Source organism: Lissotriton vulgaris, chromosome 1_1, assembly GCF_964263255.1.
Source record: "Lissotriton vulgaris chromosome 1_1, aLisVul1.2, whole genome shotgun sequence".
Classification (NCBI taxonomy): domain Eukaryota; kingdom Metazoa; phylum Chordata; class Amphibia; order Caudata; family Salamandridae; genus Lissotriton; species Lissotriton vulgaris.
The window spans coordinates 1983366958-1983439046 of record NC_141685.1 but is presented as its reverse complement, the minus strand read 5'-3'; the positions used below and the strand labels follow the sequence as shown (position 1 = coordinate 1983439046).

Here is a 72089-nt window from a genome sequence, read left to right as displayed (position 1 = left end):
GTGCACGGCAGCCATTTTAGATATCATGGTCTCCCTGTCCACGATCGATCGCCAGCGCGCCCCTCTGACCCAGCAAGCATCCTCCGCGCACCCTGGCTCCCCCTCCCTCCTCCTTATGAGCATGACCCTTCTGCATGACCCTGTCCTTGGGAGTCACGCCAGCGCCTGACCAACACCTCCTCTCCTCCCATGAATGCCCCTCTGTTGATAAACCTCCCTCCTGCGCTGGATTGTCCACGCAGCATGAATACCACTCCATTGATGGCCCCTCACCCCGTGTCCGACTGTCCACACAGGTCCGAGGCCATTGCCTAAGCCGGGAGATATCATTTACTGCCCTTTATTGTATGAGGTCGCTCTCCTTCAAAGGACCCTCTATTGATCCAGGCCTCCCCACCCCCTGTGATATGATCAGGCGCACACATCCTAAGACTCGACGGAACACTCAGCTGCGTGATGGCCCCCTCCTCTTATCAGCAGGTTGAGGACCTCTATTGTGAAGGTATATGGGGGTGGGATTGACACAAGGATTACGGGGATGTCTTTTCCTTGCTTTACAAAGTTCTGATTGTAATAAAGGAAGGTCACATGCCATAAACCAGTGTATAAGAGGCCAGGCCTCCGAGAGGCTGTTAGAGCACCTCGAGACGATACCTTGTTGTCTGATCTGATGTGTTCTGCTCCGTCGGAATAAACTTCTGTTTCCTGCCTTCTGGTCTCCGGCGCCTGCCTCATTGCTTGGTAAACTTGAATGGTACAAGGGCGGTTAGCGCCGGGCAAATCCTGAGAAAGGTCCTAGCCCTACCTTTTTCTACAGATACTTACTGGGAATCTGAAGGTGTGAAAGACAAGTGTGTAGGTGATTAGAGGACTGCATGCATAGTGGATAGGGGTTTGAAGCAGTCTATGTGCTAAGACCTTAGTCACTGCAGGAGTACTTGAGTACTGACTGAATGATTAGAGTACTGCAAGGAGAGTGCCTGGGTGAATTTATAAGTGGTTGGGTTTTTGCGCAGTGAATGGATTAGTACATGGTGCTGAATGGGTGCTGAGGAGTGCAAGGGGAGTAGGTTTTTAAGCACTTATCTGTCAGCAAAGACATGCTTCTTTCCCAATGGTTGCACAAATGCACCCAGACTCACAGTGTGATTCTAGACAAGCAAGACTATTCCATGGACTTTAGCAGAAGAGACACAGTAGTCTGGAAGGAGTTAGGTGACAGCATTCATTCTACACATTTCACTACAGCACTGCTAGTGTGAATGCCTGAATCATTCTGTGAATACATAAGCACTGACTGGGTTCTAATACTACTGAAACTTAACAACAGGATAGGTTTTGATAGGTTTAGAAACTTAACAACAGGATAGGTTCTTAAGCACTTATGTGTCAGCAAAGACATGAAGTAACCACATGCTTCTGTCACAATGGTTGCACAAATGCATACAGACTCGGAGTGTGATTCTAGACAACCAAGACTATTGCCTTGACTTAAGGAGAAGAGACTCACTAGTCTGCAAACGGTTAGGTGACTGCATACATTCTACACATTTCACTACAGCAGTGCTAGTGTCAATGTTGAATCATTCTGGGAATCCATAAGCAGTGACTGAGTTCTAATGCTCCTGAAACTCGACAACAGGATAGATTTTTAAGCAGTTATGTGTCAGCAAAGACATTAATTAATCACTTGCTTCTGTCACAATGGTTGCAAAAGTGAACACAGACTCACAGTGTGATTCCAGACAAGCAAGACTATTCCCCGGACTTTAGCAGAAGAGGCACACTAGTCTGGAAGGGGTTAGGTGACTGCATACATTCTACACATTTCACAACAGCACTGCTAGTGTCAATTGCTGAATCATTCTGCGAATCCATAAGAAATGACTGGGTTCTAATACTACTGAAACTTGACAACAGGATAGATTGTTAGGCACTTATGTGTCAGCAAAGACATGAAGTAACCACATGCTTCTGTCACAATGGTTGCAAAAGTGAACACAGACTCACGGTGTGATTATAAACAAGCAAGACTATTCCCTGCACTTCATCAGAAGAGACGCACTAGTCTGGAAGGGGTTAGGTGACTGCATACATTCTATACATTTCACAACAGCACTGCTAGTTTCAATGCCTGAATCATTCTGCGAACCCAGAAGCAGTGACTGGGTACTAATACTAGTGAAACGTGACAACAGGATAGGTTTGTAAGCACTAATGTGTCAGCAAAGACATGAAGTAACCACATGCTTCTGTCACAATGGTTGCACAAATGCACCCCGGCTCACAGTGTGATTCTAAAAGAGCAAGACTATTCCCTGGACTTTAGCAGAAGAGACTCACTAGTCTGGAAGCAGTTAGGTGACTGCATACATTCTACACATTTCACAACAGCACTGCTAGTTTCAATGCCTGAATCATTCTGCGAACCCATAAGCAGTGACTGGGTACTAATACTAGTGAAACTTGACAACAGGATAGGTTTGTAAGCACTAATGTGTCAGAAAAGACATGAAGTAACCACATGCTTCTGTCACAATGGTTGCACAAGTGGGAACAGACTCACAGTGTGATTCTAGAAAAGCAAGACTATTCCCTGCACTTTATCAGAAGAGACACACTAGTCTGGAAGGGGTTAGGTGACTGCATACATTCTACACATTTCACTACAGCACTGCTAGTGTCAATGCCTGAATCATTCTGCGAATCTATAAGCAGTGACTGGGTTCTATTAATACTGAAACTTAACAACAGGATAGGTTTTTAAGCACTTATATGTCAGCAAAGACATGAAGTAACCACCAGCTTCAGTCACAATGGTTTCACAAATGCACAGAGGCTCACAGTGTGTTTCTAGACAAGCAAGACTATTCCTTGGACTTTAGGAGAAGAGACTCACTAGTCTGCAAGTGGTTAGGTGACTGCATCCATTCTACACATTTCACTACAGCAGTGCTAATGTCAATGATTGAATCACTCTGCGAATCCATAAGCACTGACTGAGGTCTAATACTGGTAAAACTCGACAACAGGATAGATTTTTAACCACTTATGTGTCAGCAAAGACATGAATTAATCACCTGCTTCTGTCAGAATGGTTGAACACGTGCACACAGACTCACAGTGTGATTCTAGACAAGCGTGACTATCCTCTGGACATTAGCAGAAGAGACACACTAGTCTGGAAGGAGTTAGGTGACTGCATACATTCTACACATTTCACAACAGCACTGCTAGTGTCAATGCCTGAATCATTCTGCGAATCCATACGCAGTGACTGGGTTCTAATACTACTGAAACTTGACAAAAGGATATATTTTTAAGCAGTTAAGTGTCAGCAAACACATGAATTAACCACATGCTTCTGTCACAATGGTTGCACAAATGCACACAGACTCACAGTGTGATTCTAGACAGGGAAAAACTATTCCCTGCACTTTAGCAGAAGAGACTCACCAGTCTGGAAGCAGTTAGGTGACTGCATACATTCTACACATTTCACTACAGCACTGCTATTGTCAATGCTTGAATCATTCTGCGAATCCATAAGCAGTGACTGGGTTCTATTACTACTGAAACTTAATAACAGGATTGGTTTTAAAGCACTTACGTGTCAGCAAAGACATGAAGTAACCACATGCTTCTGTCACAATGATTGCACAAATGCACACAGGCTCACAGTGTGTTTCTAGACAAGCAAGCCTATTCCCTGGACTTTAGGAGAAGAGACTCACTAGTCTGCAAGTGGTTAGGTGACTGCATACATTATACACATTTCACTACAGCACTGCCAGTGTCAAAGACTGAATCATTCTGCAAATCCATAAGCACTGACTGAGTTCTAATACTACTGAAACTTGACAACAGGATAGGTTATTAGCACTTATGTGTCAGCAAAGACATGGAGTAACCACCTGTTTCTGTCACAATGGTTCTAAAAATGCACACAGACTCACAGTGTGATTCTAGACAAGCAAGAGTATTCCCTGGACTTTAGCAGGAGAAACACAGTAGTCTAAATAAAATTAAAGGCACCACATACAACACTACACAAATTAATAACTCACCTTTCAAACTGATTTGTAGATTAGGAAGTATCTGCATCACTCACCAGATTTTCTTATGCACACAATGTCTGTAGTACACTTCTCTTAGCAAAACCAAAAAATGGCAAGCTTTCCCTCTCATTCTGCACACACATACACGTAAATATCAAATCACATTGCTTCCTACATTAATGCAAAAAGCTAACGCACATTTCTATTGGTTACACATTTCAACCCTTTCCAATTGACATAACTTTCAACCCTACCCCCATTCTGCTTAATGCCTGTTACCATAGTAACAGTTCATTGAACACCCAACTAAACACAAAGGTCACAAGTTCAGCACACAATGTTGCAAATCCAAACATCAAGTGTGCTTGACTTTTCAAAATATCAGCTTATTATCTAATGTTTCTTTCAAACAGTTTTTACTAACCAATAAGAAACATGCATTTAAAACACAGAAACATGGACCCTATTTTTCATTCCACAATGTTTTCAAACAGCCAATCATTTCTCTTCATTATTTTTAAACTGCATCTTATCTATCATTTTAGAAAAATCCTAGTTTTCAGACTGTCCATTTCACATACAGACATCTTCTGAGTACATCCAGACCTCCCTTCAAGATTTTTAGTGTGTGGATTGTGGGACACAGCTATATTTTCTAGAGCAAAAGGTATGCTGAAAGCAGAGGTATTGACAAAGATTTAGCTTTGCCAAATGTAGACATCAAATGGATAGGAAAGAGAGGATTGAAGTGGCACCAACTGATGCCATTTGTTAAATCCTTTTTGCATCTCCAACACCCTGAACTCATAATTGTGCACTGTGGTGGCAATGACCAAGGCACTTTGACTCTGGTAGGTCTGGATATGCTTATGAAGAACACCTTTGGAGAACTAATGGCACACCAGGGGGCATTCTGGGCGCAGCGCTGGAGTCATGACTCCAAATTTTACCAGAATTGTTTTTACCTCCTACCACTAATTTATATTCTCCCAGGGGACCCCATCCCCTGGGTCCTATAAACAAAGTTGGGGACCATAGGGGGAGTCCCAATGCCGGCTCCCGAAGGACGCGGGGAGCAGGCGGGACCGTTGGGGCATTGGCGTTCCCCCAAGGGATTTTTTAGCCCTAGAAGTCCTTCTAGGACCCCCTTGGCAGACCTACGGGGTCAGGGTGTTTCAGCCCTGTCCCCTCTTCTTGCTCTTCACCTTAATTTTACTGCCATCACCTGCCTCACTTCTACTGAGGCACAAGATGGCTGCCAACAGTTCCTGGTTTAGAGTATTCACAACCAATTATAATATAGCTTAGGATCCAGCAGGTTGCGCGGATCCTAATCTGCAGTGTGCCCGGATCCTAATCTGTAGGTCTATCCTTTCTTCAATTTCTCTCTTACTCCTTTACATTTCCTCATCTTACTCTTCTTCCCTTATTGTACTTACTCCCCTTCATTCACCTTAACGTTCCTTCTTTCACCATCAGTACTCTTCCTTCACCCTCACTCATTTTGTTCAACCTTCTAATTCTCCTGTCTGTCCCTGACTTGTTTTTTATCTTCCTCCATCACTACCTTTGTCTTCCTGTATCGATCAGTCTGTTTTCACTGTCCCCTTACTCTATTTCTTTCACTTCATCCTTAACTGATCTTCACTCACTTCACTTGTTTCACTTCATCACTCCCTTTCGTTCACTACCCTTTTTTCCATCCATCTGTAAGTCTTTTTCTCTGTGTCAGCCACTAGAACTGATTTCGTTCCTCACAGTCCGTCACTCTTACTCTGTTTTTCTCTTTTACTGTCTCCTTCTGTCTCCACCAGTCTTCCTTTTCTTTTCTCTCTTTTTTTATAAATCCTTCTGTCTCTCACTTTCTCATTATGCTCCTTTTTCCATCACTCCCCTTCCCTCAATTTTATATTTCTTCCATCACTGTCACTCCCCTTCATTCAATCTGAGTCCTGTTCCTCCACTTAATGTTCTCTTCTCTCTGCATCACTCTGATTCTATTTCTGCTGCTCCCATTCAGTCACTCTCTCTCATACTCTTTTGCTCACTCTATCCGTCGATCGTCTTCTCTTATTCCCCGTACCTCATTATTTGTTGGTAACTCTCATTCCTTTATTCTCTTACTCCTTTCACTCCATTTTTTTCTTACTCTCTTCCTGTGCGGGAGCCCTGATGTAAATGTAAGTGCCTCCTAGCACACACAGATGGTGGCAAACTTTGGCACTCTCTCTCTCTCTCTCTCTCTCCAGGGATGTGGAATTCCTATAGCCCGACGCCCAGGACATATTGTTTGGAGTCAAGGGCAACACGTTTTAATGTGTATTTTGTCCTTGGGACAAGTAGGCCCAACCCCCTGCAGCACAAACCCTTTGGCTGCCAGTTTGCAGTGCCACATTAAGGGTCAAGGAAGGGCACTTTCTGCAGTTAAGTTAATATGCGTGTGCATATGTTAATGCGGTTCAAACTTGTATTTATGGTTCATTCATTTAAAGCCTTTATTATTAGGGTGAGCGCACTAAGTAAATGTAAATTATGACTGCACTACTGACAGTGGTTCCAGTATAAAAATGTGTACACACAGTTTCAAAGTTTACCAATATGAGGCTATGCAGAATGGTCCCAGAATGCTCTCTGATTAGATGCAAATATTTGCAGAAGCTTGAAAGCAAGATTAATGAATCTTTGCTTTTAATATAAAATGTTCCTAAAAAAATGAAAGCAGGGGAAAAAAACATTTTGCTAAACTACTGTAAAATTTCAGGTTCCATTTCATTGCAGCATCGTTTAGTAAAATGTGTAGATGCATGCTACTATTTCTCAAAAATATTCATATTTGAAAATCAGTGTAAACAGTTTCAATAGGATTAATGGAAACATAAAAATCAACAAGCTTTGGCAAATCCAGTTGGTCTGAAATTGGTGGTCAGCTTTTTAGTTTTGGCAATGCGTGGCTTGTTTTGGCATGGTTTTTGGAAAACCTTATTGATGCGAGAGCTGCCCGACCCTCACCATTAGAACAAACATTGGCAAAAGCAAAAATTGTTTTTTGTCTCAAAGCACACAAGACCACATTAGTTATTGGCACCGAACACAACTACTTTGTGTTCCGATATGCTCTTGTGAAAGAGCAGAATGCGATCACTCACAGTGAGAGAGAGTGCAGCTATATGGCTCTCGTGAATTTACAGAAGTAGGGCAAGAAATTGTACTCCTAGAAAATATTTGTGAACTGCATTTTAGAATGAGCAAATTTGCATGTGTAGATTTGCTCATGCAAAAACCTGAGTGTTTGCAAGTTCATTTTCCCTCCAACCACTTTTTCCCGACTCTGAAAGAAGGTGTACGTCTGCCATTATCAAGAGTACATTTCCAACATTTCTCTCTATGGGACAAGATTAGAGAAAAGTTGTTGAAAACCCTTAAGCAAGCAAGTTAGTAGATTTGCACAGACTCAAAAGGGCATTCCAACCCTGGAACTATTGCTTACCACTACCTTCAGTCCCAGTATGTAGATCTGCCGAAACGTGGCAACATAAAGGGATTGCTAGTATTCAAACACTACTATGGTATAAGCCCTGGAATAATCAGAGAGGCTATATAACAGCTCTTATATAATGAGATTGCTGCCATAATTTGTCACTGCACTACATGGCACCCAAGGGACAAGTGGATTTTGTTACAGGACAAGTAGATTTATGAAGCAACCTGTCCCATGGACAAGTAGATATTTTAATAAATTCCACACCCCTGCTCACTTTCTCTCTCTCTCTCTCTCTCTGTTTATCCCTCATTCTTCTTCTCTTTCCCTTTCTGTTTCCTTCACTCCTACTATATCTCTTAGTTTTCTTTTCTGATTCCTTCTCTCTTTTATTGTGAAATATATATTGTATATATTATAATTCATTTATTTTCTCTTTACAGATATTATATTTATTAAAAATATTTAATTAACATATTTTATTTCTTAGAAAGTAAGTATAACAAATAAAAAAACTTTCTCATCACTGTCTAACTTTTCATTATTTATAACGTAAGTATGAGAAACAAAAAATAGTTTCTTATCACTCTCTTATTGTGACAGAATAACTGCCTCACTCTTTGTAAGTCCCTTGCTCTCCCTCTCTCTCTCTCTCTCTCTCTCTCTCTCTCTCTCTCTCTCTCTCTCTTATGCCTAATCTTCTTTCCTTTCTCTTTCTACCACTCCTTCTCTTTCGCTCATTCACTTTCCCTCACTTTAAATTTTTTTGGGTTGTCTCTCACTCCTCTTCCCTCACCCTCTTATCCATTTCTTAACTGTCACTAACCCTTCACTCACCGTCACTCCCCTTCCCCCACTTTACTTCCTGTTTCTCACACCCCTTCCCTTTTGCGCTCACTTTGGCTTACTCCCATTTGCTTTCTGTTGCAAACAGGTGCAGGATTTATATGTAGTATAAGTGCAAAAGTGAGTGAATGAAATATTATAAATTTTACTTGTTCACTTTTAGGAGGCGTTCCAGTACGAGAACATTCCCCATGTATACAGAAAAGCATCATTTTGGTGCATAATTTTACAATATGATGCACCTTGCGAGTATATTAGATTTTAAAAACCATACTTTATGGCGCATCATTTGTACCACTGCTGCATCACAAATGTGATGCAACAGTTGTGTAAAAGACACACAAGGGGAATATAACCCTTGGCTGCTGGGGCTGCAAAAACGGTAAAAAAATGAACTTTTTTAAACAAAACAATTGTTCAACAGGAACAAACAATTGAAAAAAAAAAGAAAGAATTTACGGCAGCAGTTGTGGTTGGTACTCTTTTCCACAATTGCCTCAATGGACTGATGCCCATAAGAAATAGGTTGGTTGCAAGTCATGCAACGCATAATTAGATTGCGGAATTCCGGTTGAATATTCGGAACCATAGCAGATGGTAGTGCTGGTGGTGGTGGTGCCGATGATGTGCTTGGAGCAGAGCCCTGCTCCTTGTCTGCCCTTCGCACTACTGCTCTCACCCAATTGGTTGGATGTATGTTTTTTAATGGCGCTCCATATTAAAAGTGCCAAAGGTATATTTCCTATTGGGATTGCCCTGTGATAGAACTGTTTCACAGATTTTACAAGTGATCAGTGGGGCATTGACTTTTTTTAAACCTTCAGGGAAGGTAAAAAACTTCCAAACTATTGATTCCTTTTTTTTGAAAGGTCTTGGCTGTTCAGGAACAAATTCTTCCTCTGATGTTGTAGAATCATTTTCAGGTTGCTGTGGATGTCCAGCCATTTTCCAGAAATTACTCTAAAGCCCAGGAGCTGTAGAAAATAGGTGTGAAAGTCAAAGAAGAATGATTAACATGGGAGGGGTCTTTCAATAATTGGAGTAGGAAGTATTATAAACCAATAGAATCTCTTGTTTTAAGGTCATATGATTGGACGTAAGCTTACGGGTAGCTTACGGAGTGCTTACGTAGCGCTTACGAGCATTTACGGAGCGCTTACATAATAAACACCTTCGCGAGATTCGTAATTTAAAAAAAAGTAATATACTGTTCTTCAAAGTTTAAAAAACCCATTTTCTTTATCATACCAAATATTGTCTACCTTTAAAATTAATATTAAATACGTAGATATTACGTTTTTGAACTTTAAAAAGCTTTTGGGGTGAGCGCTCGTAGGTTTTACGGTGCGCGCACGGAGCACTCACGGTGTGACGTACCATCGCGAGATTCCTAATTGCTTTAAAAAGTAATATACTGCTCTTCAAAGTTTAAAAAACCCATTTTCTTAATCATACCATAAATTCTCTACCTTTAAAATGAATATTAAATACGTAGATATTACGTTTTTGAACTTTAAAAAACTTTCAAAGGTGAGCGCTCCTAGGTTTTACAGGGCACTCACGGTGTGCTCACGGTGCGCGTACCTTGTGATCATAACAAAAAATAAAGAGAAAAGCTTGCAAATAAAAAAAAATTGAAAAAAATATGTTTATACTTAGTTTTATAAATATTTTACTATAAATATGATGTCACTGACCATGTCATAAGTGATGTAATATGTGACGTCATCAGCAGTGCATTGCGGCGCGCAAGTTATAGATAGCTGAACTAACTATAACGGGGGAATTTCAATGGTTTTGTATAAGAGAAATGTCCAGCTAACTATTGTATGTGTGAAACCTATGGTTTTTTCAGTGAATATATATATATATATACATACATACATATATGTATTTATTTATGAGTCACATGAATATCCCCTTTCAGAAATTGTGTTAGGTTTTTAGGGGGAGGGAGGTTGTACCCCTATCAACTCAATAAACCTGCTCTGGTTAGGTCAAATGTAGCTCTGAGAGCATCTCTGCTCAACCCCTGGTACCTTAGGCACAAGACGTGGGACATTACCAGAGAAGTGTGTGCTAAGTTTAATCAGTACCAACAATTTTAAATTAAAGAATGCAATACACTAAACTTTTGGCGCCAGTTTAGAAAATATGAACAAAATGTAATGAGTTCAAAGATACCAAGGTTATCATAATAGGTTAGGGGAAAAAGAGACATGCTTTTTCAAATGTTTATGGCATTAGCACAAAGAAGCATTAAAACTTCACCACTCATGGTTGACTGAGACTTAGGTATTGTTTCTAGCCAACTGTGATCAAATACACCAAGCAGGTCACCCCATTCAAACAATCAATCAATCAGTCAATCAATTAATCAATCAATTCATCTTTATTTGACTATAAAATAGCCATAAAGGCACACAATACAATACAGACACTGTGCAAAAGAGGGCAAATACACCATATTCCATAAGCCATAAAATTATAAAATCTATAAAACCTAACAAAAAGTCAATACTCTAACATTTTAGATCTTACAACTGTAATGCTGCCCATATGTTTTAATTATGGCGGGGCTCCACCACTAAAGGAAAACCAGTCAGAGGTCTTAGGATGAACTACATAACAAGGTGACACATTGGCTCAGAGTGCACTAGAATTTCAACCCTCCAGAGAGCCAGGAAATGATCATGGCACACAGGGTCGCTTGGATTGCCCCTACAAGGAAAACTATTGAAGGGGACTGTGTCATAGTTAACTTCAGGCATCCTGAATGTGTGAGGAAACTGTTGAATGTGCAGATGTTGGAGAAAATTAATGGGTCAAAAATTGTCTCCTGGCCATTGGGTTTTTTCTATAAGCCAACCAGACAAATATTTTGTGTAGCAGCAGGGGTAAGGCAAATGCAGCCAGAGTGGGAACCGCCATGTGAGAACAGATTTGCAGCCCTTTCAAATTACTATGTGGTTGAATCACTGACAGCCCTAAATGAGCAAGCCACAACTTTGGGTTGTCAGATTCTCACCGGCACTCTGAGGATTCTGTTGTACTGCCATCATTTACGATCCAGATTGAAGATAAAGGGCAAATTATTAGCTTAGAAACTACTGCGGACAGGAATGTAATGCAGAATTATGGATGTTCTATTTTAATGCCTGCCCATACGCCCCTATCCATTAAGGACCCAGAGTTAAAAATATTGAGTTGGAACGTTGCAGGAATCCGTTCTAAGATATTTCTACCACATTGGCAACATTTTATTAGGTCTATTGCAGGAAACCTGGAATAGGAACTTTATAGATTTTGAGGGTTATATGTGTTTTTGCCTTCCAGCAGTACCATTTCATTCAGGTCCGACTTTGGGTGGGCAATCCATTTGGTTCAGTTTGCTAATTTTCCACAGTAGTGGTAGAAGTACCTGGAACTGACTTTCAAGTAGTTGTGTTCAGAGGGGCCTTGACCATATTGTTTAATAATTTTTACAATAATGATTTTCAACACATTCCTAATTCAAAATCCCCACGTTTATTTTCATTTTTTGCAACGCAGGTAGAGAAGAAATTACAATGGAACCAGCAATTGTCTCTTTGTTTAGGGGGCGATTATAATGCTAGATTACCATGTCAGTAGGTAGGGGGAGAGGTGAAGGCCCCTGGCTGAGTGGCTTTGCAGGGTAAGGAGGTACAGGCTTTTGTTGCATCTCTTGACGCACTGGAGAGGGACGTGACTGAAACGCAAGGTTTCCCTACTGTTAGAGGACGGGATAGCACTCCCGTCATAGACCAAGTTTTTATCTCTATCAATTTAAGGAACTTTCTGATCCATGGCACAATTGTTTTCGGGGGCCACAATCCCATTGATGTCACTATGGAAATGCCCTACAGAGAGACTTATCTTGAAGCCCTATGTCTAGCTAACCTCATATCAACTACAGATAATCTAATGCTGCAATGGAAGCTGCTAGATCCCTCAAAACCTCTTAATAGGATGATAGCAGAGAATTTTGGGATGGTGATGGGTTGCTTATCTGAAGATATAAAAGGAGAACCATTAATCTCCTTGTTTCGGGCCTTCTGAGGCAAGATTAGATCTTCTTTATTAGTACCTGTCACATCGGTCTCTCAGAGCCCGAGCATTTTTGATCACAAGTAGTTACTCGTGACTTGCCAGTTAAATGGGGCTATAAATACAGAATCCGTGGACTGCCCATTAGTGACTGCCTTACGGGAGGTCAATAAGGCAGTCACTAATAAAATAACGGCTGAAGTAATCACACAACACCGGGCTATGCAGTCCGTTACTGCTAATGCACAAGACAGAAAATCCTTTTGGAATGCTGTGTCTACCATGCGCTCCCTTGATCATACAGTAATAACAGTTGGATGTCATATAAATGTGGATGAGTATGTGTCTCATTTTAAAGTCATTTACACAAATGTCAATTTGATCTCCCTGCGGCTATGGGAAGGGGCTAACCCTCCATTTTTGGTTTATTTCCATGCAGGAAATAGAGATTGCAATCAGAGAAAGTACAAGTGGAAAAGCACCAGGGCCTGACGGTGTCCCTATCAATATCATCAAATGCAATGTAAAGCTGAAGGCCCCATTTTTGACTGATCAGTCGGAATTACTCTGCAATCCCCCCTTCTTGGACTTCCTAGACGATTGTCCCGATCTTTGAAAAAAGAAATAGTGTGGAACTGAAATGTTACTGCCCCATTTCCTTGATTAATATCCCAGCAAAAAGTTTGGGGAGAGTCCTGCACAACAGAATAGTAGAGTTGGTTAATGATAATAATGTATTAAAAGAGTGTCAACATGGTTTGAGAAGGGTCATTTGGACTGTAGAGCAATACCTTAATGTAAGTTTCATCATTCATAGTGGCCTACCAGTCAACTCTGTTTCTTGCCTACATGATGTCATTTGACTGTGTTAATGGGGGGAAATCATGACAGTTTCGTATTAACTTAAAAATGGATCCATCTATTGTGCACCTATTGATTTCCTTACATACAGGCTCTAAGGCTCAAGTGAGGTTTGGCAGTAAGGGGGAAGTTTCTGACAAGTTCAGCATTAATGGGGGGTCCATCGAGGATGACTATTAGGTGCATTACTTTTCATCCTATACATAAATGAGCTTAGTGTAGAACTCTCTAAGAGCACCCTGACTTACCACTAGTATGTTGTATACCCTTCCTGTCTTACTTTATGTGGATGAAGCAATTGTAATTGCCCGACCTCCCAAAGCCTTGTATCTTTTAACCTATTCCTCTGTTAATTTTATGGGTAATCTTAATCTGTCGACAAACTATACTTAGTCATTTCTAATATCATGTAGGTCAAAGCGCTCAAAATTCCATTCCATTACTGTAGGCTCGAGCACTTTATCCAGCACTAACACTTTTTCCTATTTGGGGATTAATTTTAGCTCCTCAGGCTTGTGGTCCCAGAATATTGCACAGTGTAAAGTTTTCAAGAGCAATTGGGCCATTGCTTTGAAACCCTTATTGCAAATATACTCTTCACAGTGTGTTCCTATTGCGACCTACGGTGCGGGAGGATGGGGAGTGGGTGACCCAACAATCCTCCAGAGGGAGGAGATTCGCTTCTGCAGAAGGTTATTATCAGCTCCTGTATCCTCCTCTTGCTTAATTTATCACAGCGAGTTGAGCATAGGTTACCTGAGTGACTATATTCAGAGCCGACCAGCCATCCTGTAGTTATCTATTTGCAGTTCAATAGGTACCACATTAACAAAGAGTATAATTAATGATGGTTTATCCTTTGATAGGGGTCTGTCCATTCTCTGACTGACCTATGTAAAAAAATCCTCGGAAGGCGTAGGCCTAATAGATATGTTTCTGGAAAGAGGGCCACAGACTGGTGCTTGCAGAAAGCAAGTGAAGTGTTTATTATTGGAGAAAGCTGCAATAGACAGACTGCGGGTGGAGAGTAAGAAAACAAGTGTTTTAGACTACTTGCATTTTAATTTAGGGGAGTCTCGCTCAGGCCATTGGTTAAATACAAATAGGAGTTTGGTATGGTTTTTACTGTTTACTTTCAGGGCTGGTAAATAAAAGATCTTTTATGCATCCCATTTAGGCACCACAAGGCTGCACTTTCTCTTTTTTTGAAGTTTTAATGTGCTGTATACAAGAGAATTTCATATGCCCCGTATGAGGTCCAGAGAAATACGGTCTTGCACCCAGGCATATTGTTTTTTGCGCACCCTGATGATGATGAAACCTGCTGCTCTATAGCTAAGTTTCTTCAAGCTTCTGTATCCACCAGGAACATGTTAGAGGATTGAATTTTTATTAGGGTTTATATATTTTAATATTGTATGGCTTATAAAATATGGTGAATTTGCCCTCTTTTGCACAGTGTCTGTATTGTATTGTGTGCTTTTGTGGCTATTTTATAGCCAAATAAAGATGAATTGATTGATAGACTGAATAGGATAAGCCCTTGTTGGCATCACCAAGACAAAAGAACCAGTCCTAAAGATAACCTTTGTTCTGCCAACTGCTTCTGTCCACTCCCATGCAGCTATTCCTTGCTAAGAGGTCAGTAGTTCACAGTCAGTGGTGGTTCCTGGCCTCAGAGGAAGGCTTGAGTCATTCTCCAAGCCAATAATGTATATCACTACATATACATATGTGGATCTCTGTGGGTGTGATGAGAGAAATTCATGTCAAGACATTTCTGACTCAGGCAGCCTAAGGTACATTTTTATAAAGTTGCTTCCCTGATTAGTTTTTCAAAAATCTTATTTCATAATTGAATCAATTTTGAAAACCAAGAAGGAAATATCTTTGAAGCATTTTACTAGCTTTTTTCGAAAGCACAGATAAAGCATTTAATAAAATCTAAGTTGTCCATGGCCTGCATGTGAAATAGCTTTGGGGTTTATTTCACTGTAAGGGCATACTAACCCCAATATGTATTGTGCCCTACTTTTATGTCTTAGCACCATGCCCTACAGCACAGTTTAGGGGATACATATGAATAAATAAGAATAGACTTGTTCTACATTGCAAAGACATTTCCCCTAGCTTGTGTAACTGCATTGCATTTACACTGCAAACCAGCCAGCCAAGGCACAGTGCTCCATCTGACAAATATATATTTCTGTTGTATAGAAGGTGTGAATGCACATTATAGTCCAAATATGAAATTGAACTTCCCATTCTAAAGGTACATATTAGGCACCAATCACAAGGAACTTAGATGGAAGTTAAAGAGTCTGATATAGGAAGTTTCAATGTACTGCTCCTGTTTTAGAGAGTAAGCTCATGTAATTTACTACTGCCTAACAGTGAAAAATGACACTGACCTCTAAATCCAGCAAATAAGATAAAGAGAAACTGGAGGATCCTTAAAAAATAGGATAGGTTCTACAGCCCATATAGATTTCTTGTTTGGATATGTAGGGTTCAGGGAATATTAACAATGAGGGGAACAGGTTTAACGTTATCGCTGGTTATGCCGCAGCTGTTACCAATTCCCCATTGAGAGCGCTATATAAGCGTTACACTCACTACGGCCGAATGTCAGTGGCAGTGACATCGGCCGGAGGCGCCCATGGATGCAAGTAGATTTCTCTGCATATAGGTAAGCACTCTTTACGGCATGTTCCCTTTATTGGTTTAAATCCCTCAATGTTGGGCCGATAGTAAAAGTTGCAGCCAGCGCACTTGCTCTTCATCTGATAAATGTAGTGGGCTGCCAGCTAGGGAATGACCTAATACTCTTTGTCCGTAGTAAGTACGTCCTCGCAGTCAGGGAAATCACTAATCCCAGGAATATTACATAACTCTCTTCCCTCACTGCATGTTTCCCTTAATAGTTTCAATTCCCAGACGCTCGGTTTTAATTGAAAGTTGCAGCCAGCGCACTTGCTATTTACCTTGCAAACGTAACAGATGGCCAACTAGTGTATTATTTAACACTCCTTATCCGCAGTTGGCACGTCCTTACAGACAGTAAGAGCCACTATCACAGTAATATCACAATATGCACACATTAGGATAAACACGCAGTATCAGCACACAATAGCGCCCGAGGATGCGAAAGATTTCTCAGTGTTTAGGAAAATGTTTTCCGTGCAGCACTTTCTCCTTATAGGCTCGAACTCCCCTTGCTCTGCTATGTCCAAGGGTTGGAATGAATGCATTGGAATTTGTTTATACAATCATAGCGAGCCAAAAATTAGAAAACTACCAGACTGCAGCCCTCCCGAGTAAGCACTTTCAATCAGACAGTGAGAGCCCCCATCTCATCTCGGCGCAGAAATTTTAATCATTAAGTTTACAGTGTAGCATTCCTATATAAAAGTGAACAGATATCATTTCTGTCACAAGCAAAAGCAATCACACTGCAACTAGTACTAATGGCAAATTCGAGGACAGGCAGTACACAGTTAAGAATATTAACACAACTAAATACTGCACACAGAGGGTCATCATTTAACATAACATCAGTCTGCTAGAAGTTAATATCTCACTGTTCATATCTTGCGCCTCGTAGTCAATATGAATAGCAGAACGCACCTTAGTACAGGACAGTAAAAAGAGACAGAGTTTAGCTACCACTCAGAGCCCGAAAGATCAGCAACACAAAAATTATGAACACAGAAAACACTGTGTTACCCCCACAAATAAGACATATATGCCCGATGGGTCATATGCCGAGGCGTTTCTTATTCTTGTCATCTCCCAAACTATGAACACACATTGGTATCCATTACAAATCTGTGACCCGCGTTGTTTTGCTTTGTTTTAGGTCCCAAAGAAATAATGACCGATAACATAGGCCCAGAGAACTCACATTATAGCCTTTAATCCTAACCGCAGATACATCTGGACGATCCAAAACTCTTCAGTAATATGCAGTCACAAACAAACTTATATAAAGAAACGTCTCTAAAAAATAGCATAGAAAATTAAGAGGCTTCATTTTTGTATCCCTATCTACAGGAAGCTACCCTCACAGAGACACGACTGTCCATAAAATCTATTTTCCTAAAAGGGTCCTAATAGTGTCAACGCAGACACAGGTGATATAAGTAACTCCTCAACCTAGTTGTAGATGACACATACTTGTTATGCATGTGTCCACACACCAGGTGTCACCTAATCTGCTTTCTTATTCTTTTGGGAGGTATAAGGCTTTACTAAACTACTTTATCACACAACTTTCCTTTTCAGCTTGGGTAACAAGGTACTAAACTATTCAGTATTCCTACCACATCCGACTAATTTTTAACTTTGATCTGGTCACAGGTTGGACCATAGCACAAAACAGTTTTATTAAACCTTTGAAACATTTATCTGAATTCAGGATGCTCATAATTTAATCATGGTATATATGTTCTCATTGCAGATAACGAAAACCCCCTGGTTTTAACTGTATGTATGCACCTGTCTGTTGTCCATTTACATGTTGGCCCTGAAGAAGGTGAAGCAAACTAAGCACATCACCGAAACGTACGTAGGCCGTACGCATCAGACATCCTCAGTTTAAATCAGAAATCCAAATCTGGAGAAGGAAAGGAAAGGAGCACTAAAAACTGCTAACCCTCAAAACAAAAAGGAAGAAATAAGATAACGGGGTCTAGCCATATTCTGAGGAGTCTATCGAAGGACACGATACATGTTGTTCACTTTTTTCCACTGTTTTGTGTTATTGTCAGTAGTGTTAGAATAATGGGTATGAAAGTTTGAATTTGTATGAATGAAGGTATGAGTGAAAGTTATTTTATGTGTATTGCTTAGGGGTTTGTGTTTAGACATGATCCAACCATGCAATTTTTAATTATATATACATATGTTACCATGTCACTGTTTTGTAACTTTGATAAAATGATCACTAGAAAATGAAGAAAAAAATAATTTGTTATGCAAAAGATATAAAATAAATGAAAGAAATCAAATATACATTCCATGTCTTAATGAATTATCTCTTGTTCTTATGCAGCATCATAATTGTAACCTTGTAGAGACTGTAATGCTCAGATGTAAAGAAATATAGGTCAGTATAGAGGTTCCCCTCATTGTTTGTTATAGACTGTCACTCCCTCCTCTAGACCTTAAAGCATCACAGGGAGTCCCCATTCACCTATGTTATTTGGGTTCAGGGAATATTAAAAGAATACAAGATGACTCCATGTCCTCAAGGAATCTTTGCTCTGTTTTTGATTTTTGTTAAACATCGTAATACACTCAGGGCATTATGGCCTTGTTTACCTTAGTTGATCAAAGAGAACAGATGCACCTGCTTTGTAAATGAAAATATGTGAAGTGAATTTTTTTATAGAACCCTAATCCCCCCAAAGGTAATCAGGAGCTCTATAGGTGTGTGAGGCCAGCCCTTGGGGGCTTACTTAAAAAGCCAGGTCTTCAGCTTCTTGTGAAAGTCAAGAAGAGAATAGTACACTTGATATAGTGTAGGAGGTCGTTTCAGGTTTTTGGGCCAGGTGTGGATGGCGGAGCCCCCTATTCTGCTTTTATGTGCACATGGGGTGTGTGCTAGTGAGAGACCTGCAGATCTACAAATGCACAGGATGTGAATTAGATTTTCTTCCTCTGGATTGCAAAAACAGCATTTTGTGGAAATTCCTTTTTTATATCCTTGTCCATACTTTATGCCATTAGTGGAATTAGACCAAACCGAAACCGCATTAGTTGGTGCTTGATGTGTAGTTTCATTGGTAATGAGAGGTAGAGCGGTAATGTTTTGGGAGCGTAGAGTTTAGAGGCCCAACTGCCGTGAAAGAGCTTTGATACTGATTGGGCATCATTTTCGTTAGACAGAATTTTGCTTGTTTAGTCAAGAGTTTTGATGTCATCTCTATGGGTAGCGAAGCTGACCATATGTCTTGGGCTTTTAGCGAGTCCAAGCAATATGACTAATATTTGTTCCAAGCTGTATCCGGATTGCTGAGTAATAACCATATAGTGCTCTTTAAAGTATGGGGGCAAGCTAGTTTTGTATTTAGACTATAAGCAATAAACCTTGCACTCATGACTCAGTGTTGGGAGGACAAAGAAAATTCCATTCGGATTTGAGCATGAGAGTTCGAGTTTGGTAGTAAAAACACTCTGCGAAAGCATACTGACTGAGCTCTATCTAGCCAGCAGGACATTTTGTCTTTGTAGGTTATAGCACCGAAAGCTATTGTCGGCAGAAGTTTTGCGCCTAACAGTCTTATTAGTGGGGCGAGACCGGGAGAGTGGATGGCGCTCTTTGTTCTAATGAAAGCTCCCTCCAAACTTCGGGCGACACGCTGCATTGCAGTAATGTGCGTGGTCGATCTCCCTTTATGGTCTATCCAAACACCCAAATATTTGTGTGTAGAGACTGATTCCAGTGCCTTGCCCTCGATAAACCAAGTGCTTTTTCTTGTTTTCAAGGATGAAACTGTCATAACTTTCGTTTTGGCGATGTTAATCTCCAGTATATTGATGTTACAATACTGCACAAGGGAGTTGAATAATCTTTGGAGGCCCACCTGGGTCTGATCGAGTAAGATGGTATCGTCAGCATACTGCAGGGTTTGAATCTTTATTAGTTCGATTTCCGGGGGGAAAGCTCGACAACCGGCTAGGCATTTAGGGAGGTCTGCTAAATACAGGTTGAAAAGTAGGAGTGCAAAGATAAATCCTTGTTTTAGGCCTCTGTTGGTGAAGATGTTGTTGGTTGTTGTCCATCTCGAGGTGACTCTTATTTTCAACCAGGTATCTGTATGTAGCGCAATGAGAGCTTTCAGTAATGGCTGAGGTGTGGTAAATAAAAAGCTAGTTATTTACGCTGTGTCGGAATTTCTGTAATTACCCAAGAAAATGGTAATGCATAAAATGAGGAGCAGAGTCCGTGGTCTTCGAGTTGAAAGGGTTTTATTCCAGAACTCGAGTTAAGGGAGAGCTCCTTTACCAAGCGGGTTCAGGAGTAGTCTACTTTACTTGAAACAGATCAGCATTTTTATACAATACGAGTACAATCGAAAAGAAGGAGTTTCCCTCAGACTTGATTCAATCAAAGACATAGCATACTTGTTCTCGTTTGAAGAATAACCTGAATAGCATATAAACAAACATATTGCATCGTGGTGATTGTGGTGGCAAGTTACAGGGTTGCTGGTATCTGAGGACAGAGAATCGAGGCATTGTTACAGGGTCATTCCTGTCGGAAAGGTAAAGGGGACGAGGCATTGTGCGTTCTTTACTTTGTACACAAGGGTGGTGATGTCTCACAATGGTATGTGTGTGCAGCGGGGAAGAAGGAGAATAGGCTGTAGTAAAATATTCTTCTTCGTGGCAGTCTCATGTGTTTGATCATGTCTCCCCTTGGTTGTTTAACCCAACCCGTGGCTGTCCTCGCAATCTAGGAAATCATAGACGAGCATGAGCTGCTCGTTCGGTGACAGAGTTTAGGGAAGGGGGGGTTTTCAAGTCACCCATCCGACTGACTCCGTTCTTGTCTAAGGGAAAATATCGAACGGGACGGAAACCCGTAGGTTACATGGTAGCTGGACATTATTCTTGGCATGTGTCAGCTTTATGAAAAAGAGAGCAGGCAAGAGGGGGTACAACAGGGTTTGTGCTTGACATAGGAGGATCGGCTTGCCTGGTCGATGTCAGGGTGGATAGGGTGCATGATGGGACACCAGAGAAAAAGGGAGCTTTTTCAGTCAAATTCCACAGAGGGATACCCCATTTTGCCAATTATTTCCTCAATCACACTGTTGAAAGCCTTTCGAAAGTCAATGAAGCCCAGGTATAATGATTTGCATTTTGTGGCTAGTGTGGATTCGATCATATGAGATAGACAGATTAAATTGTCTTCAATATGACAGCCCTTTTGGAAGCCAGTTTGTGTAGAGGGAATTAAATTACATTTTTCGACCCAGGTTGTCAGTTCTGATAAAAGGACACTCTCATACCATCTACGTCGAGAAGGGCTATCATCCGATAGTTGACTGGGCTGGAGCAAGAGCCTTTTTTATGGATGGTGACAAGCACCGATCCTTGCCAGGAAGCCAGGATGGATCCGCCCAGTATTGCATTTTCAAAAAGAGGAGCCAACAGGTTGGTCCATTTATGAGCAGAGGCTTTGTATACTTGGGTGGGAATGACGTTTGGTCCTGGCGCACCCCCTGAGCGCATTTTCTTTATTATGAGTGCAACTTGATTTGGGGTTACCTTGGTAGTTGGCATCTTATCGTCGTGGGAGGTGAAGTGGGGGAGGATGGAGAGACTGTTACAAGTTGTGTCGCTCGGTTCTGTGTAAAATGCTTTGAGATAGACCTCCCAATCGGCTGGAAAGATGTTTGTTACGCTTGGTGATTTAGTAACTTTAGCAGCCTTGTTTATCCAACTCCAGAACTTTCTTTGATATTTTGATTTTATAATCTCGTGGGCAGACACACAATGATGTTCTTCTTCCAGTCTCTTTAGAATGAACCTGGGCTTTCTATATTCTTTTAGGGCAACTGTTATTTCGCCCCGGAGAGATTTGTGTGCAATTTCATTGTTGACGTTGTTACGCTGTAGTTTGTGTTTGATGCTAATTATAAAGCGTTTTTGCTCGGAGATGGAGGATGAAACCGGAAGGTCTTTACCTTGAGTTTTTGTCAGCTTTAAGGCTAGTTGGTCTCTAAACTCCGTCACGAAGATTTCCCATGATGGAGCTGTCAGACGACAATTGGAGTCTGGTACCCATTTACTCAATAGATCATCCACTTTTGCTTCCATTGTTTCCCGGTCGTCCTCAGACCATCTTAGTTTTTTTGGGATCTCTAGGTTGGATTTTTTTCCAATCAAGGCAATTTTCGGGAGGTGAGAATGCTTAATGTCAATTTTACACGTGAGAGTCGCGTGATCGCTTTCGAATGAGGGGGTTACCAAAAACTGCTGGACTAACTGAAAGTGGGTAAAAGAGATCCAAATATAATCTAGGATGGCCATTCGAAAGGAAGATGAGTGGGTATATGCCGCCGGCTGATCTGAATCGATTCTTCCATTTAAAATGCAAAGGCCTAGTTGGTTTAGATGCATTGACAGTTTTATCCCTTTTTCTTCCTTCCTTTGGAACTGGGATTTTGTCTCCGGAATAGACCACATTTCATCGGTTAAGGATATTTCAGAAGAGAGAGTGGGTGCTACCTCCATTAGATTGGTGTTAAAGTCACCCATTATCAGCCATATGTTGTTTGGGTGATGAGCCTCAAAGTTGATTATGTCAGGAAGCATTTTGCTCCATGTCACCTCTCGTCTTACTTTGGACGGATGCAAGTAAACGCTGCTGAGGATAATTTTTCGCCGGCTCCGCTTTTCTTTTTCGTGGGACTGAATCTCAATGCTGTTAAAAATGTAGTCACCCTGGCCCACAGAGAGTAGTGCTACCTTTGCGACTAATGTGTTCTTCATGGCGATCAGCACACCTCTGGAGGCATGGCCACCTAGGGCTGAAGGGATGGCATGGGATTCAATAACAGTAAAATCTTCCCAAATGGTGTTTTCCAGGGCCCAGGTTTCTTGAAGAACAGTTATATCCTGAGTCTTCAAGAGGCTTTTGGTTAGCTGTCCGTTTTTTTTCTCTTCTGTTAGACCTTTGATATTCCAGGTGCAGATATTATGGTATTGCAGATTAGAGAGGTCTAGAAAGTTGGTTTAAATGATTGCAGCTGTCCATGTAGGCAGGGGCTGCATTGTGGAGAATGTTGTAGTTGTGGGTGAGGAGTTTAAGGAATATGGGCTTGCATATCAGGAGCCAGTGGGGTTATGCAAGCTCAACATGGGAGGCTGAGGGCTTGTCTGGCTGCTGCGTTTTCGATGGTCTGCAATCTTCTTGTGAGCTAGTTGGCAATTTCTACATACATGGTGTTTCCATAGTCTAGTATGCTGGAGATCAGGGAGAGTTTGGTTTATCATTTTCCTTGTGTTGTCCTGTAGCCACATGAAGATTCTCTTCAGCATCTTTAGTATGTTGAAGCAGGATGAGACCTCTCTGTTCATGTCCAGTGTGCTGTCTTTGATGATTTAGAGATCTTTCACTTTTGAGTAGGGGTGGGCGGAATTTGCGAAATTACCTTTCGCAACCTTCAGCGAACGCGCGGAGGCTTCTTTGCAAGTTCATAGTGCTTTTCCTACACAACAGCTGTATAAAGGGCCAGAAGAGTTGTCTCCAGTGACCATGTGTGTGTAACTTTGCCATCGCGCTGAAGGGCGCCAGGGTTCCTTGAGTGAGCTGTCCATCCTAGTGGGTAAAGGGCGGGAAGACGGTGCACACTGCTAGTGTTTGGGGCGGGGCCAAACGGGCAGGCTTCTATGTGAGTTCACATGCCTCTTGTGTTTATAGAAGGTCAGAGACTGATCAGAGCAGCAGTGTGTTGTGTTTATAGAAGGTCAGAGACTGATCAGAGCAGCAGACGAGGAGAAAGAAGCTCCTGGTCACAGGAACTGCACGGGGATTGCGCTCATGAAAGTCAAGGATGCAAGGCCTCCTTCGAGCATCACAGCTAATTTTCGACTGTAGATATGGGGAGAAAGGCAAAGCACACCTGCCCAGTCTCGACAAAGCTCACAATGTTTTTAGGCTGATTAATAAGATACTGAATTTGAGCTTCAACTCAGGCACCGGCTTTATTTATATCTGTAAATGCTTCCTGTTGAGGTTTAATTCTTGTGACAGGAGCACTGTGCCAGAAAGAATACTGCACTGCATTTTTATCCAAGAAGACGCCACCGTTTTGCAATACAATTCCATCGCAGAGGTTTTGACATTTTCGCGTTCCGCAAGAATGGGAAAATGCAGAAATTTTGCAAGTTCCACGGGCGGAACGGAATTTGCCACCCACTCCTACTTTTGACCAGGGCATGGGGTTGGGAACTAGGTGTGGTCTCATGGCAGGGCATTCTTACCAAACCCTAAAACCTCAGTCTTACCCGAGGTCAATTTGAGACAACAGGATTTTATTCAGATGGCTTCTTCTGTCATGCACGTGGTAAACTTGTTCCTGGTGATGGTTGTTTTGTCTGAGAGGGACAGTATCAGTTGTGTGTTAGGGTAATTGAGGATATTTATGTTGTGAAGTCAGACAGCGGTGTCATGTAGATGTTTAAATCGTTGGATTGAGCGAAGGGCCGTATGGAACTCTGCAAATAGGATGTCATGCTTCAGAGGTGTAGGGGAGAATGTTGATGGTGTGCGTTCTTCTGCTGAGGAAGAAGCAGAGTCATTCTTGGGCGAGTCTGTGGATGCCTGCTTCATGGAGTCATTAGGTTAGTATGGGGAGGGAGATGGTGTTGAAGGCTGCTGATTGGCCTAGAAGGATGAGGGCGGCAGTTTTCCTCCATCGAGGATTATTCAGATGTCATCCATTGCTGCTACAAGGGTGTATTCCATGCTGTGGTTGGGTCTGAATCCTTATTGTGTGGTGTTGAGCAGCTGGCGTTTGAAGAAGTGGTCAGCAAAGCGCTTGTTGATGGCTTTTTTCAGGACTTTGACTGGGTAGGAGAAGAATGATATCAATTGGTAATGTGCGAGTTTATTCGGGTCAGCTGAGGGATTCTTTAAGAAGGCGTGTTTCCATGGCTCCAAGAAGGTCATTGTACTGAGGTGTTTAGAATAGAGGTGAGGACCTCGCTGATGGGAAATGCTCCTTTGTCAAGATACAGAGATATTTGATTAATTTAGGCAATCTAAATTGTTAATATAAATCACTTTGTACTGTTCTGAAAATATCACAAGCATTCATAAGTGAAATAGACAGTGCATTACATAGATGAGTGAGGTGCAACTTTACCTATTAAAAAAGGCTGCTAAGCCATATTCTTTTTCAGAAGGGGTGATGGGCTGTAGGCAGAGTTTTCACTTTTGAAAGCAATAATGCATCCCACCAACTAAATAATATAGTCCTGTTTTCAGCTGCAGTCAACATATCATGTAATGAGCAATGACACCACCCTGGAGGATATCCAAATCAGGGAACTACAGGCTATGGGGTCTCAAGGGTGAGCTGGCATGTGTGGTGTGTATCCCCGATCTGCCTTACTTAAGAGATCTCAAAATCATATTGTAATTCTGTTACAGGTACTTATGGGCCAGGTACTTTAAAGGGAGACAAAGTCACCCTTTTGTTATTTGTGGCACACGAGGATGCGTTTGCCACACCGGGACCTCAGGTTTCCATCTTGAAGAATGCCACGGATTTGCATGAGCCATCAGACAGAAGCATTGACGGTACATATGGTGACGGGGTACAAATTCCCCATTTCCTCAAGCTGGTTTTTAACACCAAGTAATATTTCTAGTAAATATAAAGGTCTGTTTAGGAAGTCACATTGGTTTTTAATCTGTATAAATCATGTGTCTGTTCTTAGGTAGAAGTGCGTCCCTGATATCAGATGCACGCCCGCTCGTCATAAAACCAGGTTTTTAGAGCGCCTGGGGTATCCTATGATGAAGCATGACACCTGGAGTTGAGTGAGAACATCCTGTCACATGTTTGTGTAAGTCCAATAGTATATTGTTTCGGGTAGAATTCTTAGTGATATATAATAGTCAAAATTCAATCTCAGGTGGCTTTGATGTGAAAAAAGACAATGAATTACGTGAACATCATGAACAGTAGATACAATGATTACTAGTATAGCTCTACCTATGCCTTATAGTATTCTTTGGTGGTACCACACATATTTCATATCATTTACACTGTTATTTCAGACACATGTACGCATTCCAGTATCTTGTCCACTTGGAAAGCTTTGTCCAGTGGCTTAGTGGACTAATGCATCCACTGCAGGGGCCTGTGTTCGACCTCCTGGTCACAGGTTCAAATCCCGGCAGGTCCACTCAGCCTTTCATCCCGTTGATAAAATGAGTACCATTGAGTTAGGTAACAATAAACATCTGTTAATCAGCACCATGAGACCCATGGGTGTTAAGTGTGCTTTACAAATCCACGTGTTATGTTATGTTGGAAACTCTATTGCATTAGTATACGTTGTTACCTCACTCCACTCCTGCATTGATCACCACTATTCAATTGCACCACATGCTTGCATGCTCCATTATCTGTATTCATTCTGTATTGAAATGTCACAGACTATACTTTGACCTATTTTGCACTATAACATTGGTGCTCCCTCTGTGAAGCCAATACTGTGCATAATTTTGATTTATGAGCAACTTGACCTGCCTACAATACGGTGGTTCTGAATGGTCACAGTGCAATGATTGAGCAAACACTGGACTGACAAGTGATTCTTGGCCTCCACTGCCTCCCATTCACATATTATTTAGAATAAACTCGATGTTCAAGCACTATTAAGATCAATATCAAACTAATTACCTGGCTTTATTGCTACTTTAATGTACAAAGCTCATGTCGGAAATACTACACTGCCTTTATCTTTTTCTACAGTCGCCTGGAAAACCTTAACTGGCTTAGCTTTGAATTATGTTTTTCTTTTGGAACTTTTTATTTCGAGTGTTTAGCTGTAAATGTAGTAAATGTACTGTTGTTATTTTTAGATTTGTGTTAGTTCCGCCTGGATTGTCTGTCTGGATTGTCTTATCTTGTGACCTAATGAGACAGATGAATTATCTCAGCTAGTTCTTCAACAACATATGGCGTTTCCTTGCAAGCGGCTTCCTTCTGTGCTGTGGAGAGCAAGGCTGGGGGCTGGATACTAAATTAGATATAGGATAACATGTATCTGACCCTGCATGTACGGTAAACTCAGAATGCCACTATCGTGAAAGTGCTTTCAAAGGAAAACTCTTCTTAGAAAGACACAGTTATATGGAGGTCTGTGTCAGGAAATGTCTTTATTTTGAGCATCCTCTTATATATAACACGAAGGTCACCCTTTCAGCTCTGTTTACTGTACCCTGTGAATTCCATGAGGTAAGACTGAACCACATCAAGAAGTGATCGCAGAGAAATCTACACAAACAGACCAGAAATATTGGTACCATAAGAGCACTGGAAAATGAACCTGCAGGATTTGAACACATAAGATTCCAAGAGTCTTTTAATGCTGAAAGAAACTCGAAAATTATTCTGTGTTCATACCATATTACTAAAGCAAGATAACCGCCACTGTTTTATTCACATTTACTAGTAGTAAAGTTAGGAATCCTAACTTTGCCATTACTAAATGCCTTTTGTGAATACCGGAAGTTGTAAAGTTAGGATTTTGTCTCAGATTACTTTTGTGAATCGGGCCCGTAGTGACCTACTGGTTTTATGTTGTGTATTCTGTTATATTTTTTATCAACCAAATACAGATCAATTGACATGAATTGATATGTGTTGGTTTATGTATCAGTGGCATATTACTGATTTGCCCCTGAAGTTCAACAGGTGTTCAACCTGTTTTTCTGCTGCAGGAGAAAGTGTGTTTAAGGGCTATTCTGATGCATTCATTTTTATCTATGCCTATGCAAGTTTATTGCACAGGAAATGAAATGTGGCCTTTCCCTCATTTCATCAGTGCTGTAGACTCATTCAAATGAATACATGCATTTTGCCATATATTTCTACTATACTAATTTCTTGGACCTGGCCCTTATTTCAGGGTTATCCCAAAAATTTTGTCTTCTTCCTCCTATTTTTTCTGACTAAAGGCATGGCTACGGCACCAGTGGAAATGGGCGCAGTTCTGGGGAGCTCCGTCGGAACGTAGCCGCGACGGGAGCCTTCCAGGTGATATATACGGCTGCCCGGACAACAAAGCCGCACCATTCAGCAGAGGAGCGCCTGCTGCCTTTAAAGACAATTTCTCAGCTGAGCGGGGTGAGAGGAACATGCTTTATTTCGCTTTCTAAACATTGGCGGATCGCGCCTGAGACGCGACCGCTATTTTGACGCCTCCTGTCATCCCCATTTATCCCTGCACATTTCCTGCATCACGTTGCTTTATGAAATAGCGTGCTATACTTCAGAAATTACTTCAGGCTTGGAATGTTGCACTTATTAACAAATGTGGTAAGAGAATCTTCACTCATGTCAGACTTTTTTGCTTTTTTATTTTTTTTCTCCCGCTCAGCCTGTAATTGAAAAACAACCGCCATTTTGATGTGGGTTCTATACCACTGGCTTACAGTTTCTTTTTCCCCTCATGCTACAATTTAAACAGCATATTTTCTTCACAAAGCAAATTCTTGGAATGTGAATTCTGCAAATAATTAGAGGAAGAGGACTTTTCAAGAACTAAGGAGCGTCCTCCTTCTTGCTCGACATTGCTCTATTTTGTCTCTCCTAACACTCCTCAAATCTATTTATAATAAAGCTTAAGTCAGTGTTTTCCTTTTTGAAACTATCAAACTTTCTCCTCAAGCTATAATTTTGGACTCCTTTTAGTGGAATGTTGTTTTTTTGACTGCCATTTATAAGAATTTTAAAACCGCATTCTCTATACACATTTTAAGAACTATCAGCTTAGCTTTTGAACTTGTTTAATTTTCCTCTACCCTCTCAATGTCTCAATGGCAATGCCACGCTATAATCAAAACTCTTCTCAGCAAATTAATGCAGACAACGTGTCTTTGGAGGACATTAACCCATTCAGTGTTTTGCAAGAGAATATGGAGGACGCAGCAAATGACACCCTTACCACAAAGTGTTCCTCTCCTCATACTTCTCGTTCAAGATCAAAAAAATTCTTCTAAATTACCCTCATCTTCTGCTTCTACACCAGGGAAAAGAGTAAAAACGAATCCTCAATCTCCTACCAATACAACCACTTCTATCTCTATGGAGCTTCAACTAAAAGAAATTCGTTCACTCAAACCCTACATGGCTGAAATGAATTCCCGTCTTCAAAATCTCGAAGACAACTGGTCACACACTGAACAAAAAGTTGAGAATCTTGAGGAGACAGTCGCTTCAGTTCAAGTAGTCATTGACCAAGTTCCCTGAATGTACAGAGAAATTCAGAACCTTAAACAACAAGTTGAAAATTTTGAAAATCGTAATATGCGTAACAACCTATGCATTTACGGGCTTGTGGAAGGCCTTGAAGAATCAAATTCCATATCCTTTTTCCAATAGTTTTGGCTACGCTTCTTGGTCTCCCAAATTCTCCAGCCTTAAACATTCAATGAGCGCACCGCCTAGGTCCAATTTCTCGTTCCTCTACTTCTTCTTCTGCAGCAAAACCTAGGGGTGTTATCTTGTACTTTTTGGAATATACAGATCTACTCAAAGTTCTTCAAGCTGCCAAGCAGAAGGGGAAGATTACTTGGAATGGTTCTACTCTTTTCTTTGCACAAGATTACACCAAAATTACTGCAGATCGTTGGAAGACGTTTCTGGAGATGAGGCCTGCTCTTTGTTCCTTGAATGCTCGCTATGGCTTATTCCACCCGTGCCTCTTTAAAGTGACGTATAACAATAAGACGACTAATTATGAAGACCGGGCGACACTTCAGCGATTTCTAGACTCTTGCAGAAATTAATTGATGGACATCCCTCGAGCATAATTATCGAGCATGATTACTCTGCATAGTGGAATGATGTTACGTCATAATGTTTGTTAATTACGCCTCCCCGTTGTATTTTGTATTGTGTATTTTGTATCCTGTAGTTTGTATTTTATTTTGTTCTGTTGTGATTTCTGTTGTTAATATTATCTCTTTTTGGATTCTTTTAGACGCGGTTTTGTGACCCCTTGATTTAGGTGTTCTTCATGTTTACCTGGAGGACATTATCCCTCTGCTGCGTTCTTATGGAGTCTTCAGTCCGGTGTGCTGCCTTCCTCATGTGGTTCCACCGCCCCCAGATTCATTCTTTTCTTGTGGTATGTCTTTTTTACATCTTTTTTCATTGTCAACTGTTGGATTTGTGTTAAATTCTTGTTCTCTGTTTCCTTTTCTCTCAGTTGCTTCCTTCCCTTTTTCGCCCCTTTTTCTTTTTCTATTTCTCCCTGCCTTACAATTCTCCTTTTATACATATCTCTTTCCTGAGTCTCTTTTATATTCTTTTCTTCTCTAAATCCTTTCCCTTATGTAATAGGATTCTTAATTTCTATATTGTATGCATAATAGCTGTTCATGTTCTATTTGATGGTTTATTTTTAGAGTTGTAACTTGGAATGTTAAAGCAGTAAATAATCCCATGAAAAGACAACGGGTAAGATCACATTTAGCTAGACTAAGCACAGATGTTGCATTAATTCAAGGAACACATATATCTGACAAAGAAGCTTCTAAACTGAAACGAAGTTGGGTGGGCAATGTTTTTTCTTCCCCTGCTTTAGGTAAAATAAATTGAGTTTTTATCTTATGTCATAAGAAATACCAAATTCAAGTTGTCCACCAAGAAACAGATTTGCAAGGCCTTTGGGTTATTGTTAAAATTCTACTAAATCAAATACCAGTCAATGTGGATAATACATTTTGGATGCAGATATCAGATAAACGACTTTTGTTCGATGATGAATATATTTTGGTGGGGATTGCAACCATGTTTTTGACCCTATTCTAGATAGGAAATCTTCAGTTAATTTTTCTGACACAAAGATGCACTCACAATTTACTTACTCCATACGCCGTAAGTCTTTTGTTGATATATGGAGGCTCTGCAACCCTGCTCTTCGAGAGTACAGTACATCACTCACAATCCCGTATAGATTATCTCTTTTTCAGTAAGCCCTTATGTCAACAAGTCTCCCATTCTGAAATTGGCTCTATATTAATTTCAGATCACGCTCCAGTTTTCGTTGATTTTGAGTTACTCTCTTTTACCCCCCACGCAGGCAGATGGAATTTTAACAATGTGTTTGTTATCGGATCCGAACTTCACAAGCCAATTCACCTCTTTTGCCTCTGAATTCTTTTCTTTTAACTCTACACAGGACTCTTCCCATGTAACGATTTGGGATTCCTTTAAATCTGCAGCCAGAGCCTTTATTATGAAATTTGTGTCACAAAAGAAAAAAGCTTTTCAAGAGAAAATCTCCCAGTTATTTGCTAAAATTAAACACCTTGAATATACATACTATCATTCGAACTCTGAATCCGCTTTAAAGAATCTTATTGAAGAAAAATTTGCATTTAACAAAATATCTACTGAGGCTGCTTCCTTTTATCTTCTTAAAAGTAGCTCTCGATCCTATGGAGGTCAAAATTAGATGGGGAAATTGTTAGCAAACTACTTGAAAATCAGACGTGAACGAACCAAAATAGAATCTACACAAACCGACACTGGTTTATCTTTCTTTAAAGATAATGATATATTAAATGAATTTGTTTCTTTTTATAAAAATGTATATACCCCTGAACAACAACCAAACCCGACAGATCTCTCTGCTTATTTTCAGTCTATTGACGCTCCTTTGCCCTATGACACAGACTTTTCTTCCTTAGAAACAGATATCACTACATCTGAAACTTCACACACTATTTCATTATTAAAAAGAGGGAAGAACCCGGGTCCAGATGGTTTTACCATTGAATTTTATGCTCATTTTGCAAATATTTTAATCCCTCATCTCTTATCATTTTACAATACCTTTATCTCGAGTGGTTCTTTGTCTAGGACCTTTCAAGACTCCATGATTTGTTTAATATCTAAAGAAAATAAAGATCCATATCTATGTAAACTAATAGGCCAATTTCTCTAGTAAATCGAGATTATAAGATTTTTGCCAAACTTCTTGCACTTCGCGTTAATCCGATTTTACCTACTCTTACTGGCCCTGAACAATCATTCTTTGTAAAAGGTTGTCTATCTTCTGATAATTCCAGAGTCTTTTTTAATATTCTTAGCAAAGTGTCTTCTCTTGACTACCCCATTGCTGCTACAGCAATAGAACCGGAGAAGGCATTCGAACGAATTGGTTGGGATTTTATGTTTCAGGCATTAAAATGGATAGGATTTCCCCCTAAACTAATATCTCTTATTTCTATACTATATTCTGGTCCCAAAGCTTCTAATTTTGTAAATGGCAAAACCTCAGATTATTTTCCACTTTTTAGGGGAGTGCGTCCAGGATGCCCCCTTTCTCCTCTTTTGTTTCAAATAGCCTTATAACCCTTTAGACTGGATGAAACAATTACTGGCTTCCAACTTGATTCCTCTCATGTCAAATTGTCCGTGTATGCGGATGATATTCTTTTGTACTGCTCCAATACGACTACCTCCACCCCTTCCTTTTTTTCTCAGGTTGATATTTTATCTCGATTATCTGGATATTGTCTCAATTAGGATAAATGTGAAGTCATGCCTTTAAATGTGCTCTGTCTCGAAAATGACTTCATACAAACAGGCTTTTCCTGGCAAACCTCTAAGATTAACTATTTGGGCTTATGGTTTTCTTCCAACATCCCAGAAACTTTAAAGATACATTTTGACAGTACTATATAGACTTTATTAGATTCTATTGATCACTGGCACCCACTTTTCCTTTCTTGGTGGGGACATTTAGATTCCATCAAGATGATGCTTTCCCCTTTGATTCTTTATCTTCTTTCTATGATCCCTGTTCATATTCCTGCCTCTTATTTTAAGAAAATGGACTCTCTTTTAACCAAGTTCCTTTGGAAAAACAAACCTTCTCTAATTGCTCTATCTGCCCTAAAAGCAGACAAATCATCTGTAGGCCTTAAATTTCCTGACTTTAAATCATATCATTATTCCTTTTCTCTAAAGCAATCTTCTCGCTGGCTCTCTGAAGATCAACATATTCACCCTCCTATTTGGTTGAATATAGAAGGATATTTTGTATCCCCTTTTGAATTCAAAGAATCACTTGCCTTTACTAATAATAACTCTCTCTTTCGCTCTCCAGTTATCTCCCATACGCGGAAAATACTTGCTCCCCTCCTTCCTTCTTCTTATCCTTCCTCTTCTTCCATCTGGTATAACAATTCATTACATATTAATAACCGTACTATTTATTGGAATACATGGAGACTCGAGGGGTTACTTTGGATCTACAAAATACTAATCAATAACATCCATATATCTTTTTCGGATTTATAATCAAAATTCTATATATCATCCTCTTGTAAGGGTAAATATATTTTTCTTTTCTCCTCTCTTTCCCAATATCTCAGTTTTCTACCGGCTATTTCTATTCCTTCATCCAAATGCTCCAATATTTTCCCTTTGTTATCAACTTCCACCTCAGATTCTTCTTTATATAAGTGTTTTTTTCTTCACCAATTAGGGACAAGAGGAAAGTTGAATTGGCTTGGGAAAAGGACTTAACCGACTGTTGGCCTATTACCCTTTGGGATAAGTTATGGCAAACAATTCACAAGACATCTAGAGCTGCTAACACCAGACAAACCCTATATTTTTTTTACAAACTTATTTTATTCACTCCTACAAAGTTGGCTTCTTTTTCTCCTGATTCCTTTCCCACCTGCTGGTCCTGTCTTTGTGTAGCTGCTGACCTAAAACACATGCTTTTTGATTCCCCTTCCATCTCTTGATTTTGGCAATCTTTCAAAGTCAGATCCCTTTTTCACATACTAACATTTTCTTAGGTTCTTTATCATTTTCCTGGCCTACTCCATTTCAAAACTCTAAACTGGTTGATTTATTATTAGCAATAGCCTTCCATCTGATAACTTCCAATTGGAAACAAGCAGACAAAGTCCCTTTCTAAGCATGGTAGAATGCTATTTGTTTTCACCATAGACTAGACACTAATTATGTCACTCCCATATCTCTATCCATTAAAAGAGACCTTTTATGGCTCCCACTATCCTCCTTTTTAACACACGTTACATCTACAAACATGACACCAGTTAACTCTTCAGATGAAGTCCAGAAGCCTCCTGGATATACTTGTTGTCTTTTTTCTTCATTCTAATTTGCCAAATTTAAAGCCCAATGCTACATGCATAAAATCAGCTCTGGTATAGCACCCCACTCTCTAAAGTCCTTAGTGCACCACTATCACCCCCCCCCCCTTCTTCGATCCTCCAGTCAGCACAAATTCCAAGTCCCTAGGATTAGACGAGCCAGAATGGGTGGACGCTCCTTTTCCTACCTGGCTCCCTCACTATGAAACTCTCTCCCCAATCACCTATGCACTGACTGAACAACACTATCTCAAATTCCGCAAAAACTTAAAAACTTGGCTTTTCAATCAATAGTCCCCTACCATTCTATTACCCTAGCCTTTCATCCTTCTGTGTTCTCTAGCACCGGGAAACCTTTGGGTAGCTGTGCGCTGTACAAATGTAATAATAATAATAATAATAATAACAATAATTTACTCTCATGATTACTCCTTTTGTTGTATGGTTTCAGATACAATTGGTCTAAACAGTTTAAAACCTATTTCTTCTATGCATATAAAGTTTTAAACTCAGGTGTTATTCCTAACTTTTGATGATGTATTATTTTATCATCTTGACTTCCCTTGTTTCTTCCCCCCCTCTAAATTCCTCCCCCCTGTTTTACCTCGTTTTACCTTTTTATAAATTGATATTGATTATGATTGTAAGCATATTATGTTATATCTCTTTATATATTACATTTTCTTATATTTTTATTCACTTCTTCTCTTAATAAACTTAAACTTAAAAAAAGAATGAACTAAAAAAACAAACATTGCTAACCAGTTCAAAAGGGCATATGCTCTAAATTGTATTGGTAATTGGTTTATCCATGATTAGCATAGTTGTTTTACAGGTAAGTCCTTAATAAAGTGTACCAGGTGTGCCCAGGTTAGTCCTCAGTAAAGTGCACCAGGTGTGCCCAGGGCCTGTACATCAAATGCTACTAGTGGGCCTGCAGCACTGATTGTGTCACCCACATGAGTAGCCCTGCAAACATGTCTCAGACCTGCCACTGCTGTGTCTGTGAGTGCACTTTTAAACTACCATTTCGACCTGGTAAGGACACCCACTTGCCCCGCCATAACCTTCCCTTTTACTACCTTTAAGTCACTCCTAAAGTAGGCCCAACCCAGCCCCATGGTCAGGGTGAAGTGTATTTTGAAGGTAGGGCATGTACTAGTCTGTTGTGCAAGTCCTGATAGTGAAATAATACTAATTTCTTTTTTTCACTATTGCAAGGACTATCTCTCGCATAGGGTAACAGGTGGATTGCCTTGACATATCTTTTGAATGCAATTTCCCATTGGGAGCAGAGATTTTGAATTTGGGGGTCTCGGAACTCACATTTTAAAGACACATTTTTTGGTGAAGTTGGTTTATAAATTGCGTGTTGAAAATTCCACTATTAGAAAGTGGGCATTTTCATGCTTAACCATTCTATACCTCTGCCTGTCTGTAGAATCAATATCTGGGTTGGTTGACTGTTGGGCTCTTGTGCATTCACTCTCGACACTCACACAAAGGGAGCATCTGTTTTTATAGAGGCATTGCTACAAATTTCGATGGATCACTACTGCCAGCACCAGAGCGTGGTTCTTGGTCGGTGCATTGACCAAAGCTTTTACTGCAGGTCCAAGCTTTCCATTGCAGTGCATCAGAATAAAAACTGCTGCAGCATGAGTTCAGTGCCTGTTTCATCGCTGTGGAGTTGACGCAGCACATCTGGATTTTTGATGCATCATCCCTGGGTGCCAATTTCTTCATCAATGTTGCCCAGCAGCAAGGACCTGAGGATACATGTCCTGAGATCAATGCATGACCTACCCTTCCAGTAAGGAACCAACACGTCACCTCCCCTGACAGTAAGGAACCAAAGCATCACCTCCCCTGCACAGCAGTAAGGAAACGATGCATCTCCTCACCTGGCAGTAAGGAACCAACACATCATCTCCCCTGGGCGTAAGGAACTGACTTTGTTTTTCCAGTGCTTCACCTCCCCTGCGCCTCGCAGCGTCTTTGAATTTTAACACATCCAAAGCACTTTGTGCTAAAATTGACACGTCTATAGATTCCTATGAACTACATTTGCTTAACTTTTGATTAGTGACATCTTTACTTGTGGGTGTTGGATTGTTATTGTTTTGTTTTTGTTTTATTCAGATAAATATTGGCTATTTTTCTAAACTGGTGTGGAATTCTTTTGTAGTGTTTTGACTGTGCTAGTGTGTGTGTATATACAAATGCTTTACACATTGCCTCTGAGATATCCCTGACTTCTTATGCCAAGCTACCAAGGGGGTGAGCAGGGGTAATCTTACCTGTGCGACTCCCTTATCCTGACTAGAGTGAGGGTCTTAACTTGGACAGGGTGCAAACCACTGCCAACTTGAGACCCTATTTTTAACATAATTACATTACAGATGCAGGGATATTGCTAGAATAATGCTGAAGAGATAGCTTTAACACGTGCCAGCAAGGAGATAATATACATGTAAGTAACTCTTCCCCCCAGGAAGCAACTTGGAAAGCACCAAGAGGTCAAGAGCGCCACCAAGGGCAATTTGTATATGTAGTATACTCTTTTCATAGTGATGCTGAATACTAGACGTGTTAATACCAGCTGTTTAAATGTAATTTTGTAGAGTGATAGGATCACGTTGATTGAGCTGTAGCATTGTGCACAGAGTTTTATTAGACATTTATGAAGCTCATATAAAACATAGATAATGGAAGGTACGAAGAAGTTCCAGGACACATAAATAAAGAGACAAAATGGTAGGCACTCCATGTGAACAAAGCTAGGAGGTCTTTTTGCCCCGGGATGAGCAAATGGCAGAAGATTGGAAAGGGCTACAGATACATTTTGTTTAAGTTACTCTTCCCGGTATCCTGATATATTGTAAAATGGTAGGAGAAAATTCTAATTTAAAGACTGACATAATGCTGTTCTGGGAAGTTCAAATGGTATGCACTAATGAGGCACTAACTGGAATGTGGGCTACTTCATGAAAATAAGGTAGAGTAGAGAGAATTTACATTGAGTCTATATTCATTTAAGACAAGCACTATCCTAAATGTAAAGTAAATATAATGAAGTCCTAAATCGTGTACAACATTTGATCACGTAAGAAAATATTTTTTTTCTACTAAATTATCATTGGGGCAAAACTAAATGTTTTAATTAAGAATATGAGAGGTTAACGTATGGACAATTAATGTATTGTTTGAATTATCAAAAACTCTAAGGGGAAATCCAAAGTGTTCTTGAGGAGGAAAAGGTTTATTTGCTCTCCTTACAGCGGCCCTCCAGATTCAGTCAACATTGAGGGAGAAGTCATAAATTCCACCCACTTTAGAAAACATTGTTTTCAACTATTAAATTGAGGCCATGGGGCTCTTATGCGTGAATTAGTGAATTAGAGTTACATTGTAAGTATCTGCACAGGGGCGCCTAACACTATGGTCCCTAACACACATCTTATAGACCAGGAGTATGGTTATGGCTGTGTCTAGGCCTACATTATGGGTACCTTCAAAATATGCAAGAGAGGTGCAAAGGCCGAGCGTACTGTTGGAATACCCTGGAAATGAACTCAGTATTGTGGTCCATTAGGATTGTTTTGTGGCAACCTGTACAGCAACACTGAGCAGAGGGAGAAATTGGATTTCTGTATGTGCTCTGCACTGTTTCCAATGCATCTGCTAACTCACTGAGTTACAGCATGGGCTACAGGTAGCATTTTATTTTTAATGTGTGATTAGTTCCTGTCTGAGCTAGGTTTGCCTTGAACCAGATGAATAATAGGATACATATCCCCGATTTGTTTATAGTCACCTGGGTAACTATCATAAAAATGTCTATCTCAAACACATTTGCTAATAACTAAAGTGAGCACAAGCAATGGAGACTTTACAGTACAGTGCTCACTACATGTTTCTGTACATAAGTCAATTGAAAATTGAAAAATGCCATACAGTGGTCCACGAGAATTAGAAAAGTCAAATATTTCATTTGCCCTTATTGGCTTCTCTAGGACACTCTATGTAAAGAGGGAGTAGGTTGTGCCTGTACAAATATTGCATGCATGTTTTACTTGACCTTTGGAGGGCATCTGCAGCTCCTCAATGGCTGTGGGTGCCTGTGACTACTATCACCCTGGGGCTAAACCAACATACCGTTCGCAAATGTTTACCTGTAGGCAATCTGTTACACCATCTCCTGTGCCGTGATCTCTTGCTGTATCCCTTTAGGGTCATTTTCGCTATGAATATGCTGCTGCAAAATTGTGTTTGTGCACCATCAAAGACAACACAACTCGAAATGTGCCTCCTATACGAGTGGATTTTAGAACCACCCAAGGTCGTTGCCCATGTGAAATTTTAACCTTGATATCTATGGACTAGTGATGGGTGACACTATACAGAAACACTTTGTTAAATTTGATCCATACCATGATTTACCTTATCAAGGATTCTGAAGAAAGAACTACACTACAATCAGCACATTTACTATTTTTCCATTTAACATGATTACCATAAAGAAGCAAAAAAGACTAAAAGCAATAACATTTCCCACATTTTAAAAAGGAATATAGGTTGGCAGAGTGCCTATAAATAGCAGTTTAATGGAACGTTTGTGGACAGTGATTTTGATTTTGTTGCATTCTGATTTGAATAGGATTCAGCATGCTCGCTCCTTTTTGAGTGTCAATGTATTGTGATATGAAATCCTGACAATTGCAAGAATACGCTATTCATTTAGTAGTGGCTGCTACCGGACCCAGGTGGTGGGCCGGGTGGGAGGGCCAAAAAAGAAAAAAACACTTACCTGAAAACGGCCAGCTGCTGCCTCTCCTCCGTCCTCTTCTTCCTGTCTCCAGTCCCGGAAGCAGGAAGCACCCTGACTCCCAGGCTCCCCTGAGCCAATTACAGTGCTGCAGAGCAGCGTTCTGATTGGTTTGCGCAATGACTGTCAGTGTTTTTTTTCCATTTCCCCCATCTTACCACCCGGGTCCGGTAGCAGCTGCTACTGAGATCATGGATATTTTGTTCCAATGGCAGAAGGAAAAATGCTTTTGGAAGTAGAGACCATATAACCTTTTCAAGAAGGCAAGCAGTAATGTGGCAGGGACAGGACCATTTCAAAGTGGATTAATACACTCACAATTAGACTCAGAACTGGCCCAGTGATTAATACTTGTGACCATATCTGTCAACTGTAAGAATCGGAAGCATAGAAAGTACTATAAATTATTTTGGTGCTGGCAAGGTTGTGCTGGCAATCTTTATATTACGAATAAAGTTCTTTACGTGGTAGTTTTCGTAAAAAAATGATGCATTGCACGAACAATCAAAAAAGGTGCAGGACCAGAACCAAAAGCAGTCCTGGCAAATTTTGTCAAACCAGCCCCCACACTGAAATGCAGTGACCACACCTGATCACAGTATCACAGAGTTAAAAAATTACAGGCCTATAGCCAACCTCCCGTTTCTAGCCAAAATAGCAGAAAAAGCCATGAATACTCAACTTGCAGAATTTATCAAGCAACACCATCTGCTCGATGAAACCCAATTTGGATTCCGCAAGTTTCATGGAACAGAAACGGCGCTTATCAAAGCGGCGGATGACATCCGATTAATCCGAGATCAAGGAGGCTCAGCACTGTTGGTGCTTCTAGACTTATTGGCCGCCTTCGACACGGTCGACCACAAGATCTTGGTCGACCGTGTTGAAAAGATGGTCGTGCTAGGACTAGCTAAGAAACTACTGGCATCTTTTCTGGCGGATAGATCCCAGGCAGTCACCCTAGGACAATTCGAGTCAGCAGAGTTGTCCTTACCATGTGGGGTACCTCAAGGTTCATCCCTTAGTCCGACACTATTTAACATCTATGTGTCGGACCTCGCTAAAACCATCAAAGCGCATGGGATGAACCTTACCTCATATGCGGATGACACCCAGTTGATTCTGACCGTCAGAAATGATGGGGAAACAGTAGCAGAGAGTTTTAAAGCAGGTATGCTGGCCATCGGACAGTGGATGTCAGCAAACTGTTTAAAACTGAACTCCGATAAAACCGAGGTGGTAACCTTTGGTCATCTTAGCCCTAACTGGTCCTCTGTATGGTGGCCGTCATCCTTTGGAGCCTTGCCCAAACCAACCGCGAAGGTGAGAAACTTGGGCGTCATTTTTGACGACAACTTGAACTTTATGGCTCATGCCAACCAGACGGCCTCTACAGCGTTTTACAAACTACGCCTGGTAAATAAGATCCTTCCATTTCTCCCCAAAAGTGTAGGCAAGACATTAGTTAGCGCCCTTGTCCTGTCTGCATTAGATTACTGCAATGGCTTGTTTGCCAATGCCCAAATCAGGGTCATCAAGAAAATGCAGACAGTACAGAACGCAGCGGCCAGACTTCTCTCGGATATCCCCAAATTTAAACCTATAACTGATACCTTAAGAAGCTTTCATTGGCTCCCTATCAGGAATAGAATTAAATTCAAGACATTGTGATTTGTTTATAAATCACTACACCAACAAGCCCCTCAATTCCTGAGAGACCACCTTACTCCATATATTCCTCCTCGGCCACTCCGTTCAGCCAAGCTGAACGATCTGGTAGTACCCCGGACTAAATTAGTCAACTGGGGAGACAGACGTTTCCTGGTTGCCGCCCCAAAACTATGGAACACTCTTCCTCAATCCTTTAGATCCAGCCCAAATCTCCTGTCATTCAGAAAGAAGCTAAAAACATGGTTGTTTAACCTCTAAGAGCCAGAAGCCAAGCATAGGAGAGTTCACAATAGTACAGCGCCGAGACGCCTGCGGGCATTTGTTCGCGCTTTAAGAAGTGTTAAAAATAAATAAATAAATAAATCACAGTAAGATGGTTGGGGGATTCTCGTCCCAAGGTTTTGAACTAAAATTGCAAATATGGTGCGTTTCACAACACATTTTATTGAACCTTGTGCAATCACTGAATGGATGGGTGAAGATTGGAGGCAGCACTCTATGGCTCCATGATGGATAATTTGGATGGTTAAGAGAGGATGGGTGAATTATTTCAAGAATGGATTGTTGAAGCTGAGAAAATAAAGGATAAATGACAACACTGAAATAAACAATTCGCTCCCAGCACACAAGTTTACAAGGTTTATTGGGAACCCAATCAGAATGCAATCAGAATGCAAATAATCGTGCAGCACGGAGACCTAAGCAAAGCTTACTGAGTGCCCAATTGGTATGACAGTACAGAGAAATTTTATAGGTACAAGCCTCAGAGGGTGGGTCATAACAAAATACATAACACAAATCAGACTATATCCTGCTGGACCAATCAGTGAGGGCCAACCCTGGTGTGATACCTTCTAAGGACCAAAAACACGCCTATGGTCTGGTGCTGCCTACGTGTCATCGGCAAAGGCAGACTTGTTTTTTTTTCCATAAAGGTGAAATATGTGTTTCTCGTATACGTGAGCATGGCACGGACGGGACCGGTCAGGTCATGCTGACACTGATGGGAAATGTGGAGTTTTGCAATAGCTAGCTGGAAGCTGGCACGCTTGTTCTCGGAAAGCCTTGTGTTGCTTTGCACGATGCAGCTGACTGACACACAAAATGGAATCGTGCGACCATTTTGTGAATTCTTGCTGCTGTTAATTCTGAAGTAGCTCCTAGGTAGCTCAAAGAAAACTATAGAACTGGAAACAAATGTACTTGGTATCATAGAAATATCCGCTTCATCATTCCCAAATCTGATACCAAATCATATGCCAATTAGAATTCATCTTTGCTCATCATCTCTTGTCCCTCATCCTCATTCTTATGGGTGTGGTGTGATGAGTCACCATTCCTGGAAATGCAGCGGGCACAGGAGCTGGAAATTACTGTACAACAAGCGGGGCATATTCTGATCAGGAGGCATAGTGTCAAACAGGCTGCTACCACTATTATAATTGCCTTTAGTATCCAAGAACCCCAGTCTGCGAACCAGTCCATCATGTCTTCCCATAGGCCTCCTGTGTGTATACCCTGGGTCTCTTCTCTAATGTCTTTGATCTTTCTTATTGCCTTATTTATATTCCCACTGTTGTCCGGTATGAATACACAGCACTGGGCCTGGGAAGATACTTGATGAAGGATGGAACAGACTCCTCCTTCTTTGGCCAGAATGATATCGAGGGAAAATTCGGTTTTGGACTACGACCACCCTCATGAAGGTGAGTTCTTCTTGTTATATTTCCTAAGGCATCAGTTGTAGAGTCCGCTAGATCCTCAATCATCCTGGATAACTGGTGTATCCTTACTGAGGAAAAGGCATTGCCTACTACTGGAATCATTGCCCCAAAACCTGTTAATATGTTATCTACCCACTCTGCTGTTCTCTTGCCCCTAACTAGTGTCAACACTTTCTCTTCTGCTGGCACTAATTGTGTGAAGTGGGTCATCTGTGGGATGACGGCTCATCACGACTCCTAACTCGAGTTAGTCTGGTGGTGTGGTTACAGCTACTGGTCCCCATGTATATCTGGGGAACTGTCCTGGTGGGTAGTATGCCCTTTATCCTGTTTATCCTGTCTTCACAGTCAAACAAACCCTGCTCTCCACAAAGTTGTTCTTCGACGGTGCATCAAAATGAAATGCGTTCTTTCCAGTTGTCTTTGGACAGCAGTTCTGAAAAACGGCATGTTCTGGTAGCTCCTTTTGGCAAAACCGGTATTCTTTTTTGTGTTATCTTTTCATCCTTGAAGATACAGGAAGGGGCCAAAACTTCCCCTACCCTGAACCTTGGCACTTTCATGTTGCCTGTCTGCCCTGCACCTATGTCATCCCAGCCTGCTCGGCCTCTCCAATCCTCATTCCTAGAAGCCCAGTCAAATCCTTTTAACATCTCTAGGTCTCCCTTAGTTGGCTGTATATTCATGCAAGGGACTTTCTTAGGTCTGAGAGGAAGGGTTGTTGGCTTCCTGCTATAGCTATAGCCAGTGGTACCGCTGGTATCAGCATCCAGTACTTCAGATGAAGTCACACCAGTTGATACTGACACAGACATGCTGTGTTGACTTAGTAACATGTCACACATCAGAACACAGCCTACATATTTGGATACCGGCAGTACATGGTACTTCAAACTATGTGTGGCATCTGTGGGCAGGTGTGTGCAAACATAGCAATCTGATATATTCAAAATTATTGATTAGAATGGGATAAATGCACTGCTGTTTCTATATTTTTACTCTTCATTTATCAAGTTAGTCGGTGCACCAGAAGGTAACGTCGAGAGTCCAACGACGTTCAATGTACAGCTCAAGAAGTGGGTCTAGAGGTGCTCTAGAACCATCCCTTCACAGGCACTCATGAAGTTGTCTCCATTTGTAAGAAGACTTCCACTCTGAAGTTCAATTCATTCATTAAATGTTTTATTTCATTGCAATTAGATATAATCCGTTGTATATCAATTTCTTTTGTAGTTTACATGATTATTGTCATCTCTTAAATTTCAGACATTGTCATCATGATGCATCCAATGCATTTCGGGCATGCAGTAATATGCCCTTCGTCAGGGAAAACGACACTGTCAAGAATAATAACGTATTGTCAGTGTTATGATCAATCATATAGCATGTATCAACAAAACAATGTAGTGAGTCAAAACAAGAATTTAGTGAGGTGGGTGATCAAGAAAAGGTACGTGATTGCATAAATTGCATGCACTGTGAAAAGATGGTGATAAGGTATAAATAGTCAGGAGCTAATCAGACTCACATGCCTGGAGTATCCAGTATTAGAGTGAAATCTTAGTATGTGGAAATGAAGGTTCCACACGAATCCTCTCGTAGGTACGGGCTGGTACACAGTTCGTCAGTGTCCGCGATTATTTAAAGAAAGGTTCCGGTCATGTGACGTATGACGCGCAACACAAATGAAAAAAAGACTAACGGACGAACCTCCGTGTATTCTTACGTGCAAGCTGAATGTGCACGATAGTATTATATTGTTCTGGCCAGAACACAGCTACAAAAACGGTAGTGTTTATTTAGAAAATCGAAGAATATAAACTAGTAGAAAAATATATTTACTACGAAAAATTTGTGAAAAATTATTTAAGGTGAAGTCGGGATTTGAACCATGTGAAAAATGTATGTGGGAAAAACCGAGAGACGCATCAAAGTGCGATTAACCGAACACAGTCTAATATACGTCTAAAAAATACCAAATCAGCATTATCGTTGCACTTCACAGAAGAAAACCATAACGTTTCCCAAATCAAATTCATAATTCTGGAAACCATTCAAAAGATTGAAGGGAGAAACAACACAAAATTCCTATTGATGAGAGAGAATTACTGGATACAGAAACTTTCGACCCAGAAACCAATGGGGCTTAATGAAAGAATAGAATTTGCATGTTATTTATAAATCTATATAAATTGCTCTAGAGACTGCATCTTGTGGATACTGTGTGTTGTTCATATACACATCTGACACTTACATTCACATATATCCTTTGCTTCCTATCGCCTTTAAATACTAAGCACTCCACTATCTACTCGGACCATCATGGTTCAAATCCCGACTTCACCTTAAATAATTTTTCACAAATTTTTCGTAGTAAATATATTTTTCTACTAGTTTATATTCTTCGATTTTCTAAATAAACACTACCGTTTTTGTAACTGTGTTCTGGCCAGAACAATATAATACTATCGTGCACATTCAGCTTGCACGTAAGAATACACGGAGGTTCGTCCGTTAGTCTTTTTTTCATTTGTGTTGCGCGTCATACGTCACATGACTGGAACCTTTCTTTAAATAATCGCGGACACTGACGTACTGTGTACCAGCCCGTACCTACGAGAGGATTTGTGTGGAACCTTCATTTCCACATACTAAGATTTCACTCTAATACTGGATACTCCAGGCATGTGAGTCTGATTAGCTCCTGACTATTTATACCTTATCACCATCTTTTCACAGTGCATGCAATTTATGCAATCACGTACCTTTTCTTGATCACCCACCTCACTAAATTCTTGTTTTGACTCACTACATTGTTTTGTTGATACATGCTATATGATTGATCATAACACTGACAATACGTTATTATTCTTGACAGTGTCGTTTTCCCTGACGAAGGGCATATTACTGCATGCCCGAAATGCATTGGATGCATCATGATGACAATGTCTGAAATTTAAGAGATGACAATAATCATGTAAACTACAAAAGAAATTGATATACAACGGATTATATCTAATTGCAATGAAATAAAACATTTAATGAATGAATTGAACTTCAGAGTGGAAGTCTTCTTACAAATGGAGACAACTTCATGAGTGCCTGTGAAGGGATGGTTCTAGAGCACCTCTAGACCCACTTCTTGAGATATTCAAAATTATCACATATAGCTTTAGCATTTCAATATACTGGTCCCCTTTATTCACATCCACCCCCATTTCAGTAATGTTCACGGTCATATTCTGTTCATAGTCTTTTAGGGATTTTGTTGGCTCAGCTCCATCACTCCCATCCCCCACTCTTCCATTAAGATGCAGTATTTCAAGTTCTGCAGAATATACTATTATCATCGTTGTTACTAATATTGCTGGTACCGGTAACAATTTTGCAAGGACCACTGCTTTCCAGTTACATGTGTGTCTTTCAGTGGGTGGCATGACTCAGAACAAATCTGTCCCTCTCTCTATGCTTTCAATATTCTTGTGAATAGGCCTTAAGTTTATTCTTGGTCCACTCGGGCTGGTGAATAGGCCCTAATTTTATTCTTCTTCCACATGGCGCTATGCTAACTAACTCCTAGGGCCAAGTATTTAACCACTGTTTTCCTCTTCTATTTAATGTCTCGAATAAGTCTAGGACCAGTGACCTCTGTTGCAAAAACGACACAACGGAGATTGTTCAAGGTTTTGAATAATGCTAGAACCAGTGCTTTCTATCGCAAAAATGGCACCATCGAGAATGCCAACATGTAGATATGTTAATTCTTGCTCAGGGACTTGGTCTGGGCCCGTTGGAAAGGAAATCTCATAAAAAATTAGTCTTATTAGCTCACTGAGCAATAGTGGCCTTGGGATAAGTAATGTTAATGTTGCACTTATGTCTCTCCCCGGACACAAAATAATTAATTGTATCCTGGACCGTTGACCGCAGGCTTGTATTGACACAGATCGAAGTCTATCAGTCCTGAGCCCTTGCATTAGGCAGCAATTAATCATTAATCTGTTTCTGTAGCTTTCTGTTTGTTAGAGCGAAGGTTATATTCTCGAAGAGGCCCTGCTGTTGGTACCAGCGTTGGTGGGATCCATCCTTCGTTCTCAGGGGTCGCTTTTTTCGTGTGTGTCGCGTGGATCCACGAAGTTAGACCGTCACATTTCACTGTTGTAGCCATCGTGAGAATGACCGGCATGGGCCCCCTCCATCTTGGCTGTAAGCAGTTCCTCCGCGTGTGGGCCTTTACAATCCAATCCCCTGGTTGTAGATCATGGGCTGGTGGTGGTGCGGCTACTGGGAGGGACTTCTGCACCTGACAATGGAGGTAACTTAAAATGTCCGTTAATTTCTTACAGTAACACAATAATAGGTCATCAGTTGCTGACAGTGGGGCTGTTGACATATCTCCTGGTATGTGCATCGGTCTACCAAACACTATGTCGTGTGGGCTCAGCTTGGTTACTCTGTCTGGTGTACATGTCATTGCTAGTAGTGCTAAGGGTAGAGCATCTACCCAGGAGCGGTCTGTTGACGCACACATTTTAGCTATCTTGTTTTTCAACACCCCATTCTTCTTCTCAACAGCGCCTGCTGCTGGTGGATGATAAGGACAATGCAATGTCTGTGTTATTGCAAGCCTCTTACATAGTCCCTTTATGACATTGGAAATAAATACAGGCCCATTGTCGGATGCAAGGTGAGAGGGTACCCCAAACCTTAGCAGTAGTTCCTTCAATAGGCATTTGGCCACTCTTTGTGCATCACAATGTTTGGTGGGGTAGGCCTCTGTCCATTTACTAAACATACAGACCACGACCAAGACGTACCTGTAAGTCTGGGTGGGGGGCATGACTATAAAATCAAGCTGAAGGCTTTCAAATGGCCCATGAGGAGGTGGGAAGTGGCCAGGCGCAGTTGGTGTACCTTTTCCGGTGTTGTATTGGGCACAGACAGAACATTGCTTGCAAAGCCTTTCTGCTGTCTGGCGAAATTTTGAGATATACCAACATTGAGAAAACAATCAGATCATACCATCACGTCCCACATGTGAAGGCCCATGGAACAGCCTGCTTATTAAAGGGAGCATGGTGGAAGGCAAGCATATCCTGCCATTAGGCCCTGTCCATAACCTCTCCTTTGTCTGTATAAAACCCTGTTGCGCCCACTCCTCCTTTTCCTAGTTGGCCGCACTCATCTGAATATATATTTGGTCAAAATGTAATGAACCACTATCCTCTTGGTGTCTGTCCTACTGTCTACTAATTGTACTATTGCTCGCTGGCAGCCTGTAAGTGCTATTCTCTTCGCTTCTTGGTCAATGAAAGCATTGCCTCTGGAAATGGGGTCTTTTGATGTGGTGTGGGCAGCACATTTTATGATAGCCACTTTGAAAGGTAGTAGCAGAGCTTGGAGAAGGTCACACATCAATTGTGCATGCTGTATCTGCTGGCCTGCTGTTTTAAGGAACCCCCTCATCGACCACAGCTGGCCAAAGTCATGGACCACCCCAAAGGCATACTGGCTGTCCGTGTATATATTCACTTTTTTCCCTTCAGCCCACGCACATGCCCTTGTAAGTGCCACAAGTTCGGCTGCCTGTGCACTCTTTTCTGCTGTCAGTCTTCCCCCTTCCAATAATTTAGTAGCTGTGCCCACTGCATAGGATGCTTGTAGTACTCCTGCGTCATCCCTTAGGCACGACCCATCTAAAAACAAATCTCAAAGCATCTGGGAGTGGTGTATCTTTAAGGTCTGGGCGTATCTTAGTGTGCTTATCTATGGCCAAAATCGATTCAGAAAAGGGGGTGGTGATGAACAGAGTGTCTGAATTGAGCAGACCACTCTTACCCAGTCCAAAGATCAGGGCTTGATCCATCACCGTTATTTATCTCACTGCCCCATCCCAGCTCAGAACCTGGCTATATGCAAATCAGTCTGTCCCTGGCCCAGTGCATCATGGGAACAGGGCAGACCAAACTACCAAGCCAATTCTTCACCAGAAAGGAAACAAGCTACCGGGGACCGGTTTCTGGCATTTCAGCCGTCTTCGGCCCGGCTTGCTTGAATCCTGATGGAGCAGTGAGAAAGGGACTCATGTCTGAGTATACCCTGCCACACCTATAGTGGCCAAAATCGATTCAGAAAAGGGGGTGGTGATGAACAGAGTGTCTGAATTGAGCATACCACTCTTACCCAGTCCAAAGATCAGGGCTTGATCCATCACCGTTATTTATCTCACTGCCCCATCCCAGCTCAGAACCTGGCTATATGCAAATCAGTCTGTCCCTGGCCCAGTGCATCATGGGAACAGGGCAGACCAAACTACCAAGCCAATTCTTCACCAGAAAGGAAACAAGCTACCGGGGACCGGTTTCTGGCATTTCAGCCGTCTATGGCCAAGGCACAATCATGAAAGGAATCATCTGAATCAAAATCCTCCAGCTCATGTTCAGTTCGTAGCAAACACGCAGGGTTCAGAGTTGTACATCTCTTGATGATAATGTGTGGTGTAAGAGTACCAACTCATACCTGCTGAGGCGTGCATTGGTGAGAGGCTGGGTCTTAGTGGATATGAGAACACTGATGATGAACTGCATTTTTTCTTGGGGTCAGACACCTAGGATGATCCCCTATCAGACAGTCCATCCCAAGTATCTGTACCATGTGTAGAAAGTGCACAACTGAATCTTCAAGAAGAATGATATCTTGTTACCAATGTATTAATTCAATAGTTTCTTTCAAATAATATGTGTGATTACTAGGTTAAGTTCTACGTTTAAATCAATGTTAAGGGTATGACTATGCACATCTATTTTGCCGAGATGAATCAGAACCTCATTGGGTATCATAGAGTTTTAGGATCCTATATCCTTTTCCTCCCATTTGTTTAGTGAGTTTGTTTTCGATTTCTGCCGATTTTCTGTAATACTGACTTTAACATTCTCCAAATGCATCAATTTGGACCAATACACTTTTTATTTATCTCACATAAAATTTGAACTTACCCAACCACTATACCTATAGGCAGCTGCGAAGTAATTAAAAAATATTCACATGACCTATTCCCCTGATTTATAATCAAAACGCCCCCCGGGTTGTAGGTATTTAACTTCTTCTTCTGACATACGTAATTATTTGAAATTAACTTCTTTTTACTAGCTCTCCGCAACAAGTGGCTGGTGAACCGCTTGTGGTTTTCTTGGAAGTAACACTTCCTTTTACTGCCAACCGTTATCTACCTTGAGCATTCTAATGATATTAACATGACCTAATCCCCTGATTTATAATCGAAACGCCCCCTGGGTGTAGTTATTTAACTTCCTCAATTTGATATACGTAATTATTTGAAATTAACTTCCTTTTACTAGCTCGCCGCAATAAGTGGCTGGTGAACCGCTTCTGGGTTTCCTTGGAAGTAACTCTTCCTTTTGTTGCCACCCGTTATCTACCTTGAGCAGTCTAGCGTTTTTTAAAACCAGTTCTTTGAAAAGGGGCGGGCACAACCGCTTTCGTTGTTCCAGCACTTGGAGACCGACGCTCAACGAGGCGTAAATACGGGCTGAACACGGGTAAGAATCGGGGCGTATTCGCTGAGGGGATATCCCTTTGGGAATGTAATCGTTACATAGGAACCCCGCCACTAAGACACGTATTTCCATTTTAAAATTTCAGCCTTTGCTCTACTGAAATTGTTTGTGTAAAACCGATACTTCATACAAGCAATTTGTTTCCGGCAACCGGACCGACCGACTGGTGCCGCGATCTTGAAAACTAATAACCACCCGATAAGGACCGGGTTGGAATTATCACCAGTTCCCCGGTGAGTCTATTTACTTAAATAATTATGGACTGCCCCAAAAATGTAACTACATTGACGCTACCTTGCGTTTCCATTGAATACGCCATTATAAACTTCTCCCCTGTTTTTCCTTACTTACAGACCACGCGCCTTGATCATTAAGATCAGGTAATTACTTCCCCTTCTATTCCCCACTACTTAATCGGGTTTCTTTTCGCAGCTGTCATTTCAATTATTGTTTTGTCTAGAACTCACCAGTCCAGCTTGATTTATGCTACCATTACTGGTCTAACTAAGTGACACGGCATGTTCTTTTATTTTACTATATGCTTCTGAGAAACTGTACTCTTTTATGGCTTACAAGCAAAGGGATATTTTGTGAACACGGTCATATTTTAAGGATTGGCACTGACAATTACTTGGCTCCATAAACAATGTATATATTATGGTGTTTGTTTAATGGCTACATCCGAGAACACTTAAACAAGGAGTTTGTGCATGCAATGGCTATTAATGGCATGATTAATTTCTACCCCTCATGAGACAATGGGTCTAAATGTTTCATATTCAAGTGATAGACTTTACGTAATTGCAGTCAAAATGACATTATAAGAGAGGATTGCTGTTTACCATATGCTTGACAATTCTTTAGATTATTATTTTTCAATTACGCTGAACCACCATATTCTGAGGTTATAACAAATACATGTTTAACAATTATTTTACGCTTTTTTAATTACATTGAACCACCATACTTTGTGCTGTTAATATCTTATTGGCCAGGTTGCCTATACTCAAGCATCATTTAAAGGGAAAATTGTACTTTAAGTCAATTAACTTGATGAAAGACCATTAATATTATTATTCACCTCACAGCACACCTGTACTTATGGATAAGAATAATGATTTACGTACTGGAAGCTTACAAAGACCTGAATTGCGCCGTATGTCACAACACATTACTCTATCTCACATTAGGATACTAAAGAATAAAAATAAAAATAAAATTCAGATCTAGTACAAAAAGTCACTAATTTATGTATACTCCCGTCCTGTCTGTGTTGGTTTCCACATCACTGGTGTCCTTTGTTTACACGCAATTCCGTAATTTTGTGACATCGCTTTGATTTTATTATTTTTTTCTAGCCCTGAAGAGTCACAGCCACATGCTGTGATGAAACACGTGTAGGCTTGAGTGACAGGTACAGTCATTCCCAAGAGGTGAACACTGCTGATGAATAAAACTTTTGGAAATTTACGTTTGGTTTGATCTATCCCGAATGAATGAATACTTTAACATGAAAATATCATATAGATACATATAGTGTGCTCTGGATCCCTGCCCAATCAGGATATGAGAAGTGTGTCCACTGCATGTGGAACATGTAGGACTAGTGTGTGTCCTAACACTAAGTTGTCTGACTGTTCCACGGCAAGAGCTGCAGCTGCCACTGCTTTCAGACACGGCGGGAGCCCTGAAGCCACCGGGTCAAGCGTGGCAGAGTAATATGCCTCTGGGCGGTAGAATGCTCCATGTTTCTGAGCCAAGACCCTCATTGAGCAACCTCCCTTCTAGTGACAAAACATGTGAAAATCCTTGCTATAGTCCGGTATGCCTAATGATGGAGCTTTCCTTAATCCTCTTATCAGCTCATTGAAGGCTGTCTCACATTCTTGTGACCAGGGTACAGTATCAGGTATGTCTTTGTGTGTGAGTGCCTGTAAGGGTTTCGCAATGAGAGAGAAATTCGGTATCCAGTGACGACAGTACCCTGCAAACCCCTAAGAATGCCCTAACCTCCTCCTGAGTGCGGGATCTGGGAAAATTGGTGATTGTCGAAATTCTGTCTGGCAGCAGTTTTCTTGTTCCTTCTGTTAACTCATGGCCTAGGTACTTCACAGAGATGAGGCAAAACTGTAACTTCTTTGGGGAGACTTTGTATCCCTTTAGTGCCAAGTGGCACAGAACAGCGATGGTGTCTTTTACACAAGCTTCCCTCGAAGGCGAGGCCAATAGTAAATCGTCAATATACTGGATACGCGTGGATCCCTCCTTAAGTACCAGGGAGTCTAAGTCAGTTTTTAAGGCATGTGTGAAGATGGAAGGTGAGTCTGTATAGCCCTGCACTAGCCTTGTCCAACAAAATCTCTTCTGTCTAAAACTAAAGGAGAAGAAATGTTGGCTGTCCGGGTGCAAGGGGATGGTAAAGAAGGCGGAGCTAAGATCCATCACTGTGAAGGTGGTGGCTGTCACTGGGATGTTAGATAATATTGTTGCTGCGTTTGGGACCACTGGGAAAGAGGGCAACACTATTTTGTTCAATTCTCCCAAGTCTTGTGTGAATCTAGAGACAGGGGCCCCGTTCGGGCCCTTCGTGGCCTTCTTCACCTGGAGTGTGATACATTGACTGTATTGAATTTCTTTTAAAATTTCTTGCTTCAGGAGGTCTTGTATGACTGGTGCGATTCCTTCCTCCCCCTCTTTAGAAATCTTGTATTGTGGCACTCTTGGGAGAATTGCCCCAGGCTTTAGTTTTATCTGTACTGGTGGGTAGTTCAATACCCGCCCTACGTCATTGATACTTGTTTCCCAGACTTCAGGCGGCACACAATGTCGTAGTTCTGGTGGTATTGTGGGGTCGGTGCATGTCATGAAGGCTTGTAACATTAGGCCATTGGCCTTGCTCTCTAGAAAGACCCCTGTTGGTGAGCAGTGTATGGTGCATTGCAATTTGCATAACAAATCTCTACCCAGCAAATTCACGGGGCAAAATCTGCTAAGAATAAACTGGTGGTGCACTGTTATTGTGCCTACTACAAACTGCAGTGGCTCAGTAAGGTATTCTGTAATAGGTTGGCCAGTCATGCCTACTGCGGTTATCGTAGTCCTAGAAAGTAGAGCCTCGGGCGTTGTTAGTGCCTTCAGCATTGATCTTTGAGCCCCTGTGTCAATTAGAAATGGACCTGCGCCTGACCTCAGAATGCGCCTGACCCAAGACCACCTCTCCTTCAGGAAGAAGCTGAAGACCTGGCTGTTCGAGCAGTAGCGGCACCCCCCCCCCCCCAGCGCCTTGAGACCCTACGGGTATGTAGCGCGCTTTATAAGTGTCACTGATTGATTGATTGATTGAACAACCCTACCCAATATTTCTCCCTCTACATATGGCCCGAATTGTTCCACTGCTATTGCGGGTGCTATCATGCAGTTTCCCATTTTCAGTCATCCCTAGAATGATGTTGGGTGCGGTGGTAGAGGCCAGTCATTGGTTACTGGTGTCCACCCTTTCCCCCCTGTCCATTGCTGCTGGGACTCATTTTCCTGTTTCGCATTGTCTCGGTACCCTGTGTGCCGAGTGTAGTTCATGTACTGGTGTCTGCCTTCCTGCCCACTGTTCTGTTTGTACCTGTTATCCTCATTTCTTTCCTTTAATATTGGGCAATCTGCTTTCCAATAATTGGAGTCCTTACAATAGAAACATGCTCTTCCCTGTGGTGGCAGGGAGGCTGATCTGCGAGGTAAGGAAGGAACCCTACTGGTCTGTTGTTTTCCTACGCCTCGTGCCCCTCCTCTGCTCCTTTCCCTTCTTCTACTATTGCTGTAAAACCGTTCTTGTGCCACCATTAGCCTCACTTTTTCTTTCTTTAATTTTTCTGTCTCCATCGCCTACGCACTAGACTGGAAATCGGAGCAGTATTTTGCCACCGACAGCACTTTTTCTATAGGTTCCTGCTGCCAGCAGAAAAAACATGTTTGCAAGTGTGTTCTGATAGGTGGTGTGAGACCTTGTACAAATGTAGTTACCAGGGCGGGCATTGCATCCCCCATTGGGTTTTTCAATCCACTGTTCTGCCTATACACTTGCAGGAGGCGGTCAAAGTATGTATGCACACTTTCATCCTTCTCCTGTTTAGTACTCGTAATTTTGCTCCAATCAACCCTATCTTCAGGTACCTTCTCCTTCAAGTGTTCTACCACCTTCTTAAATAACTCGTCTATTTCAGGACCTGGCATCCCTCATGTGTGTATTAGCTGTTTCCATTGTTGTAATTTGTCTATAGCATATCTAAGCGTGTCCTGCAACTTAGAATCCGCCCATGTTATTAAATCTGAGTCTGTGAATCCGAACTTCCCTACTTCCCAATCATATTGTGCTGGTAGTTGGGCACGGCTACCTGTGGTTGTCTGGGTGTTGGCTTGTTTAGCATATGCCAAATGGGCCTGGGGGCCTTTGTTCATTAACTCTGCTCGTGCTAGGGACAGTGCTTTCTCTAAATACCTTCTACTCTGTGTTTGTATAAAGGAGTCCACTGTTAGTGAACCCTCTACAAGCCGCTGTAGTAGTGCTTGACAATTTAAAGAATCGCATCAATTTTGGTGAGTTTGGGGTGGACGCAGAAGCTCCTCCCACCACTCCCCCCAAGCTGCCTCGTCTTTTGCTCTCTGGAGTCGACTCTGTTCCACCAAATGTTGAAGCTGAGAAAATAAAGGATAAATGACAACACTGAAATAAGCAATTCGCTCTCAGCACACAAGTTTGCAAGGTTTATTGGGAACCCAATCCGAATGCAATCAGAATGCAAATAATCGTGCAGCACGGAGACCTAAGCAAAGCTTACTGAGTGCCCAATTGGTATGACAGTACAGAGACATTTTATAGGTACAAGCCTCAGAGGGTGGGTCATAACAAAATACGTAACACAGATCAGGCTATGTCCTGCTGGACCAATCAGTGAGGGCCAACCCTGGTGTGATACCTTCTAAGGACCAAAAACACGCCTATGATCTGGTGCTGCCTACGTGTCATCGGCAAAAAAATAAAATAAAACGAATTTCGTTACCCACGCTGCTTCACATTTGGCGATGCAGCGTGGGCAACGAAATTCGTTTTTTTTTCCGGTACTAACCTCTAATGGTCCATATCCCGCATTTTACAACCCCCCCACCCTGACCCTCCCCTGCCTGACGTCACCACCCCAGTATAACGCCCGGCACGGGCAGTGCCTGCAAAATATGTCAAAATCATGATGTAACCAAGTAAAAAGTCTCAATCTGCAAATATAACCAAATCTCTATTACTGTGATCGGCAGTTTGACTGCACATTTCCGACCTCCAGGAAACCAACAAGATCGTGCTCTTAATTAGCTCAATTACAACACACACAGTGAAACGCCTCAGTTGCAAGCCTTTCATTATAAACATGCTGTGTAGTTCTAAAATGAAGAGATGTGAAACACTGCTTAACATTCCCATAATGCACCTAAACTGTAGGGACAGTCCAGAAGTGTGTCACACTCCACTGACATCATTGTTGATGCATATTCAAATAATGCAGTGCTCGTGTGATGGTCAGCGGGATATAGTTTTGCAAGGGCATAGGTAGAGTAGTTGATACTGAGCAGTACTTTGCAAACTTTTGTTAAGTACAGATATTTTCATGCAGGTGGCCTGTCAAGGTCAAAGTGTGAAATATTTATAATATGATATAACATTATTGATGTTACATGCCTACAAATTATGTAAAGTGCATTTGCACATTCTTTGCACCTGGGTTCCTGTGACTCTAGGATTCGATTCAATTGAAATACTGATATTTTTACAAATAATGTTTCAAGTTCCTGCTTTTATTCCAGAACTCTCTGCAATTTAAAAGCAATAGCAGTGATTATACATAGAATCCCACAGACTAATAGCTATTCATTCTTTTAGATTATTTGTAAAGCGCCTACACTCCTCTCCAGAGGAAAATCACAGCACTAGATTGCTTCGAGCCTTAAAGTTAAAGCACTTGACTTCAGGGAGAAAGACAAGTTTTTAGTCGCTATCTCTTTAATACTTCATTTTGGCTTTGTCAACCATAAAAGTACACAAAAAACAAGCAATTTGGTATCTCAATACAATATGTTACGATAATACAAAGTTGATTTTCTTTTTTTTTTTTTTACAAAGAGCATCATAAAAGCACATAAAAGTCAAACATGATACAGTAGATCAATCTAATAACCCTGCCTACCCATCGCAGACAGTGGCGGGGGAGTGCTGCAAGGCGGTGGGGTGAGGCAGGGGAGGGGCCGCTGCAACTCAATGTTGCAGCGCACGCATGGTAAATTGTTTTATTTATTTAATTACTTACCTTACTCCTGTCTGTCGTATGTCGGACTCCACTACCGTCCACTGATCACAGATATCAATCAATTGAGAAGATCTTCCACCCACAACAAATCTTTTAAAGTGCATGTGTGTCTCATAGTTTGGCAATGCATAAAACAGGATATATATCTTCCACTTAACCGTCACAGTTACCTTGTTGGTTTTAATTCTCCACGCCCATAGTAAGAATCTAAACACACTAAACTCAATTGACTCTTTTGTGTCACATCTAAAAATCCTAAATGCTTCTCAAAAGTGAACAGTACCCAGGAGCTTACACATTAATATAATCCATTTCTTATGAGGTAAAACATAGCTAGGACAAAAGAACAAGAAATATTACACTGATTCCTCCAGCTGTAAACAAAAAGGACAATTGGATATTAGAAAACTGTTTTGTACTATTAGGAAATAAAGTGCCAATTCTAAACTTTATGTAACGAGTTTGAGCCGGACATATTCTGACCTGGAATTAATCAAAACATAGGCCACTTTTGTAATTCAAAAAAATTTCAGTTATACTGCCTATTCGTTGATCATTTGAAATGTGTTCCAATATACATTTCCAGCAAGCTTGTTTCAGTTTAACAATAGCACCCTTATATGTTTTATCAGGGGAAACCAAACGCGCCTCCGTCTTAACAAATTCACACTGTTATGTTATGTTATGTTATGTTGATTAATTTGTATAGCGCGACTGTTACCCGGAGGTGTCCTGGCGCTGTCTGCTGTCTTTAAGGAAAGGAAAGATGCACAATCAGAGAAGGAGTCTAGAATAACCAGGTTTTGAGCATTTTTCTGAAGGGGAGTAATTCGGTACAGCATCTCAGGTGGACGGGGAGCTGTTCCAGAGTTTTGCTGCCCCGACCACGAATCTCTTAGCACCCCAGTGAGCTTTTTTTTACCAGTGGTACTCTTACCAATCTTTGCGCTGATGAGCGCAGAGATCTAGGAGGTGAGTACCATTGGAGTTGGTTCTGAAGATAGAGTGGACGCTGCTCCTTAAGTGATCTAAAGACAAGGCACAATGATTTAAAATGTATCCTTTGTCTTACGGGTAACCAATGAGGTTTTCGAATTTCGCTAGAGATGGAGGAGAATTTGGGTAAGCTCAAAATCAGCCTGGCTGCAGTATTCTGCAGCAGCTGTAACCTCTGCAACAGCCTCTCTTGGGTGTTTAAATAGAGGCTGTTGCAGTAATCAAGTCTAGACATGACAAGTGCAGTAACCACCGTCTGCCGACTCTCATTAGGCAAGAAAGGGAGAATTTTCTTGGTGGTTCTAATAGTAAACATTGTAGAAGAAACCACCGTGTTAATTTGTTTCCTCGTATCCAATCTGTCATCCAGGTAAACTCCCAGGTTCTTCACCTGTGTAGAGGACCCAAGGAGTTTGGCCAGCATTTTGGTGTCCAGATGCTGATATCATTGCAGAATAGGATGACCTCAGTTTTATCTGAGTTTAATTTCAAACAATTGTTGGCCATCCATAGTCCAACTGCTTCCATACAATCGTGTAACTTGTGGCATACCGCTTCTTCTGAGCCAGGAAGAAGGGAGACCACTATCTGTGGATCGTCCGCGTAAGATGTAAGCTGGAACCCGTAAGATCTTATCAACGGGGCCAGGGATGATACATACACATTAGATAAGGTTGGGCTTAATGATGATCCCTAAGGGACCCCACAGGGCAGATGGAATGGGGTTGAGCAAAAATCTCCAAGGGCTACTGTGATTTTACCTTCCTTAACCAAGGGGTGTGAACTCTCTTATCCAAACTAAGAATCTCCTCCAGAGCTTTCCTATATATCTTGAGTTCTGGGGAATTCAAAATTCTTACCCGAATGGTAAAAGTTTTAGTTGAATCACATGTTCAAATCTTTTTTGTGCTAAATCAAATCGAAGTGAGGTAAGAGGGGTACTGGTTGGAAGATTAAAAAGAGACCTAATACATTCATTTTCAGCTAAGCAGTGCGGACACGTGTAACATCCCCAAATTTCTGCACTATAGATGGCCCCTGCCATAGCTGTGACACTGTACCTCCAGAGGTGAGGTTACTTCTTTATTGGAGGTAGTCTTGTATTTCTGCCCTATGGCCTGTGCATTTTTAGAGTAGGAGCGTTTTACTTTTTCTTAGCTGTACGCCCAAATAACCAAAAGACTTTACTTGCTTCAAGGGTGCCTCCTCTATCCTCATTTTGCCCCCAAAGGAGCGGTGGGGATTCAGTGGCATACATTTTGACTTTGCTGAATTTATCTCAAGGCCCCTTCTATGATAAAAAGCTGAGAAGTGATCTAGCAACAACTGCTATACATGAGGAGTTCAAGATATTAAAAACACTTGATCGGCAGACATTAAAACAGGTACATTCATACCCATGGATTTTTGTTCGTCAAGGTTACATTTGCTAGCCATTCTTGAACCAGGAGGAAGAACTGTCTGTACATTTGAAAGAGTAACTCCCTCACCTGAGCCACGATCTTTATCCAAATGGACACTGCAGATCAGTGCTCTAGACATGAAATTTGGGAATAGATATGACATGTATGATATTGTGTCAGGGGATCCTATTTTTAATCACTGTTTTCTTTTTGTTTATATTCACAGGAGGAAAGGAAGGGGCCCAACCACCAGCACTCACCAGCAGGGGCTTCCTACTCTTTCTCTCTCTCCATGAGCACTGTAACACTTTTGGAATCACACCCCTTGCCTGTTCGACACCTCCCTTTCCTCCTATTTACTGTTGCACCCTCTGACACCCCTCTTCTTCCGTGTCCTATTGTCCAGGCCGGTCCCAGTCTATCACCTAGTCCTGAGGATGCAGTTTATGGCACCAACTGTAAAGAATCGCCCCTCTTCAAAGGAGTTACAGTAGATCAAGGCTCCCACCCCATGAGATCCGTCACACCACACGCATTCCGGGAATCGACGGAATGCCCTGCTGTTTCTGTCGTCTGATGACGATTCTGTATTATGATTGGGGAGGGGATTCTCACTGTAAGGGTGTATGGGAACGGGTCCGAAGCAGAAGATTCCGGGGATGTCTTTCATACTTCAAAGTGCCTTCATTGTAATAAAGAATGTCTTCCTGCCATAAATGCGTGTATAAGAGGCCAGGCCTCAGAGATGCAGTTAGAGCACCTCGAGAAGATTCCCTGTTGGTCTGATCTGATGTGTTCTCCTTTGGAGAGAATAAACCTTTGTTTCCTGCCTTCCGGTCTCCAGCGCCTGCCTCTTCATTGATTCACATTTCTGTGGGATTAGAGGTGACATCGCCGGGCAATACTTGAGGTTATTTTGTTCGCCGATTGCCCTCCTGCTTTACAATATGTGTAGTTATTTTTGCACTCATCATTTTACTTTATGCATCAACCTGAAAGTACCGCAGCATGTGAAGTTATAGTGGCCTTCCTGACACGCACCCAGATTCATGTTCCGGACAGTAGGTCCTTGCCAACATTGGTTGCTTTGTTGGCGCAGACACTTGTCTAGCATTTGACACCACCAAGATTTTCAGTTTGGAGTAGGCACTTGCCAATATGGGTCATTCTGTGGGCGCAGAGACTTGCCACGGAGGGCATCAGGACGCTTATTATGGCACTTGCCAATATGGGTCATTCTGGGGGCGCAGAGACTTGTCCGATATCATCACCGCCGAGGGCAACAGGACTCTTGTTGTGGGCCTACGGTGTGTTGACATCAGATACATCTTATATATTTTTTTTCAGAGCCGCATTTTGCTCTGTTGACACTAGACATATACATTTTTCATTTATTTATTTATTAATTTTTTTAGCTCCACGTTTCTGGGCGATCTTTAGGCACTCGGGACCTTGGTGATATTACTTATTACCCAGGCACGGCCCGTGCCGGGCGTTATACTGGGGCGGTGACGTCAGGCAGGGGAGGGTCAGGGTGGGGGGCTGTAAAATGAGGCATATGGACCATTAGAGGTAAGTACTGAAAAAAAAAAAATTGTTACCCACGCTGCATCACATTTGGCGATGCAGCGTGGGCAAAGACATTTTTTTTTTTCGGTACTTACCTCTAGTAGTCCATATCCCACATTTTACAACCCCCCACCCTGACCCTCCCCTGCCTGACGTCACCGCCCCAGTATAACGCCCGGCACGGGCCTTGCCTGCTATTACCTATATCTGTGAGTAGATTGAGCCATTACATTTCTTCCATACTTGCACCCGTAACCACTGCTAAGCGGCGTTTCACCTGTTGACATGCACTCGCACCTGTTAAACTTAGAACCGCTTATGATACACGCGCAGACTGTGACAGACATATCAGCATACTTTGCGGTGTTTCAGTGAAACGACTAGAATGTTATGACCCCTTTTTGTATTTACACTGTTTCATGTAGTCTCTTATGCTATGTTGCAATATATTGCATATAGCCCGTGCCGGGCGTTATACTGGGGCAGTGACGTCAGGCACGGGAGGGTCAGGGTGGGGGTTTGTAAAATGCGGCATATGGACCATTAGAGGTAAGTACCGAAAAAAAAAAAAAACGAATTTAGTTGCTCACGCTGCATCACATTTGGCGATGCAGCGTTTGCAACGAAATTCGTTTTAGTTTTTTTCGGTACTTACCTTTAATGGTCCATAACCTGCATTTTACAACCCCCCACCCAGACCCTCCCCTGACTGACATCACCGTCCTATTACAACGCCTGGCACGGGCCGTGCCTGCAGTGTTAAAGCATTTTCGTATACTTAGACATTTTGTTTACCCTTGTTTCCCATTGTGTACTTATGTTTTAACCATTCCAACATGTTTGCCATGTAGAGATGTGTCAGTCCCCTCTCGCTGTGTTATACCCCACACTATTTACGTTGCCGGTATTCTTTGTTCTTTTCACGTGATAAAGCCTTTGGATAGGTGAAACGTGTTGTGATTAAACAGCAGAAATCCTGACCGATGCTCGGTCTTTCTTTTCCTGAGATCACGCTCGCTGAGTTTTGGAAAATACGAGAAGTATCTATATCTTTTTTTTTTTTTGCTGGTTTATATGCTTTATTTTGGGGGTGGGGGGGTTTACAACTAGACCTGAGACTTCGGGTATCAGAGCGCTTTACATGATCACCAGTTCCGTTACAGATTAATGCATTCATTTATGTTAGGCACGGGGAGATTAGGATATTTGCCCAGAATCACAGGATGTTGAGCGTCGTTGCCAACACTCGATTCCAGTACCCCAGGTCCAAGTTTGACCACTCTAGCCGTAAGACTACATCCTCCCCACATGCTTCGGACAATTTGCCACTGCTGATCAGTGGAAAAGTGCAAGTGCTTCCTTTAAATTGTGAATATGGATTGGTGTTTCCATGAGAGGCTTGCTTGACTTACAACTAAGTCCTAGTACAGTGCATTGTGTGTGCCCAGGGACTTTAAGTCAAATGCTGCTAGTGAGCGTGCAGCACTGATTGTGCCACCCACACAAACAGCCGTTCAAAGGGGTCTCAGACCTGCCACTGCAGTGTCTGCGTGCAGTATCTACTGACATGCCTACCTGGTAAGTACACCCACTTGCCAGGCCCTAACCTTCCCTTTTATTACATGTGAGTCACCCCTAGGTTAGGCCCAAGGTACCCATGGCCCAGTTACAATGCATCTGAGAGGTAGGACATGTTCTGATGTGTGTGACATGTCCAGATAGTAAACCACAGTGTATTTAATTTTTCACTATTGAAAGGCTATCTGTCCCATAGGATAACATAGGAGTTTAGTATGCCTAAACTCAGAATATAAAAATACATCTTTTAGTAAAGATGATTTTTATATTGTGTGTTTGAAAATACCATTTTATAAAGGGGGCATTTTCTTACTTAGCCATCCTGTGTGCCTCTTCTGGTGTGTGGATTGACTTTATTGCTTTGGAGTGGCAGGGGCTGGGGATGTGCATTTACTGTAGACAGCCACTGGGGTGAGTTGAGGTCTGTCCTGCCTTTCCTGGATGAGTCCGGGCAGAGCTAAATTGAACTGGGCTGCATTTAGAATAGGGGAAGGAGATTTCCGTGCACCTGAATGGGCCTGGTCTGCTCTACAAAATGCTGTCGCCACCTCCTGGCAGGAAGCTGGACCAGAGAGGAAAGAACTGGTTTTGACTGATCACTGTCACAAGAGGACAAAGACAAATGCTGTTTAAATATTGGGGGCCCAGACTCCAGAACCTTAGATTACTACTAGGCTCAAGAGGAACCCCTACCAGTGCCAAGGAGAAGAGCTGGGCAAGCTGAAGGATAAGTACTGCCCCTTTGCTTTGTGCTGTCTGGGGTTGGCCTGTAGTGGCTGTTTCTGACAAGGAAAGGATAAAGACTTTGCTGTGTGCTGTGTATACTGCTTGAAGAAGAGCTCCAAGGGCTTGAAGTAGAGCTTACCTCCTGTTCTGAAGTCCCAGGGACACAAAGACTTCACTACCGGCTCCCCTGAACTTCCTTGCTGGGAGTTCTAACCTGCCAAGTGGTGTCTGTTGCAGTGTTGGGCCTATGGAAGTTGTTCCTGCTGTTGAGAACTGGAGAAGAGACGCAACTAAGAGTAGCGCGATGCATCCGCAACGAGTTCTGATGCATTGCAGCTGTGCCGCAGAAGAAACGGACGCAGTGCCTTCCCGCGGCTTGAGAAATCAGCTCACGCTGATTCCTGTGCACTTGTCTCCGAAGTCCGAGATCACTGCACTGATTCTGATGCAGGCCCTGCTATGCTGCTGCAAGAACCAACCCATCGTGGGACCGTGGCTAGAGAGACAAATGAAGCGCCGTTGCTGCCACTTCAAGAACCGTTGCATCCCCGATCCCCACGCATTGCACAGGGGAGCCAAATCTACAAGAACGGCGGGCCACAGTAATAAACTAATGAATGACCTCCCCGCACAGTAAGAAATGGACGTGTCACCTCCCCTTCAGTGAGGAACTGATGCATCACCTCCCCTGTGTGACAGTAAGGAACCAACACATCACCTTCCCTGCGACTGTTTTTGTTTATGATAGTGACGCGTCTAAGGTATTTGTCCTGAACGTGTTACATCTATAGTTTGCTATGGACAGACCTTTTTTTTCACATTTTGATTATTGTATGTTGGATTTTTGTCTTTTTGGTCTTGTTTGGTTTAAATAAGGATGACTTCTTTTTCTAAACTGGTGTGTTGTCCATTTTTAGTGTTTTCACTGTATTACTGTATATGTGCACACATGCTTTACACACTGCCTCTGAGATAAGCCTGTCTGCTTGTGCCAAGCTACCAAGAGGGTGAGCAGGGGTTATTTTAGAAGTGTTTCCCCATTACCCTGATTAGGAAGAAGGGTCCTCCCTACGTGGACAAAGGTGCAAAACATTGCCAACTAGAGACCCCCATTTCTAACAATAAGCTAAAGAGTTTAGGGGCAAATATGCACCCTTATCTGTCACCTCGACTAGAATGTATCATTGATGTAAGTTCCCCACCGGCATTCCACCTGACCTGGGCATATGACTGCAAATGTAGGTGTTTTAAAATCCCTGGGCATCATATGACTCTGTCACAGTCCATAGGTTCTCCCTAGGACCATTTCAAATGCCGTCCTCAAATCTATGAAGGCAACATGAAGATGATCCTGCTTCAGGACAACATACTTCCAGTATAGTGCCCTGAAGTACCTGGTCCAAGGTTTAACCTTTGCTCTAAACCCTGCTTGGTAATGCTCTAGGATTTAATGTTCTGATCTGCAGGACAAAAGTCTCATTAAGATCTGCCTCGCAAATAATTTTCCGCCGATGTCAATTAAGCTACTGGGTCTGCAGTTGGATGCAACATCCTTTCTTCCCTTCTTATAAATGGGGAAAATAATTGCCCCATGCAATGCCCGTGTGGTTTGTACAATCCTACGTACTATGGGTACACTGACTGCTGTCCTGGGCTTAGGTATTGCTGTTTGACCACAACTTGCATAACTCAGTAAAATGGCTTCCCACTCACCAAGAAGCACCACCATATCCAGATGTTTCCCTATAGAACAATTCCCTAAAAGTTCCCAAAATGCCTTAATCTTCTTATTGGACAGGGATTCAGTGATTTTTTTCCCATTCCTCTTCCTCCCACCCTCTTTTTGCCCATAAGAGTTGAGCTTTAAAGGCTTTCCTGGCATTGAAGATCATCATATGATCCCCCGTTTTACAGTTTCAATAACTACAGTTTTTGCATTTCTACAAGCATCAGTATACCAACCAGGCAGGTGTGGACACCTGTCACCTCTTTGCCTGTCCATGCCAGGTTTTTTGTCTTTTCCTGAACGTGGCATGGTCTGAGGTCAGACAGAGCTCAATCGGTATTAAGTTCCAAATAGCGGGTTACTGGATGGGTGAATGAACTTCCACCCATTCTAGCTTTTTGATGAGTTTGGCCTTCGCCAGTACTTTTGAAAGGTTTCAGGGTTCACACAGGTCTTTAGAATTCCACTTGTAAGATAGCTGTGCCAGGGTCATAGATTGCCTTGTGGACATGGCAAAAACATGTAAATGTGTATCTCTTGTGGATTGGCTGCAATTGGAGAGCGTTTAGAAAAAAAGATGGTGAGCTATATCAGTCAATGTTACAGATGAGTCAGGCTGCTGCATTTTGGACAATCTGTAGTCCCTTAAAGAGAAAGTCTTCTGGTTACAAAGCATTTGCCACAGGTCCCGCTGACCTGCTCCTGCAAAGAGAGGGGGTCATCTTTCTGGAAACCAAGGTTTTTTCTCACTTTCTTTGCTTCTAGAGCGGAGCCCAGAGATGTTGGCCACCAGGAGGCATCCCACATATGATGGGTACCCCTAAAGTGTAGAATCTGCTTTATTGGTATTAAGCTTTAAACAATGCACTTTCATCCAAGAAGACACATCTGACTTGCTGCCAGTGAGATTATTTGTAGTCGCACTGTGACTCTCACCAATGGAGATAGCTGACAGTGTGTTGTTAGCATAAGAACATATCTCGAAACCTCAGGTTTTTACTATGTTAGCCAGGTCTAGTGTAATGCTGAGTGAAGAACCCTGCTGGACTCGACTATTATGTATATGCCAGGGGTCGATCTAAATGTTTCCAGCTGAACTGATTGGGTTCTTTTAGATAGAAAGGAGCTAAACCATTGTAGGGCTTTGAATTGTGACCAGTCTCTTGTCATCTTTTTATCAGTAGGTTGTGAGAGATGGTGTTAAGGACTGCGAACCTTGACCTACTTCTAGGCTGATACTATCCAGTATGGCAAGCATGGAAAATATGGCAAGTAAAGAAGATTCCAGATTGTTTCTCTCTCTAAAGCCGGCCTGTGACACATTAAGCAGATTGTTGTCAACTGGGTGTTGGCTAATCTTTCCAGTACTTTGGACATGTATGGGAGTAAGGATTTTGGGCTATTGCTAGACAAAACTGAAACATCTAACACTTGTTTCTTACCTAAGGCAAGAATTGGGGCCTGCTTCCTTATGCCAGGGTATCCAGCACTGGTCGGGGGTAAGGTAAAAATCTGGGTCAGGTAAGTGCGTGAGTTTAGCCTGTCACTTCATAATAGGGGCCATTTTAGAATAGATGGTTTAGAATAGATAAAATGGGTACAAGGGTCCTGAGGAGAACCATGATTTTTTCTGATCCACTGAGAGGCTTGTCAAGTTCCGTAAGTGAGCAGATGGTTTATTGTATAAGTGTTCCCAAGGGAACTCTTCCAGAGGCGGTTGAGTTTTAAATGTCGCATACATTTTCTCTCTTTTATCAATGAAAAATAATTGCCCATTTGTTCAGAGGGATCAACTGAGGAATTGATGGTCTGAGTCGAACTTGAGGGGTGTGACCGTTTTTTTACTACTTTAAATAATTCTAAGAGGAGCCAATATTTTCTTCAAATCTTTATATAAAGTAGTCTTTCTTTGCTCTTTTAGCGCTTTATGGTGGGCATTCAATTCTGTTTTATATGCCAGGTGTTCTTCGGCACACTTTGAGCGCCACCATATGTGCTCAAGCAATTTACTCTTTCCTATCCTTAATTCTGTGGGATACCATTTCTCTGACGTAAAATGTCTGGATGAGGGGGAACATCCTTTACAACGCAACTTTTACCACGCAGTGCCTTTAAGATGCACCTTTTACAACGCAAACCATTACAACGCATTGCGCTGGGGGCGCTCTAGGATAGGGAATAGATTTAATGTACTATCCAACACCTTCCCTACTATCCACAGGGACTGGAGTTGGAATAGTAAATTAAACTATTCCCTAGCCAGCGCCCCAAAGCACTATGTGTTGTAAAGGCATGCGTTGTAAAATCTGCGTTGTAAAGGCATGCGTGGTAAAAGCATGCGTTGTAACGTCATACATCCCTGGATGAGTTACTTGGATTTCAAGGAGCACATCCATCCAGAAACTTAAAAAAGATTCTGCATTAACCTTCCTCTATGGTCTTTACGGGTTTGGGTATGGATGAGGGATTTTTTTCAAGGTTCTGCTACTTTGGGAACAAATTGATAAAAAAAAATAGTCTGAATAAAATAGTGGGTTTCATGTTGGGTAATTTAATTGTTTCAATATTCGAGAATAACAGATCTAGAGTGTGCCTTAATTCATGGCTAGGGCCTTTAATCCATTGTTTCAGGTAGAGGATTTGCACCTCATTTTCCAGCCTCTTAAATAGTTTTCATGGTGTATTCCCGATCACTAGAAACTGATCATATTATAAGATCAGTGGTGACAGCCAGGAAAAGAGATTGGATGCCAGTTGATAACTGTAACTGGGCGGCCTGTAGAGAATAGTGTCCCCGAACAGTACCCTTGAGTTGTGAGACAACGGGAAGCAGGGTCGTACTGGCCATAACGGACACCTGGCATTTCCCCAATGGGCCTGAGGGGTGGGGGGCCGGTTCTGTGCCCGTGGGGGCGGTTGTGTCACTAGGGGCTGGTTTTTCAGCAATGCAGGAGCGGTGCTTCTTGCCAGCACCCACCCCTCCTAGGGCGGGTCGAGCAGAAATCAGCCAGAGCTGGTTGCAGTTCACAGTCTGGCCCTGACCGGAAAACTATAATTTGCAATTCTCCATCATAGAGCTGTGTTCGGTAGTGCAAAAGAATATGTCCTTAAAAATAATAGCAATGCTAACACAGAGGGAATAGTAAAGACAATCTAGTAAAGCGCTGGAAGTAGCAAAATTCTGTTAATAAAGAAATTAGGTTTGGAAATTGAGAGTTTAGTTTAGTGAATACAATTAAACAGTATTGCAGATTGATAATTTGGTTTGTAAATAATTTTTTCAGAACCTGTGAAATGAGGAAATGCAGAGAACACACACAAAGTACAGAGTAATGCTTACATTTTGGCAGCACTATGAACACACTATTCTAGAGAGAAGAAAACATTGAATAAGAACATATTTAATCTACTGGTTAAAAATCAAAATACAGCTTCTAACCTGTCACGGTGCAAAAACATTTTTATTTGTGTGCGAGCTTTGAACAATTGCATAATTATAAATATTTGCAGGAGTTGTCTATATGAAGGAATTGTTTTGTAAACGGTAAGGCATATTCTTGTCTTAAAAATCTCCACTCAAAGATACCCAAATCTGCAATCACAATTTATAGGTTTCTAAATGTTTTAGCAGAAAAGGCTAATAAATAAAAAAAAACGAAACAAAAGTGTAATTTGACAAGTGCTGTTCACAAAGGTATTTCAGCATCTTGCATATTTTGGTTACACTGAAAATGTACCAGTAACATTCTAAAATGCATTTTCTTTTGGTCCAGCAATGTTTTATTACTTAACCGTACAAAAGTTACAAAATAGTGGACTCAATATTGATTTTTTTCTGACATTCTTCTTACCTAAATTCAGAATTGATTTGTACTCTTAAATCATATTTCTTACATATTGTAAAAATAAGTGGCTATATGAGTCCTTTAATGTAATTTGATGTAAAATAAAAAAACTAAATTTTAATCTTCTCCCTATTCACGCTGCTCTGTTTGAGCTGTATAGCAATTTAAAAAGAATGAGAATGAATGGGTACTTCTTCTCTCTTCCCACTCTCTCTTTATTCTCAATGACCCTATTGTAACTCCTCCAGGATATATAATCTCAGGCCATTTATTGTTCTGTATTTTATTGTATAATTTGTTTTATTTTTGCTTTGTAGCTTTATTATTTGTAATCATATTTGGAATCACAGTTTTACAAAACCGTTCCTTATCACTACTTTGTATCAGTGTCTGATTTAAGTACTGAAGTATCTGTGTATTTTTTGTACTTTATTTGTTTTCTAAAAATTAATAAAAATCATTTGAGCTAAAAAGATATAAATGTATTTAGGTTGGATGATAGGTTGCTAGGTTGATCTAATGGTTGGCAGCACCCTGAATTTTCAAGCTTTTGTTATTTGCAATTGTAGGTATCCTTTGGATTACACTGAGTGCAACCTTATACTTCAGACATTGTCCAGTAGACGAAAGAGTAAAATATAATCAATACACACTACTGTATATATCACAAAAGGATATGATGATTATGTACATATTGACGTTAGCAAGGGCTTTTGCTCATCCTTTTCAGCCTGGATCTTCTCAGAGATGTGAAAACAAAATTTGGGAACAAATACATTTTTTTACTTATAAATACTGGGAAACATGTACGTTATTTTGCCTTCACCATCCCCATGATGTTAACAAGTCTGTGTGTCAAATGTTTCCTGGTTAAATGTGCATAGATTGCTATTTGAATAATTATAAATCTCAATTAACACCTTGCAAGTTAGGCATTAATGAGAGAAAATGATTTGCAAATTAAAATGTTATGTTGAGGGGCATGGTTTGGACGCCAGAGAAGATGGCCGCTTAAGCCTTTCTCCCCTCTCGTGGCACCGATCTTGGAAACATTACTGGTTCTTTCCTGCGACTACCGACTACTCTAATGGATGCGGTGAGGTGGCAGAGCACATCAGGAGCCTGACGGTGGTCTCCGATCATCAGGATTGCTGCATAAAAGGCTAAATGCCGATCGACTACTGTGGGTGCATGGTCACTACTACAGGACTCTGCCCGCACCGCTGATCTACCAGGGCACTCCTCCAACCTAACGGTGTGATCGCTGGAAGCCTGCGATCCTCACGGCTGACCCACGCACCAGGACACGCTCGAGGTGCGACGCGAGGGGAAGATTGGTCGTTTTGGAACTTGCAGATAAATACAGGTACCGCGCTTAGTAGCAGGCAAAATGGTGGCCGCCCAGCTCTACATCGGCCCGATCCCGTAAGCAGCTATACCACAAGCTCTTGATCACTGCGGGTGAGCTGTACTCTAAGGCGAACTTTAGCGGGGAAAGTGCATAGGAGGAACAACACCATAGAACACAGACATGAGCAAACACGTCGGCCAGGGTACATGCTGCTCCTCCGGTGCACCCGACTCGCCGTAACTTAATTGCGGGACTCTGCCATGCTCCTTAGGCCTATTTAACAACCCTGGGTGTCCGCTCAATATCGAGCCCGTTTTCTGCCGTTTGCTGCCTGTATCAAAGCTGAGCTAAGTGCCTGATGCTCTGAATGACTGTGAAATGGTGGAAATAAGGAAAGTGTCCACCTTCTGCCTTGCCTGACTCCAAGATGGCCGACACTTGGGACATTCCTATCTGCTAATGTATGCTGAGGGTCCAAATGCTGTTATTTGACCCACCATTTCACTGACCGGGCAATGGTCATTCATCCATCTGAGATATATAAGACGGATCACTGACATAATATCGAGGGACATAATATCGACTAGCAAAAATATTGGCGAAAAAATATCGACAGGCAGAATATCGACTTTGTATCTACAAACAGGGAAGTACAAAAATATCGAATGAAAAATATTGTTTACAAAAATATAGTTTGTAAAAATATCGACTTTATTAAAAACAATGTTAAATTAAATTAATATTAAAAAATAATTACTAAATAATTACTAAAATATACTTAACAATACTTAAATTACCGTATAATAATTAAATAATTAAAGTCATAAAAAAATTTTTACAATCCTATTTGTTAAAACATATATATATAGTAACATAATATAATTAAAAAATATCCAATATTATTACCGTAGGATAGCGAAGTGTAAAAATTGCTACTCCCACTCCAGAGAGTGCAACAGTAGATAAGGCGTTGGATAGCGTAGAGGTAAAATTTACTATTCCCACTCCAGAGAGTGCAAAAGTAGGGAAAGGGTTGGATAGCGTAGGGGTAAAAATTACTATTCCCACTCCAGAGGGTGCAACAGTACTATTCCCACTCCACAGAGTGGTAGTGTGGAGAAGCGTGGCTCAGTGGTTAGAGGCGACAGACCCGGAAGCTGAGATCGGCCGTGGACCAGGGTTCGATTCCCCGCCTCGGCGGGTCTCGGGCTCAAAATTCCACGGAGTCGACAATTCTCGCTCCGGTGCCTACTCGACTCACGGGGTTACACTCTGCGACTCTGGGCAATAGCTTGCTTAATCTCCACTACGGCCCCTCGCGGTGGGATGCCTGGCTTTCACCTTGTGGATACCCGGTCGGGGTATGTCACAGGGGAATACCAGGACGGGTTCCCTAAGCAAGCGCCTTGAGACCCCTGGGTTAAAGTGTTGCGCTATATAAATCGAAACACACACACACACACACACAGTAGATCAGGCGTTGGATAGCGTAGAGGTAAAAATTACTATTCCCACTCCAATGAGTGCAATAGTAGGGAAAGCGTTGGATAGCGTAGGGGAACAAATTAATATTCCCACTCCAGAGAGTGCAACAGTAGAGAAAGGGTTGGATAGCGTAGGGGTAAAAATGACTATTCCCACTCCAGAGAGTGCAACAGTAGGGAAAGCGTTGGATAGTGTAGGGGTAAAAATTACTATTCCCACTCCAGAGAGTGAAACAGTAGGGAAAGCGTTGGAGAGTGTAGGGGTAAAACTTACTATTCCCACTCCAAAGAGTGAAACAGTAGGGAAAGCGTTGGATAGCGTAAGGGTAAATATTACTATTCCCACTCCAGAAAGTGCAACAGTAGGTAAGGCGTTGGATAACTTAGAGGTAAAAATTACTATTCCCACTCCAGAGAGTGAAACAGTAGGGAAAGCGTTGGATAGTGTTAGGGTAAAAATTACTATTCCCACTCCAGAAAGTGCAACAGTAGAGAAAGGGTAGGATAGCGTAGGGGTAAAAATCACTATTCCCACTCCAGAGAGTGCAACAGTAGTTAAGGCGTTGGATAGTGTAGAGGTAAAAATTAATATTCCCACTCCAGAGAGTGCAACAGTAGGAAAAGGGTTGGATAGCTTAGGGGTAAAAATTACTATTCCCACTCCAGAGAGTGCAACAGTAGAGAAAGCGTTGGATAGCGTAGGGGTAAAAATTACTATTCCCACTCCCGTGAGTGCAACAGTAGGGAAAGTAGATACTTCATATATTATTTAAAAAAATATATATATATTAATATCTATAAAAAAAATAATTAAAAGTAATTACCAATTTAATATAATAATTAATTAATTACAAACACTAATTTAATGTAATCATTACAATTGGTTATCTATTAATACTAATTAATTACAAATTATCAATTAATTAATTAGTAATCAAAAAGTTACTTAACAATTAAAATCTAATAAATACAAAATAAAAATTAACATATGTAATTAGTTATAATTAAATTACTTCCCACCCTATTCCCCTATAAACCCACAACCCACTACAGAATT

The 72089-nt window shown here is 41.5% G+C and overlaps 1 long non-coding RNA gene across 1 annotated transcript; it reads left to right on the top strand.

The window, feature by feature from the left end:
- Positions 1 to 28000: 28000 nt before the first annotated feature.
- LOC147751475 (uncharacterized) lies at positions 28001 to 59497 on the top strand. The gene is made up of 3 exons (XR_015300026.1): positions 28001 to 28190; positions 30049 to 30195; positions 58980 to 59497. It is a non-coding gene; the product is annotated as an uncharacterized LOC147751475 (long non-coding RNA).
- Positions 59498 to 72089: the final 12592 nt, after the last annotated feature.